General features: G+C 48.1%; 3 protein-coding genes, 1 long non-coding RNA gene and 1 pseudogene across 11 annotated transcripts in view; 2 read left to right on the top strand and 3 right to left on the bottom strand.

Moving 5' to 3' along the window:
- Positions 1–1,636, top strand: part of LOC132345316 (uncharacterized) — an 8,320-nt gene extending 6,684 nt beyond the window's left edge. The window contains exon 3 of the long non-coding RNA XR_009494597.1: positions 1,446–1,636. This is a non-coding gene — a long non-coding RNA (uncharacterized lncRNA). The remainder of the gene's footprint in view (positions 1–1,445) is intronic.
- Positions 1–8,565, bottom strand: part of LOC515697 (apolipoprotein L, 3-like) — a 15,612-nt gene extending 7,047 nt beyond the window's left edge. Inside the window, exons 1-3 of one of the 3 annotated variants that reach the window (XM_005206803.5) lie at positions 8,500–8,565; positions 1,213–1,297; positions 925–1,030 (exon numbers count right to left, since the gene is read on the bottom strand). In XM_005206803.5, coding sequence (XP_005206860.2) covers positions 925–1,003 — 79 coding nt within the window. In that variant the 5' untranslated portion in view covers positions 1,004–1,030; positions 1,213–1,297; positions 8,500–8,565. The remainder of the gene's footprint in view (positions 1–924; positions 1,031–1,212; positions 1,298–8,499) is intronic. The other 2 variants (NM_001102030.2, XM_005206804.5) reach the window with 2 other exon arrangements.
- A 14,180-nt stretch (positions 8,566–22,745) lies between these two features.
- Positions 22,746–38,482, bottom strand: LOC786352 (apolipoprotein L3). 6 transcript variants are annotated; one of them, XR_009494595.1, is made up of 6 exons: positions 36,494–38,482; positions 36,096–36,212; positions 28,919–28,956; positions 28,628–28,736; positions 27,264–27,375; positions 22,746–23,039 (listed from the first exon to the last, which is right to left on the bottom strand). XR_009494595.1 is itself a non-coding variant. In XM_059886991.1 (6 exons), the coding sequence occupies exons 4-6, from the start codon at positions 28,701–28,703 to the stop codon at positions 23,924–23,926; spliced, it is 1,260 nt and encodes a 419-aa protein (XP_059742974.1). In that variant the 5' UTR covers positions 28,704–28,736; positions 28,919–28,956; positions 33,861–34,843; positions 36,096–36,182; the 3' UTR covers positions 22,746–23,923. The 6 variants fall into 6 exon arrangements, 5 of the variants coding, with proteins under 5 accessions (XP_059742974.1, XP_059742975.1, XP_005206857.1 ...); XM_059886991.1 differs by lacking the exon at positions 36,494–38,482 and adding an exon at positions 33,861–34,843 and having other exon boundaries at positions 22,746–24,995; positions 36,096–36,182; XM_059886992.1 differs by lacking the exon at positions 36,494–38,482 and having other exon boundaries at positions 22,746–24,995; positions 35,989–36,182.
- Positions 38,483–42,622: 4,140 nt separating this feature from the next.
- On the bottom strand, positions 42,623–61,934 carry LOC521214 (apolipoprotein L3). Its single transcript, XM_024992531.2, has 4 exons — positions 61,096–61,934; positions 53,857–53,964; positions 48,394–48,514; positions 42,623–45,747 (listed from the first exon to the last, which is right to left on the bottom strand). Exons 2-4 carry the CDS (start codon positions 53,885–53,887, stop codon positions 44,859–44,861), a joined length of 1,041 nt encoding a protein of 346 aa, XP_024848299.1. The 5' UTR covers positions 53,888–53,964; positions 61,096–61,934; the 3' UTR covers positions 42,623–44,858.
- Positions 48,800–49,871, top strand: LOC101905799 (zeta-crystallin-like; annotated as a pseudogene).
- Positions 61,935–70,130: the final 8,196 nt, after the last annotated feature.

Below are 70,130 nucleotides of genomic sequence, written 5' to 3'. Positions count from 1 at the left end.
ACAGCCCAAGGCCACAGAGCTGAAAGCTCTGAGGTTGAATCCAAGGTCAGGTGTCAGACATTTCTTGGACAAGACTTTGAATCTTCCTTCCATTTAAAACTCCTGTGATTTGTTCATTCTACTCTATAGCACACAAGGGGAATTCTTTGCAACTCATTTTTGGTGGTGAGCATGCAGTAGCGTATATAGAAGTACAAATATAATGTTGTACACACGAAACTTAGAAAACATTACAAACTCATGTTACCTAATTTTACAAAAGACTTTAGGACCACATGCCATTGAGTAAAACTACCATGTGAGAGGATTCCTGCTTCTGACCACAGACTGTAGGATGGGCACGGGAGGGGATCCACCAGGTGGAGGAGGGGTGGAGCCAGATGTGATCCTCATCACCCCTCCCCTCCAGGTGGGAGATGGCAAAGGCCAGACAGGTTCAGAGCAGGGTCCACTGACCCTTGCAGAGAAGCTGGGCTGGTGGCTGGGAAGAGCCGGAGGAAACGGCTTCTGTGGTGATGCCCCAGGGTCTGGGAGCAGGAGGGGGCTTGGCCAAGGGAGAGAGCAGGAGACACTCCAATGATGCTGGAGGACCTCCTCTCCCAGGCCTGCCTGGCCTTGGGGACTGCCATCTGCGGTCCATGCTCCGCATGTGCTCTCCTGGCCACCGTCCTGAGTCACTTGCTGGGTGGTGGGAGAGGCAGGAAGTCAGCACCTTGGTCATGGCTCCCTGAGGAGATGGCTCGGAAGGAGGCTGTGGGCAGACCCCAGGGTGAGGGGAATCTCCTGGTCTCTCTTGGAAGCTCAAGGATGTTTATCCATCCTCTTCATGGTTCTTGATTCCTCTGTAGTTTAACTAGCCTGGAAACACCTCCCTCAATTCTGGGTCACAAGTAGGAACATTCCAGAGAAGAGAGAGCTGACTACCTGAGGAGTATCCGAAGTTTTCTGAGCTCATGGTGGCAGCAGGGGTTCCCAGAGATCTCCCTTCACTCCTTGTTTGCATCAGGCTGGAAGGAGGTGTGGCTTCACCCTTGGGGAAGAGAAAACAGACTGTGGGCTAGATCACCAGTGAGCAGCGGCTGCAGGGAGCAGTGAGGGGAAGCCCTCTGGTGGGTTCCCCTGGGACGGCCACCAGTGCCACCAGGGACTTAAGCCTCTGCGTTTCCCTGTCCCCTGGGCTCTGCTGGCTGTTAGTTAAGAAAAGTCACTCACCTCCTACAGCTCCTTCCAAGCTGAGTCAGAGTCCTGCTCTCCTGTTGGGGCACAGGGAGAAGGTAATCAGACAGGAGACAGCCATCTGTGAAGTTATAGGAGCAGTAAAACCAGAGATGAAGAGCACATAGAAAGGAGCATAGAAAGGAATACTCTGGGAATTATGTGAGGTCGGGACACCTGTGTCACTAATTGGTAATAACTACTATTGATTCCGTGTCTATGATGTGCAGGCTCCTGAAACTCACCTAAACATGGATCAGCCCAAGACTTCATGCTGGTGCCAGAATCTGGACTTGAACCCAAGTCTTTCTGATTCAAATAGCAGGTTAATGATAACTATGCTGTACTCTCAACAATATTCAAAAATACTTACCTGGGGGTATATGTTAATTGGTAAACGACTCTTTTTATTCCAAAATGATGTCTTGCTCCCTGTGCCTGAATCTCTGCCTTGACAAAGTTTCTGGTGCTGCAGCTCCCACAGCCCACATCCTCCTGCCTTCTGCAGGAGGCTTTCTCCCACAAGCCCCCTCCCTGCAGCCCTGCCCTGGGCAGCTGAGGACCTGGATAGTGCCCAGTCCTCTCTGTGGTCCTCCCCTGACTGTTGCACTTTGGGGTGTTTCTAATTGTTTGTGTAAATAATAGTGTAAAGAACACTCTTCTTGTATGAAACTTTGCCTGTACTTGAGACCGTGTCCTTAAGCTGTTTCTGGAAGTAGAATGATTTGGTCAGGGCTCTAAACATTTTAAATGTTTTCATACCTAGAGTCGCTCTGTTGTGCCAAAAAATTGCACCAATTGATTACAGTTATATTCATATATGAGGGTGTCAATTCTTTTAATCTTGCCAATTCTCAGAAGTCTCTACTTCAAAACCGATCTTTATTGAGAGAGAATTTTTTAATTCTGTTTGAGATTACATTGCCTTGGTAGATGATGAAAGGAAACAAACGTTGATTACATTCAGCAGTATTATAAGAAGACAAAAGTGCATTTATCAGCTCCTCCTCCTGAGACCTGACTGAAATGATAGCAAACATGTTTACAGTTGTAATAATGGCTACTAATAGGAAGCATCTCTGTGCTTGTGGTCTTCGTTCTGTACTGATAATTGATCTAAGACTTTACCGAATATAATTTGGATCATTCCAGTAACCCTTGAGATATGTACCCCAACTCCCCTCCTTTTTTCATAGATGTTATGTGACTTGCCCAAGGTCAGAAATCTTGTCCATGACAGACTAGGTTTCAACACACTTACTGGACTCAAGAGCCCATACCTCACCTCTCGGTGCTCTGCTGCTAATATAAAGCCAGGAATGTGGGCAACAGGAGCCCAGAGTCTTCAGCAATAGTTTGAAGACTGACTGGATGAAGAAGTGACTGCTGAATAAAGAGGAGTGGAGGAAAGAAACGGAGAGAAGGTGTACAGGCTAGAGGAATGCTTGCTTAGAGCAAAATGAGAGTGACACAGAGGAGAAAGCAGGGGATAGTCCCAGCATCCCACATCCCATCACATATTCACGCAAATCCACACCGGACAGAGGAAAATCTTAATTCAGAGACTCCAGAAAAAATATTTCTGTATTCTGGAATTTAGGGGTCCTCAGGCAAGCACTCTACAGGGCAGCTTACCAGTCAACTCTACTCCCTCTTAAATATGAATGGGTCATCCAGGATTAGATACATGGAAACGATGATAATGTTGAAAATGTGACTTAGACAAACAAATGAGAAATGACACCAGAAGAGATAGATGGACAATTCTGAAGGAAGAAAATAATTTTTAAAACTTGAACCCAGGTCATTAAGTCAATTAGAAAGGATTTTTGTCATAAAATGAGATGCACTGAAAAGTGGGAAAAATTGAAACAGACAAAAAAATCTTGGGAATTAATAAGTGTTTACCAAATAAGTCTAAAGAAAGATTGGAAAAGAAGGTCAAAAAAAGCTTCCAGAAGTTTTCTTTAAATGACAGAAGAAATGGAGCTAAATGGAGAATGGAAATGTTGCTATTCACAATCGTTCCCGAGCAAGTTACTTGAGAGTGAGGTGCAGAGGGAAAGAAAAGATGTGTGTGTGTGATGATGATGCAAAGGATAATCAAGAGAAAGAAAGATTCATGAATGTGATCCAGGAATCAGGAACATCAACCCAGAGAGAAGAGAATCCAAGGATCACAGCTGGGCACACAGCAGATGTAGAGAGAAACCAGTTCAGAATGGGGTAAAAAGTCCAGAGTCTGTGGGGACAGGGGACTCGGTATCATATGAGGCACAGGAGCAAAGAAATGGAGGAAATTTGAAGATAGACAGTGCAAGGGGTGAAAACAAAGGCAATTCCAAACATCAGGAAAAACTGAAGCTGTGCCAAAATGTATGTGCAAATAGATAGTGTTAATACAAGTTACTCAAGAGAAGATATTTAAACATCACAAAAATGTAAATTCTCTTCTTTGACTTTTAACTTTTAGAACAAGGCATTTAAAAATGAGAACTAAATTTACTTGCTGTCAATCAATATAAACATTAAATCACACTTCTAGAAGTTGGGAACTGAAGCACTGAAGAGAGAAAGAGAAAGTCTCATTTTACAAAGTGGGGAATCAAGAAACACCAGTTGAACCTGAGGGCCTAAGAAATAATGGCACAAATAAAGTACATATAACCACAAAGTTTTGTAACAGAAGATGTAAGATTAGTGGTATAATGATATTAGGAGAAGATAGGGACGGATATAAGAAAAAGTATAAAAATAACTGAAAACATTATCTTCCCTGGTAAGGAGTAAGTAAAGAGTATCAAACTTTTTAAATTAGGAAAACAAAAATATGATACTTAATGTTTATTAGCTATCCTGGTTGACGACTTCCCACTCTGCACCAGGCAGCATTTTAAGTGCTTCTCAAGCCTTCACTTATTTTCACTTCTCTCAATGACCCTGTAAGTAAGGAAATTATCTAAGGATATTGCTTAATTACCTAAATAAAAAGCAAACAACTGAAAGTGCTTTTTACTACAAAGGGGTGTACAGAACCCTGTGTATAAATTGATTTGTTTTAAATATATGCATTTAGTATTTTGGAGTTTTTTAATTTTATAAAAGCAGAAGTCACTTCATAGTAGTTAGTAACCCATGAGAATGGGTTGATTTCTGGCGCCACTACATAAAAGTGGTGGAAGCAATTGGATTAAGAGACAATAAGAAGTAAGCTGACACCCGATGTGACAACTGTCAGTGTAGCAGACATGTTTGTGATGATGAAGCCAAGCTCTCTAGGAAAAGGAGGGATGATAATACACGTAAACCAGGACAATCACAGTGACCTGTGGCCTTAAACTAGGAGAAGGCAGTGGCACCCCACTCCAGTACTCTTGCCTGGAAAATCCCATGGATGGAAGAGCCTGCAGTCCGTGGGGTCGCACAGAGTCGGACACGACTGAGTGACTTCACTTTCACTTTTCACTTTCATGCATTGGAGAAGGAAATGGCAACCCACTCCAGTGTTCTTGCCTGGAGAATCCCAGGGACGGGGGAGCCTGTTGGGCTGCCGTCTATGGGGTCGCACAGAGTCGGACACGACTGAAGTGACTTAGCAGTAGCAGTGGCCTTAAACAGATCCATCATCTAGCAGCACCTTGCCCACAAACATGTGCACCCATGGGCTTCTGTCCACTCAAAGGAAGCAAGACTCCTTGAAGGGGAGGTCAGTTCCACAGGTCAGCATCTATATCCACAGGTTGGCACCTATACACCCCCAAAAGGCAAAGATTTTCTTGGAAATGTTCAGAGCAGCATTTAGAAGGGGCACCCACATAAAATGAGCTTCCCTGGTGGTTCAGATGGTAAACAATCTGCTTGCAATATGAGAGACCTGGGTTCGAACCCTGGGAACATCCCCTGGGGAAGGAATGGCTACCCATTCCAATATTCCGGTCCAGAGAATTCCATGGACAGAGGAGCCAGGCTCCTCTGACAGGCCATGGGATCACAAAGAGTTGGACCCAACTGAGCAACTTTAATGTAACTCACATATACTAATGCTGCTGACAATGGAAAGTGAATACTATGATCATGTTTCATTGGGCCAAGTTGACTCTGACAAAGGCCATGAGTTCATAACAATTCAATGAGAAGAGTTTATATCAAATGTGGCTAAGGAGGGAGACATAAAACTTACAAAAGGTAGCTATGCTGCAAAGAGGAGTAAGTGTAGTGGGAAATATTTCACTGTTAATTGAATATAATAATAAAAGGAGTCTTAAAATCGATGGGTATATTCCCTTCTGTCTATTTATGTGACCATTATAAAGGACTGAGAAGGAAAGAATACCCCCAACATCCCAAGGCTGGCCTGGTATCACAACAGGGTGATGCTCTTCTCCTGTTGGATGTAAAGGTTCTCACAGAACTCCAGCCTCACACAGGGTCACCCTGAGAGCAGGAGCAAAGGAGACAGCAACACCCATCACTGTGCCCCCACCAACACCACACCCCCTCCCTTGGGTGAAAAGCAGGACTACTCCTTCTTTAACAGTCACACCTTTATGCTCACTCTGGTCTCCCCTCTCCATAGATGAGTTATCGAGACCCCCACTGATAGAAGTGCCCCTCATTTTCTGTGTCACCTAATCTAGAGTGGACCCATTTCCTTAGTGAGTGAGTGAAAGTCTCTCAGTCATGTCCAACTCTGTGCAACCCCATGGATTATAGAGTCCATGGCATTCTCTAGGCCAGAGTACTGCAGTGGGTAGCCTTTCCCTTCTCCAGGGGATCTTTCCGACCCAGGAATCAAACTGGGGTCTCCTGCATTGCAGGCAGATTCTTTACCAGCTGAGCTATCAGGGAAGCCCCCATTTCCTTAGACCCTCCCCCAAATCCCGTCACCTGAGCTCCCATCCTAGAATCTTTCTATCACCTTCTTTCTGTGATGCCTGGGGTTGTCCCTCAGGAGGAGTAACTTGTTCACTAGGGAGTGTGCCTGGTGGTGGAGGCTGGAGTCACTGATTATGTGGATGGGAGAGAATTCGCACAGGCAGGTCTACCTTGAAGCAGGTGGGAGAAGAGAGCTGGCTGGTCCCGTGCCACCCTCTCTGCCTGGAAGCTGCATGACCCAGGAGCCAGGGCAGCCAACTGACATCATGAAACCCGAGGACCAAGAGCCAAGACAGAGAGAAGACCAGGGCTTGGGCAGAAAGGGCTGGATCCTGGGTGATGCCAAAACTTTGTAAACACATCTGAACCATCAACCTCATCCTTCATTCTTCCCTCCCATTCTTGGCCTGGCCCTGATCCTTGTCTGGGGCCTCAGATGCATGTGGATGCTGATAGTGCTTCCTCTGCTGGATTCCTATCCAGGCTTCCTCCTTGTTAGCCTCTGATTGGTCCCTTTTTGGAAAGGGTGTTGGTGGGAGAGGGGAGGACCCTGGAGAAGCCTGGCCCTGCCCAGCTGCATGGCCAGTCATGCATCCCTCCCCTCCTCGTGGGCAGACAGATTCTCCCCAACCATCTCCCTCCTGTGCCTGCAGTCACCCTCCCTGGGAAGGGAAAGGGGCGTTAAGAAATTCCCTGGCTGAGCACCCGGACCCACCCGACTGCCCCAGCTCCTGTGTTCCTCACGCTCTCTGTCTCCACAGGGCCTGCTGCACGAGAATGTCACCTACCTTGGCACAGGCTGTCCCTCCCCAAGACATGTGCTTCCCCACTGGCCTCACCGTGTGACGGATTGCTTGTCCCTGGAGGCCCAGCTCCAAGCCTCCCTCTGCCACCTTCCCCCAGTTGCTCTCCAGCTCCTCTTGAAGGCCACACTTTCCTGGTCATGGTCCTTTTTGCTCAGTTTCTCCAGGTCTGAGAACCCTTCCCACATCATCAGGGGCCCTGTCTCTTCTCTACTGCTCCTCCTGTCCAGTGCCTCTGGGCACCCTCCACCGTCCTGGGCACAGCCTGGCCAAAATATGAGGGGTGGGACCCTTTATGGGGACATGAAACAAGCAGCTTCTCGATGACACAGCACAATCCTATTTCCCCTGTTAAAATTAGAAAGGGAGGGAGGGGAGAAGGGGAGAAAGAGGAAGACAATGGAGAAGAAACTAAAGATCTTAGTCAATCAATCATTCAAAGGGTCCAACATAACCAGAGAGAAAAAACTGAGGGGACTGAAGGAAGCATTAAAAATAACATTGATTTGAGAAAGCCTTTCTAAATACACACATTCCACAAGATATAATGGAAATTCTGATCTACTGAACTCTTAGAAATAAAAATTGCCAAGGATGCCATAAACCAGGTCAGAAAAAATATCTGCACCCACAGGAAAAAGTGGAAATCAGCTTTTAAAAACTTAGTAAGAGAATAGAACAAACAATTCCACAGGAGGTAGCTTGCCCAGGGTCACACACCTCGCTGTGGGGAGAGAGGAGGCCAAGGCCAGGCCTTTGGACATGGGTACAAGGGCAGGGTGGGAATGTGGTTTTAATAACCCAACATTTCTAGGATTGTCTCTGCCAGTAAAAAACATAGATCTAAGCTCATGCCCCTCCTGTTATACTGATGTCTGTAGAGTTTGGTTTTTTATCTTAACATTGCAACACCGGGATGTATGTGGACCTTGTGCAGTGAGCCCTTCTCACTTCTTCCAGCAGCGCCACCTTCCCCACACAGGACCTCCCATCACCCTCATCCTGAGCAGAGGGCCTGGCAAACACAGGAAGCCAATGCCCTTCGACTCCCCACTTGGTTTCCTGTCTATTTCCAGGCCACAATGTCCCCCAGGGCCTGGCACTGAGCCTGGCTCTCAGAGGCAAGGTTTTTCAACAAACCTTGATTCCTTGTAACTGAAAAAAATCCTCTTTCCCCCATCAGCCCCAGCCTAGCACCCTGGGGACAGCTTTAAGGTGGCCAGGCCATAGGAGGGGAGGCTCTGACTCCCCTGTCCTCCTCTACCCTCTCTGCTTCCTCCAATTTCCCAAAGTACAAAGTACACCCAACACCCACCTTCCTTCTGGGGTCGCCGCTCATGTCTCAGGAGTCCACATCCTGAGCTGAGCCCACCTGAGCAGCTGTGGCCCTCCCTCTGCTCTGTTTAGGGGCCCTTGGCTGGGAGGAAGCCCTCAGACACACCTGCCTCCACATCCAGGCTCTGCCCCTGCTTAACCTGCTGCCTCAGCCATGACCTCACCTCTCTATGCTTCCACTTCCAATCTTCTGTCAACTAGTGACATCATCCTTTCTCAGACATTCATCCTGAGGATGGGGAGATGGGCAGGGTCCCTCCCCTCTGCTTACCCAGGGGTTTTCCTCTGGCTGAGTGTGAACAAGATCCAGACGTTCTCAGCTGTGCATCTCTGCAATGACCACACACACCCTCTGTGCCTAGATATACTCTGGGAAGCAAAAGTGAAAGCAAAACTCTCACTTCTGAGCGGTTCAAGTCAAACAAACATCCTGCACACCAGGCCTCGCCCTGGGACTATTTCCACCTCAGGCTGACTTATTTAGAGAAAGAAGCCCAGTCCTGACATTCCACATCCTTCTTCACACAGTCCACTCCGTCTCAGGCTCCATGAAGGAAGACCGGCCACCAACACACCGTGAGTCCCTTGGCAAATCACTCCCCACCCCTCCCCATTCCATCTTCTCACCCCTCCAACCCCACACACACCAGCCTGCCTTCCTCGTTCACCTTCGTGCCACCAGCATGAGGTACAGTCCTAGAACAGACCAGCTGCTCAGTGCACACTGGTCACACTCTACTGCTGAGGGCCACGTCCAGGTGGCTTCTAGGATTCACTCACACTTCTAGGTTCTTCTGCCAGGGACACCTGCTGCATCCAACCGGGAGAAATGCTTTCTGCAAAGCCCAAATCTGGCATCACCTCCTCTAAGAAGGCCTCCATGACCTCGCCTGTTGAGCCCACTGTTTCCTGTTCTCCTCCCATGGTATCTAGAAGAGGGGCCTAAGGCCACCCCTCAGCCACTCTGTCCATGACCTTCCCCCCATCCCTTTTGATCAGATCCCTCTAGACTTAGCCCTGCTGGCAGGGACAGAACTAGTGCATTTAGTCCACAGGAGGAGGCCCAGCCTTGGTGGTCACTGCCATAAGGTGGATGCAGAAGTTCGTGGGAAGGGCTGAGAGCATGCTGCCTTTTACTACCTCGGCTTATCTCCACCTGACAGCACATGTTTTTCTCTCCAAATGGAAGACATTTATCAGAAAATCAGTGTCCTGGCGACTCAGAGAAGTCTGCAATGGAGCGCTGGCCCTTGTCTTTCTTTGGTTCCTGAGCAAAGAGCCTCTGTGGACGGGGCTGAGCGTGTGGCAGGGACTGTGCTCACACTGTCCATGCCTTTCCTGTTGAATCTCACACCAGCTCTAGGAGGGCCAGCTCCGTTTCATAGATGAAGAAATGCAGGTCAAGTGCCCACAGTCTGAGAGTCCTGCAGCTGGACTGTTGGTGAACTTCTCGGTTTGCCTCAAGCAGAAGTTCCTGCAGTGGACCTGGATGCCCCATGGAGGCCCGCCTGCCCTTCCCTCAGGGCTGCTTCACCCCTGGAAACGTCCCTGGGCCATTATGATCCCCTCCCCCCAGGTTTTGAGGGAGAGACAGGAGATTATTTCATGAGGATAGCCAACCATAGTTTGTTTTTAAAGCCAACTGTTATGTATCTGACGTGTTTTGCAGATAAGGGAGCTGAAAGGAGGGGAGAGGTGGGCACTTTGTTCCAGCAACTCAGGGACTTGTGTTTGGTGGGAGAATGTCAGCAGCTCACATCCTGCAAACATTCATTTGACACCCTGTCCCCAGAGCTCAGGGCTCAGGCCAGGACACAAGCCCCAGAGCCCAGACACAGAGGAGTCAAGGGGCAAACAGGCAGCTGCCCTGCCCACTGACCTGCACAAGTCTGCCTCTGACACCACAGGAGCTGCTGGAGCTCAAGGACGCCTCTTCCCCAGAGCTCGGGGTCCTCTGGGGACAGCCAGATCTGGGTGTCACACCTACAGAAGGGACACAGGGAGGAAGAGAGGGAGGCAGGGGTTTTTCTGCAGGGAAAATCGGAGCACAGTCACCACTCCCACCTGCTCACTTTAAACCTCAGGCAGAAATCCAGGAAGCAGGGGGGCGGGAAAGCCATGTGGGCCTCCCCGGGGGACACCTGCCTGGGTGAGGGCTGCCAGGCCCTGCTTCCTCAGTGCCTCCACACAGGACAGCTGGGGGCCCTGAGCTGCTGGTGGGTGTCCCGGGACTCACTTCCCGGCCAGGTAGCCCCTGCATCAGGCCTGGAAGCCGATGATGACATCGGTGATCTTCAGGTCCCACTCCTCCTCCAGGTGGGCCAGCACAGTAGCCCAAAGAAAACCTGTACCGCTCTGGCCCATGTGGTACAGGTTGCTCTCGATCTCCAGGACCCTGATGTAGAAGAGGAGAGCTGGCCGCTGACCACATGCCACCCCAGCCACCACGGAGTCCTAGAGAAAGACCAAGGCCCTGGATCGGTCTTAACGCTCTGCACACAGACTTCTGGTGCAGGGAAAGCGGGCTGGAGGGACACCAGGAAGGGGGCACGTGGGGGCCAGCACGGGACAGGTAAGGAGTCAGACTTGCAGAGAAACACAGAACCTGGGCCCTGAAGGGATTTCACCTGCTGGCATCTCTGCCCCGTGCATTTCTAACCAAGGTGGCAGTGGATATCGGGGCTCTGGTACATTACCCTAGGTAATTAGAGAAAGAGTGTTTCTTGAAACAGGTAGTTTAAAGTCAAGAGGGGCTTCGACATACTTAGGAACCTAAGGAGCGAAGCAGGGGAAGCCAAGAAAGTGGGGCCAGGTGCAGGGTGGCGCACAAGGGCCACAAGTGCCTTGGGAGCAGCGCTGTGACAGGGCAAGTCTCTCATCAACAACTGTCATTGACGAGGAGGCTGGGCCCAGACTGGGTGTAACCCAGCATCCGAGTGAAACCAATTGTTAGCTACTCTGTGCAAGCAACACAATTTGCTGAGAAGAACCAGGTTTCGTGAAAGCCAGGACCTCCACAGACTGAGGACACCCCCGTTCAATTAGGTCCACGCCCTGGGATCCAGCCACTGGAGGCTGTGCGCCAGGTGGTGTGAACATGCCCTCATAGGTGGCCTTGGCTACACCTAGATGGTGAAGTCAGCCTGCAGGGACACCCGGGGGCGGTGGGGGGTGGGGGGGAATGGGTCAGACACAGGGAGCCTTTAAGCGCTCATTCCCTTTACCCCAGCAATGTCATCTGCAGGGCCCACCCCCGGAAAAACAGCCTCAAAGATGAGGGGGAAACTTCATACACAAATATGTTCACTGCAGTGTCATTTAAACGGAAGGAAGTTGCAAGAGCCTAAATTCCAACAATATGGGCAGAGCGAACTTAGACGTTTGCCAAGTGTTAGTCATTCAGTTGTGTTCAAGTGTTTGTGAAGCCATGGACTGTAGCTCGGCAGACTCCTCTGTCCATGAAATTCTCCCGGCAAGATTCCTGTAGTGGGATGCCATTCCCTTCTCCAGGAAGTCTTCCCAACCCAGGGATATGAACTCGGGTCTCCCGCATTGCGGGCAAATTCTTTAGGGTCTGGCCACCAGGCAAGTGAAGTGAAGTCGCCCAGTGGAGTCCAACTCTTTGGGACCCCGTGGACTGTAGCCTACCAGGCTCCTCCATCCATGAGATTCTCCAGGCAAGAATACTGGAGTGGATTGCCATCTCCTTCTCCAGAGGATCTTCCTAACCCAGGGACCGAACCCAGGTCTCCTGCATTGGAGGCAGACGCTTTAACCTCTGAGCCACCAGGGAAGTTACCAGGCAAAGACCTTTTTAAAATATAGGGATGAACTGAAGTATGTACAGAAGAAATGACAAGATTTTTGAGGTTTGCTTCTAAAAACACAGCTGCACTGTAGGGAGATGGCCAATAATCTTACTGGGCGAATTATTTTACTTCTCTAGGTTTTACCCCATTTCCTGAATCTGAACCATTAGTTGTAGTGTTTACATAATGAAATATACAGCTTTTTAATTATCAGGTTAAAGAATGGTTGGGCATAACATGTCTGCTGTCTTTCAAAAACAATGTCCCTATCTTTGGAGGGAGGGCTCTGCCCAGACTCAGCGGTCATCACCAGTATGAGGTCCAGGACTGCACCCTTTGAAAAAGAACAACTTAATGTGAACTTCCAGGCATTCTTGAGAGATGGGAGCAGGATCTTAAAGATGCTCAGCACCAAGGCGTGAGAGAAACACGAAATTGTCCGCAGAGGCTCTGCCCGGAGGCACTCAGGTCCCGGGTGGCAGGCACATGTGTGCAGCACACATCCCTGCCCATAGCTCCCCACAGGGGACAGGACAGCGGGTGGGGACAGACAACTGCATGGTCTGGGCTCCCAGGGGGATAGGAACTTCACTTCCTCCTGGAACAGAACACCCAGTATTTTACCGACCAATCAGCTCAACATGGATCAGGGAGGAGGCTCAAGGCACCCAGAGGGCCCACCCAGGATGGCCTTCCCCAGGCAGGGGCCTCAGCCACTCTCCTGGTCCCTGAGCTCCTCCTCCTCCTGCTCTCAGTTGGGGTGAAAAGCACCTGCTCTCAGAGGTGCAGTGAGGTCCTGATTAGGACCCAGGTGACAGTGCTGACACAGCAATGGCCCAGCCCAGGCTCCACAGGGGTGAATTTCCCCACAGGAAAGAGGAACAGGGAGTGGGATTCCAGTGAAGACTGGTATCAGGACAGCAATGTTCCTGGGGGCCGGGGTCTCTACTGCACCTCCCTGTTGCCTGCACATATATAATATACATGCAGAAGACTGAGAAAGGAGCCCGATGGACCAGGAGATGCACTGGCATCGTGCTGGGGCCCTTCACCCTTGACATCACTGCAAGATGCAGCAGGGGAGGTGATTCGTGTTTGTCTCCAGCTGGGAAGTGGGTGGTGCACTTACTGTCGTGTGTGGGGTGCTTGGACCCAGAACAGCATGAGGAGAGTCATGTCTGTTGGTCTGGGCAGAGGGCACGTGTGCATCCAGGAAGCACTCAATCTGGAGCCTCTCTACCTGAGACTTTCCCACAGGGTTCAGGTCCCTTTTACTCATTCATCTTCCTCATCCTTCAGCCTGATATATGAGTCCAAGGATACCGTCCCCAGGCCCAAGTTATTCTGTCTCTTGGGAACTTGACACTGAGATTCCAGGTATCTGGACCTAAGCCGCCTGCTGACTGGACCTCAGGGGACAGACTGTGGGATCCTGGAGGGGGACATGTCCTGCTTCCTGTCCTCCCTGAACTGTGCGTGTTTGGGACTTCTTTCTATCCTCTGACCTGGACTTCTTCCCTCTCAGTGCACCCTCTTCTGTGCTCACTTAGCCAGATGCAGTTTCTGTTGCTCAGAACTACAAGGATCTCATGTGACACGGGTCACCGTGGAGTTGCATCAGCTGCACACTGAGCTCAATGGAGTCCAGCTCTAAGGGTTAGGGGGAGATGGGGGTGGACACAGAATGGTTCTGTACCCAGTGCCTAAAACCCTGCCCAGAGAAGTCTGTGCAGGATGGGAATTCTCCAGGGACTGATGAAGAACTGATGAAGGAATGAACTCACATTTCTGAAGGTCAGGCAGGCGATGGCCATGACTGCTGACATCTTCAAGAAGGAATGAGAGGACTGGTTGAAGCCTCAGGAAAACACAGGCTGAGAGGGTGTCCGAGGCAGTGAGGAAAGTCTTCCGAGGAAGGTTTGGAGAAAAGTGTGGAGAAGGCTCTGCAGCACGTGGGGAAGGACTTAGGTGACATCCTGAGATCATTTCCAGGTCCCAGGTCTCTGGCTTCCTGCCCTGGGCTCCAGGCGTGGGAAACTGTTAGGTGCTCACATGCCCCACATGTGGAAACACAGAGAGTTGGTGCCCATGTGGAGCAGGCCCGTGGGGGTGAGAGACACACCCAGATGCTCCCCTTTCCTCCCTGGAGAGGAGGAGCATGAGGCATCCCATGAAGGCTCCTCACAAAGTCCAGGCAGGTGCAATCCCAGTTGTGTGGCAAGGTCAGAACATGGCCTTGGATGGACTTTCCCTCCTTCCTGCCCACTTCCCCAAGCCCCTCAGTCCTGCTCCTGGTGATGGAGTGAGCCTGGCATCCAGCTCTGCCCTAGGGGTGACCACAGGCTCCAGCAGGCTAGGCTGCAGCGAGGCTTTGAGTGTCTATGCTCAGAGTCATAGGCAGATGTGGAGGAGGGGAAGCAGGTAGGGCTAAGATCAATATTCTTAAGAGTCATTCTAGCCCCATGTGGGGAATAGATAGGTGAGGCAGGGCAGTGTCCCAAGGTAAACACAGGAAGACCGTTTTGGAAGTTCCTACAGGAGTCCTGGTGAAACGTGAAGGCAGCCTGGGTGAGGCGTGTGCTCTCTCTCTCTGCCCCACTGTTTATGGCTGACCCCACTCCTCACACCTGCACACAAGCCCTCTGCTCTCAATTACCCTCGGGTGCCCCGTGTCCATCCTTGTCCCCGGGGCTGGAGGAGGGGCATTCCCGTGCTCAGCCCAAGTCAGAGGACATGGGCTCCCCCTGGTGTCCAATGGGGCCCGCGGGGCTCCAGGGTCTGAGGGAAACAACTTTATGGGAGCCCAGCGGGCAGGCAGAGGAGCCATGGAGGACGTGCTTCCTGAGACCCTGGGAGACAGGCTCATGGGGAAGGAGGTCAGGCATCTGGAGCCCAGCTGAGCTCATCAATCAGTGAAAGGAAGCCTCAGTGAATCAGTTCATATTTATTGAACTAAAGTCTGTAGAACACAATGTGGAGAGAGGCAGATGGTCCTAGAATATCTTGTTCTGCTTCATCCCCAACTGAGGAGGAAATTGAGGGTCAGAGAGGCCTTGTCTGTTGACCCCAGGCTGGTTGATCTCCTTGACACACCGCATAGTTCCTTGGCCTGTTGATGCCTTCTGCTTCATCTTTCTTTCTCTTTTTCCCAAATCAATCTCTGTTCCTACACAACACTGGGAATTTCATGGGAACTTCACTGGTCTCTCGGTGCACCCTGAACTCAAAGGGCACCTGGATACTTGTCAGATGCTCCATCCACTGAGTTGTCATCACTACTGCTGCCGCCACCATCATCACCACCACTGTCACCAAGGAGCCACTGCCTGAAGTTCTACATAGACCACTCTTCAAAGAAGGTATACAGATGGCTAGCCAGCATATGCAAAGAGGCTGAACACTGCTAATTATTCATTCAGTTCAGTTCAGTTCAGGCACTCAGTCGTGTCCGACTCTTCACAACCCCATGGACCACAGCACGCCAGGCCTCCCTGTCCATCACCATCTCCCGGAGTCCACTCAAACTCATCTCCATTGAGTCAGTGATGCCACCCAACCATCTCATCCTCTGTGTATGCTAATCAAAACTACAATAAGAGATCACCCCCTACCAATCAGAAGGGCCATCAAGTCAAAGTCTACAGACAATCAATATTGGAGATGATGTGGAGAAAAGGCATGCCTTCTACACTCTTGCTGGGAATATAAATTGGTGTGGCCGTTATGGAAAACAGGAAAGAAGTTCCATAAAAACTAAAAATAGAGCTATCATGTGATCCAGTTATCCCACTTCAGGGCATATATTTGGAAAAGAAAAAGTTCCAATTCGAAAAGATACATGCACCCCATGTTCATAGCAGCACTATTTACAATAGACAAGACATGGAAGCAACCTAAACGTCCGTCAACAGATGAAGGGATAAAGACAATGTGGCACATACAAACAATGGAATATGACTCAGCCATAAAAAGAATGAAACAATGCCTTTTGTAGTAACATGTATGGATCTAGAGGTGATCATACTAAGTGAAGTAAGTCTGGCAGAAAAGACAGGTACATAATATCAATTATACGGAGAACTAAGAAACAGTCTAGGTGATTCCCTGGTGCTCTAGTGGTTCAAATTTGGTGGTTTTGCTGCTATGGCCACATTTATCCCACATCAGGGATCTGAGATCCCACAAACTACTTGGCATGGCCAAAAAAAAGAGTCCAAATGAACTTATAAACAAACCAAAACAGACTCATAGTCATAGAAAATATAATTTGTTGTTACTAAAGAGAGAGAGAGGAAAACTAGGAGTATGGGATTAACAGATGCACACTACCGTACATAAAATAGATTTAAAAAACAAGGACTTTATGTATACCACAGGGAATAATAGTATCTTATAATAATCTGTAATGAAAAAATTAAAAAGAATATACGTATATACATAGATTATGTATAATTGAATCACTTTGATGTTCACCTGAACTAACAGAATATTGTGAATCAACTCTACTTCAATTAAAGAAACAAGCAGACAAAAGAAGTCACAGCCTAATTAAGATAAAATGCTGGGATCAAAGGCGAGTTGTTGGAGAAGTCGGGCTAGAGGCCACCACCAGGGGGAGACTCTTCTTGCTGGGACATCAGACCCCGGCAAGGGCAATAGAGCAGCCCCTGCTACTTCTCCTGGATCCCAACGATCCTGCGCCTCTGACTATCCCCCATTTTCAGCCCTTTTGTCTTTCTGTGTCTTGTTGCTAGTTCCTCTGCCTCTCCCTGTATTCTGCACCCAGTGTCGTCTTTAGTTCAAAGTAAGTGGTTTCTGAGCAAGGCTTTCTTATCCCTCCTTGCTGTTCTTTGGAACTCTGCATTCAGATGCTTATATCTTTCCTTTTCTTCTTTGCTTTTCACTTCTCTTCTTTTCACAGCTATTTGTAAGGCCTCCCCAGACAGCCAAGGAGAGATAAGAAAGCCTTCCTCAGGGATCAATGCAAAGAAATAGAGGAAAACAAAAGAATGGGAAAGACTAGAGATCTCTTCAAGAAAATTAGAGATACCAAGGAAACATTTCATGCAAAGATGGGCTCAATAAAGGACAGAAATGGTATGGACCTAACAGAAGCAGAAGATAGTAAGAAGAGGTGACAAGAATACACAGAAGAACTGTAGAAGAAAGATCTTCACGACCCACATAATCACGATGGTGTGATCGCTCACCTAGAGCCAGACATCCTCGAATGTGAAGTCAAGTGGGCCTTAGAAAGCATCACTATGAACAAAGCTAGTGGAGGGGATGGAATTCCAGTTGAGCTATTTCAAATCCTGGATGATGATGCTGTGAAAGTGCTGCGCTCAATATGCCAGCACATTTGGAAAACTCAGCAGTGGCCACAGGACTGCAAAAGGTTGATTTTCGTTCCAATCCCAAAGAAAGGCAATGCTAAAGAATGCTCAAACTACCCACACAATTGCACTCATCTCACATGCTAGTAAAGTAATGCTCAAAATTCTCCAAGCCAGGCTTCAGCAATACATGAACCATGAACTTCCAGATGTTAAAGCTGGTTTTAAAAAGGCAGAGGAACCAGAGATCAAATTGCCAATATCTGCTGGATCCTCAAAAAAGGAAGAGAGTTCCAGAAAAACATCTATTTCTGCTTTATTGACTATGCCAAAGCCTTTGACTGTGTGGATCACAAGAAACTGTGGAAAATTCTGAAAGAGATGGGTATACCAGACCACCTGACCTGCCTCTTGAGAAACCTATATGCTGGTCAGGAAGCAACAGTTAAAACTGGACAACAGACTGGTTCCAAATAGGAAAAGGAGTACGTCAAGTCTGTATATTGTCACCCTGCTTATTTAACTTATACGCAGAGTACACCATGAGAAATGCTGGGCTGGAAGAAGCACAAGCTGGAATCAAGACTGCCGGGAGAAATATTAATAACCTCAGATACCCAGATGACACTACCCTTATAGCAGAAAGTGAAGAAGAACTAAAAAGCCTCTTCAAGAAAGTGAAAGAGGAGAGTGAAAAAGTTGGCTTAAAGCTCAACATTCAGAAAATGAAGATCATGGCATCTGGTCCCATCACTTCATGGAAAGTAGATGGGAAAACAGTGGAAACAGTGTCAGACTTTATTTTGGGGGGCTCCAAAACCACTGCAAATGGTGATTGCAGCCATGAAATTAAAGACGCTTACTCCTTGGAAGGAAAGTTATGACCAACCTAGATAGCATATTCAAAATCAGAGACATTGCTTTGCCAACAAAGGTCCGTCTAGTCAAGGCTACGGTTTTTCTAGTGGTCATGTATGGATGCGTGAGTTGGACTGTGAAGACAGCTGAGCGCCAAAGAATTGATGTTTTTGAACTGTGGTGTTGGAGAACACTCTTGAGAGTCCCTTGGACTGCAAGGAGATCCAACCAGTCCATTGTAAAGGAGATCAGCCCTGGGATTTCTTTGGAAGGAATGATGCTAAAGCTGAAACTCCAGTACTTTGGCCACCTCATGCAATGAGTTGACTCATTGGAAAAGACTCCGATGCTGGGAGGGATTGGGGGCAGGAGGAGAAGGGAACGACAGAGGATGAGATGGCTGGATGGCATCACTGACTCGATGGACATGGGTTTGGGTGAACTCCGGGAGTTGGTGATAGACACGGAAGCCTGGCTTGCTGCAATGGGGTTATAAAGAGTCACACGTGACTGAGCGACTGAACTGACTGAAGTGGTTTCTGATGGGAAGGGAGTTAGGGGGAGAATGGATACATGTATGTGTATGGCTGAGTTCCTTCACTGTTCACCTGTAACTATCACAGCACTGTTAATCAACTAATCCTCAATACAAATAGAAAGTTCATAGTGTGAAAAAAGTGCCCTCCACTGCAGGATAGCTAGGGACCCTGAGTGAGGATCAGGCTGGGTGGGCTGGGTGTCCCGGGACTCACCTCCTGGCCAGGTAGCCCCAGCAGCAGGCCTGGAAGCCGATGATGACATCTGTGATCTTCAGGTCCTGCTCCTCCTCCAGGTGGGCCAGCACGCCAGCCCGGAAGAAGACCTTGCTCTGGCCCATGCGGTACAGGTTGCTCTCAAGCTTCAGGGCTTCGATCCAGAGGAGGAGAGCCAGCTGCTGACCATGGGGCACCCCATCCACCACAGAGCCGTGGAGCAAGGCCAAGGCCAGGGAAGGGGCCTGGAGCCTGGGTTGGCCCTGCTGCTCTGTGGGCAGCCTCCTCCTGGTGCAGGGAGAGTGGGGCTGTGGGGACATAGGAGAGGGCATGTGGGAGTGAGCACGGGACAGGTAATGAGTAAAAGCCGCAGAGAAATACAGAACCTCGGCCCTTTAGGGACCTACATGCTGGAGTCTGTGCCCACAAGCATTTCTAACAAAGGTGGCAGTAGATACTAGGACTTAGGAGGCACTACCTTAGGTAACTATGGAAACAGTGTCCTTGTTTGTTTATTTGACGTCCCTGGGTCTTCGTTGCTGTGGGGACAGGGGCTGCTTTCTCTAGTTTCAGCGAGTGCGCTACTCTTCGTTGAGTACATGGGCTTCTCATTGCAGTGGCTTCTCTTTTTGCAGAGCACAGGCTCTAGGGAGCGGGCTCAGTGGTTGTGGTGCACGGGCTTAGTTGCTCCCAGCATGTTGGATCTTCCTGGACCAGGGAACAATCCCGTGTCCCCTGCATTGGCCGGCAGCTTCTTTACCACTGTACCAGGGAAGTCCCAAAAGGTTTCTTTTGAAAAAGGTACTTTAAAGTCAAGCCTGGCTTCAATGTCCTTCCAAAGCACAGGAGCTAAGCAGGGGTGGCTGAGCAGTGTGGGGCCATGTGCAGGGTGACGGGCAACACCACAGGTGGCTTGAGAGCCTCACTGGGACAGTACAAGGTGCTCCTCACCAATTGTCCTTGTCACAGAGGCTGGGTCCAGACCAGCTCCACAGGCATCTGAGTGTAACCAGTTGTTAGATATTCTGCGTCAGCAGCACAACTTCCTGAGATAACCGGTGGATTCTAAGTATGGACCCTGCAGACTCAAGACACCCCTGTTCTCTTCGGTCTAAGCCCCAGGAACAAGGCAGCTGGAGGCCTTGTGCCGCTTGTTATGAAGGCAGCTCTGTGAACTTCAAGGCATTTGTGAGAACTAGGAGCAGCAGCTTAAAACCAGCAAACTCAGGGCCAAGCGAGGAGCTAGAAGCCTCCAAAACAGGCCCTGCCAGAAGGGACTCAGGTCCTGGGTGGCGGGACAGACCTGTGCCCATCTCTCCCCACATTGGGAAGCACAGCAAGTGATGACAGACAGCCCCGTGGTCTGGGCTCCAAGGAGGTGGGTCCACCACCCTGGGCCCAGGATGAGCTGTTACAGAAACACCACATGCTTGCTTCAATTCCTCCTGAAACAGGACACCCTGTATCCTCCTGACCAATCAGCTCAACATGGATCCAGGGAAGAGGCTTCAGGCACCCAGAGGCCCCACCCAGGATGGTCCTTCCCAGGTGGGGGCTGTGGCCACATTCCTGGACCCTGGGCCCAGCTTCCTCCTGTTCTCTGTTGGGGTGACAAGCACGTGCTCTCAGAGGGGCAGTGAGGTCTTGATAAGGACCCAGGTGACAGTGCTGACACAGCAATGGTCCAGCCCAGGCTCCACAGGGGTGATTTCCCCGCAGGAAAGAGGAACAGGAAGTGGGATCCCAGTGAAGATTGGTATCAGGGGAGCAGTGCTCCTGAGGTCCTGGGGTTACTGCACCTCCCTGTTGCTGCACATGTTTAACATACATGCAGAGTACTGGGAAAGGAGCCCACAGAGCAGAAGCACTGGCGTCGCGCTGGGGCCCTTCACCCCTGACATCCCTGCAACACGCAGCAGGGAGAGGAGGTTCATGTTTGTCTCCAGCTGGGGAAGTGGCCGGTGCACTTACTGTTGTGTGTGGGATGTTGGACCCAGAACAGCGTGAGGAGAGTCGTTTCCATTGGTCTGAGAAGAGGGCACGTGTGCATCCAGGAAGCACTCAATCTGGAGTCTCTCTTCCTGAGCCTCTCCCCCCAGGGTTCGGGTCCCTGTTAACCATTCATCTTCCTCATCCTTCAGCCTGACCTATTGGTCCAAGAATATAGTCCTCAGACCCAAGCGCCTCTGTCTCCTGGGAACCTGACACTGAGATTCCAGGGCCTTGGCCCTAAGCTCCCTGCTGGAAGGGGCCTCTGGGGACAGACTGTGAGCTCCTGCAGGGGGACCTGCCCTACTTTCCGTCCTTCCTGAACTGTGCAGGTTTGGGGGCTTCTTTCCATCCTCTGACCTGGCCTGCATCCCTCCAGTGCACGCTCTTCTGTGCTCACTTACCAAACTCAGTTTCTGTTGCTCAGAACCACAGGGATCTCAGCTGACACAGGGGTCACTGTGGAATTGCATCATCTGCACATTGAGCTGAATAGGGTCCAGCTCTAAGGGTTCAGGGGGACGTGCGGATGGACACTGAATGGTTTTGTATCCAGTGCTTGGAACCCTGCCCAGGAGCAGTCCGTGCAGGATTTGAATTCCCCAGGAACTTACAAAGAATTAAAGAAGGAATGAAACTCATGATTCGGGAATCAGACAGATGCTGACCATGACTGCTGACATCTTCAGGAAGGAATGGAAGGGCCGACTGAAGCCTCAGAAAAACACGGGCTGAGAGGGAGTCAGAGGCACTGAGGAAGGTCTTCCGAGGGAGGTTTGGACAAAAGTGTGGAGAAGGCTCTGCAGCACGTGGGGAGGGACTTAGGAGACATCCTGGAATCATTTCCAGGTTCCAGGTCTCTGGCTTCCTGCCCTGGGCTCCAGGTTTGGGAGACTGTTAGGTGCTCACATGCTCCACACATGGAAACACAGAGAGTCGGTGCCCCGTGCAGCAGGCCCGTGGGGGTAAGAGCAATACCCAGATGCTCCCCTTTTCTCCCCGGAGACGAGGAGCATGAGGCATCCCATGAAGGCTCCTCAGAAGGTCCAGGCAGGTGCAATCCCAGATGGGTGACCCGATCAGAACATGGCGTTGGATGGACTTTCCTTCCCTCCTGCCCACTTTCCACAGCTCTCAGTCCTGCCCCTGGGGATGGAGTGAGCCTGGCGACCATCTCTGCCCTTGGGGACAACAGGCTCCAGCAGGATAGGTTGCAGCGAGGCTTTGAGCATCTGTGCTCAGAGTCATGGGCAGCCGTGGAGGAAGGGAAGCTGGTAGGGCTAAGATCAATATTCTTAAGAGTCATTCTAGCCCCATGTGGGGAATAGACAGGTGATGCAGGGCACTGCCCCAGGGTAAACACAACGAGAAAGTTCTGAAAGCTCCTCCAGGAGTCCTGGTGAAACGTGAAGGCAGCCTGGGAGAGGCGTGTGCTGTCTGTCCTTGCCCCTCTGTTTACGGCTGACGCCCCCCCAACACCTGCACACAAGCCCTCGGCTCTCAGTCACCCTCAGGTGCCCCGTGTTCATCCTGGTCCCCGGGGCTGGAGGAGGAGCATCCCCATGCTCAGCCCATCACACAACACGGGCTCCCCTGGGCGTCCCATGGGGCCTGGGGGCTCCAGGGTCTGAGGGAAATGACTGGCTGCGAGCCCAGCGTGCAGGCAGGAGGAGCCATGGAGGACATGCTCCTTGAGACCCTGGGAGACAGGCTCACGGGGAAGGAGCTCAGGCATCTGGACCCAGGTGAGCCCATCAGTCAACACAAGGAAGCCTCAGTGAATCAGTGCTATATATTGAAATAAAGTCTAGAGAACACAAGGTGAGGAGATCCGGTGTTAGTCGTCAGTCGTGTCACGCTCTTCTTGACCTTATGGACTGTAGCCTGCCAGACTCCTTTCTCCATGGACTATTTCCAGGCAAAAATATTGGAGTGGATTGCCATTTCCTTCTCTAGGGATATTCCAAACCCAGGAATCGCACACACATCTCCTGTATTGGCAGGCGGATTCTTTACCACTGAGTCACCTGGGAAGCCCGTGGAAAAGCACGGAGTTTCCTTAAAAAACTAAATATAGAGTTATCTTATGAGTCAGGACTTCTGGGAACGACAAAAGCTCTAATTCAAAAAGTAACACGCACTCCAATGTTCATAGCAGCACTATGTATAATAGCATGGAAGCAACCTAAGTGTCCATCAATAGAGAAAAAAGATGCGAAATAACTGGAATACTACCCAGCCATAAAAGAATAAAACAATGTTGTTTTCAGCTGCTTGGATTGACATGTAGATTATTATAAATGAAGTAAATCAGTCAGAGAAAGACAAATATTGTGTGATCTCAATTATGTGTGGAATTTAAAACGTAGCACAAATGAACTTATTTACAAAACAGAAACAGACTCACAGACAAAGAAAACAAACTTTTGGTACAAAATAGGAAAGGGGAGGAAGGGTAAATAGGAATGTGTGATTAACAGATGCACATCACCCTACATAAAATAGATGAACAATAGGGATTTACTGTATAGCACACAAAACCGCATGTATAATCAATACATTTGGCTGTACAGCAGAAACCCACACGATACTGTAAGTCAACTACACTTCGATAAAAACAAACAAACAAAAGAAGTCCCTGCCTAATTAATAAAAACCTGCTGGAATCGAAGGTGAGTTGATGCTGGAGACATAGGGCTAGAGAACACCACCAGGGGAGACTGTACTCGCTGGGAATTCACACCCTGAGGAGGGCGATAGAGGAGCCCTGGCTACTTCTACTGGATCCCAACACTCCTCACTCTAACTTTCTCTCATTTTCAACCCTTTTGTATTCCTGGCCTTCCACAGCTAGTTCCACCTGCCTTTGCCTTTATTCTGCCCCCAGTGTGTTCTTTAGTCCAAAATAAGTGGTTTCTCCCCTCCCCTCACTCTTTAGCCCCCCTCCTCCCTTAGTCCAGGCTCCAGGCTCTTTCTTTGCCCTCATCTGCCACCTGCATCCATCCCTCCCTTGCTGTGCTCAGCTTCGGAAATGCCAAATTGCTAACACCCAGGACCATCAATGCTGTCTCCCTCCTTTTCTCCTCTAACAAGCTGCCTCTGAGACACCCAGCAAATGTCCCAGGTCCCTGTACTACTCTGGGGTTGAGGGAATCGAGCCCTCTTGCCAGATTCTCATGGATCTCAGTGACAAACTCCAATGTGCTTTCCAACTCCTGGGCCTGCTGCCTCAGCTTTTCAGCTGACTCTGCCTTTGCTCCATCATGTAAATGTATTGACTCTTTGACCAGGAAGCCCACATCAATCACAAGGCCAATACTTGACATGACTATGCCAGCGATCCGGGCCCCTTTGGCCATTGTTAAAGCCACGCCACCAAAAGTTTTCGGCACCTGAATGCTGCCACGAATGAAGGTTCTCCCATTGGTTATGAAGAACTTGACTTGGGCTGTTAAGGCAGGGCTTCCTTTGATCACCTTGATGAATTTGAGGCTCTCTCCAATGATTTTTAGGGAACTGATGAATAATTTCTTTGCAAGATTAATATGAACTTTGCTTTTATGAAGTACATCCTCGATTACTTTCCATCTCTTCAGGTCACGGGACAGCAGTTGATTGGTTTTGGTTTCTGCTGATGACGTGTTTACACGTTCCACGATGCTGGTGGACACGTTGGTCACAGTAGCCGCTATGCCCAGCCCTAACCCAGTGGCCAAGAGAGGCAGAGTGGCCCCCATTGTCAGAGGTGCCAGAGCCAGGCCAACGATGCTGAGGATGCCAGACACAGCACCAGTGGAGTGGGCCACCACCTTGGAAATCGTGCAGTCCTTGTGTACCTTGTCAACGTTGTCTGCAAAAGCATGGATCTTTTCTGTGTCTTTCTCCAGGGCCTGTTTCATCATAGCAATCTCCTCCAAAAGCCTCTTTCTGTCCAGCTGGTCTTGTTGGAGTGTGTCTGGGGCCTTTACACTCAAGTTTGTTTTCAGCCTGTTCAGATACTCATATAGTGCCTTTGCCTCCTCCCTGTAATAATGAAGGTCAAGGAATTAAGACAATTTGTTTGTCTGTAAAAATAGGCTGGGAAGGTTCTATTCTGTTTTATTTGAGCAGAAACCCCTTCATTCGTGGACCTTAATGTATAATGAGGAGTCAATCTGCTCTTAGCCCTTGATCCTGGGAAGTGGGCTCTAAGCCCCTAGAATATTCTGGCTGATAGGAGTGTCCTCATCTCCTCGGGCCTTTGGCCACTAGACAAACAGAAAATGTGACTTTCGTGGTGGGGCCTCTGGGTCACGTGGTATCAGTTCTGACCTCTGGAGGAGCTGGACTCCAGGGCATTAGTCTGACCGCCGGGAGGAGCTGGAGACCACAAGTTAGGATAGTTTGTTTTTAGTGGGTGAGATTCCATGGCAGACAGAGCCCTGTGTGTCCTGCCACACACTGAATCCAAGGCTGGAAAGCATCCTGGGGACACGGAACCTTTGTGTGTGAAACCCACCAGACTTTCCCCGTGGCTGAAACTGCATCCTTTCCCGTAATAAACCATAACTGGGATGACGACATCTTCAGTGAGCTCTGAGAATCCTTCTAGGAAATTCTCAAACCTGAGGGTGATTATGGGAACCCCCAAACATGCTACTGGTGTTAAATGTAAAGACAGTCCTGGGGACTGTGTGCTCAGATCTTGCAGGTTGGCTAACTCTGCATACTTAGAAAAAAAAAAAAAAAACACCAAAGTCAAAGGTAGAAGGCACCTTAAAGATCATTTTGCCTGGCATCTGCTCTCTTCCAAGGCTTGTGCCCTTGATCTTTCCATTGAATAGTCACTGGGTCCATCCACTTCCCCACCTAACAGGGAAGCAGGAGATGTGCTGTGAGCCCTGGTTCCCTTGGACTCTCCAACTCACCTCACTGACTCCTGACCCATCACCCAGCATCCTTGACCTCTTGGATGTTACATGTTAGCTGGTAAACGTGCCTGCACCCCAAGGCCATGTGCAACTTTATAGACCCTCTCCAAGACTCAAGAGACTTGAGGAATCACGCATCTGAATTGTTAATCCTGAAGAGACCGGCACTTGTACAGCTGGTGGTGGAACTGTTCTCCTCCTCAATGGGGATGCATGAGGCTCCTCAGAATCCATCAAACGGCACACAATCGCAGCCACTCACTGTGACCCTGGAGGGTTCACTGAGCCACTGCTTTCCCACCATCAGGGCCGCTTCACGTAGACTAGAAGAGGGTCCAAGATGGAGAGAGAACCCAGGTCCCAGGCAGGGTGTGGAGGACATGATCACCCAGGGCCCTCTAGCCCAACATGAGGGGATCCCATCAGGGAAGAAAGAAATGTCCCCCCTCCCACTCCCGAAACACCTGCTGGGGTCACAGACCCTTTACTTCTGTGTCCTCGGGGCCCATTCTCCTCACTCTAGTCCTGGTCCTGTTGCCCAAGCCTGCCTACACGTCCTCCAATCTGGACCCTCTGCTCTACCCTGACCCCTGGTCTCACCCTGGTCCAGGCCTTCCTAGGCCTTTGGACGAGATGATTGCATTTGCTTCCCCACCTCTGACCTGCAGTTCACTCTGAGGCCATCACCATAGTCTATCAGATTGAATTGCTATTCCCACTGGACACAGGACAGATCTGGGGCTCCAAGACATAAGCCCAGAGCCCCACAGCTGGGCAGGATTAGAACCAGGACCCCACCAGCTCCACCCAGTTCCTCTCTAGCCTCTCTGCCGTATTGGCCAGCTGGATATTGCAGGGTTGGTACAGTTCCTAAGATGGGGAAGGAAAGGACTCTTGTCAGAATCCCCAGCAACAAAAGGATGTTGGAAGGATTTACTGACTTTTTCAAAAGTGAGCCCTGCTTTGTCCTCCTCTCTAGGAAAAAGATCTTTGGCCCCTATCTCTTCCCAAGAAGTTTTTTTCAAAGTTAATATTAATTGAGCACCTACTTTGCGTCAGCCATCATGCAAAGCACTTTGCATGCATGATCTCAGTGTCTGCACAATAAAACTGAACAGATGAAGAAACTAAGGCAGAGAGTAGTTCAGTCACATGTCCAAGGTCACATAACCTGCCCTGTAGCAGGTTTCATATCTTCACAACTCGAGGCCCTTCACTGCCACCAAATGCTATAAAGGAAACACTGCTATTGGGATCTTGAGAAGGAACATCCTTGACTCCAACTACAGGATGCTGCCTGGGGGAGGTGTGCCTGCCAGGAAGAACCTGGCCCGGGGCAAAGGGATCTGAGTCACATTCTTGGTAAACCCATGCATGTTACCTGGGTATACTGGCCTTAACCACAAATATCTTCCAGTTTCGGAGTAAGACCATCAGTTTCTTTTCTGTGACCTGGGAATGTTCAACAACAACTTGAAAAACAGTTTCACTCTCTAGATGGAAAAAGAAAAGAATAAAATTAGAAGAAATTGTGGTGGAATATAAATGGCATTGAGTAGCTTGCTCCTTGGAAGAAAAAGTTATGACCAACCTAGACAGCATATTCAAAAGCAGAGATATTACTTTGCCACCAAAGGTCTGTCTAGTTAAAGCCATGGTTTTCCAGTAGTCATGTATGGATGTGAGAGTTGGACTATAAAGAAAGCTGAGCACCAGAGAATTGATGCTTTTGAACTGTAGTATTGGAGAAGACTTTTGAGAGTCCCTTGGACAGCAAGGAGATCCAACCAGTCCATCCTAAAGGAAATCAGTCCTGAATATTCACTGGAAGGTCTGATGCTGAGGCTGAAACTCCAATACTTTGGCCACCTGATGCGAAGAACTGACTCATTTGAAAAGACCCTAATGGTGGGAAAGATTGAAGGTGGGAAGTGAAGGGGAAAACAGAGGATGAGATGGTTGGATGGCATCACTAACTCAATGGACATGAGTTTGAGTAAACTCTGAGACTTGGTGATGGACAGTGAGGCCTGGCGTGCTGCAGTCCATGGGTTGCAAAGAGTTGGACACGACTGAACGCCTCAACAGAACTGAACTGAAAATGTGTTTAAGGTCCATCTTCCTGACCAAAGGTCCCTGGTGTCCTTTGATACCAGTGGAACATATGTGTTCCCTCTGCCCCAGTTCATATGTTAAAGCTCTGACCACCCCTCCCTGAGGACTGAGGTGGCACAGTCCTGACTTGAGTTCAATTCAGGGTTCCCTAACCCTTGCGGAATGGCTGAGGTGGAGGGGGTGGCAGGGTGAGAACTGGAGGAAACAGCCTCTGTGGTGACACCCCAGGGTCTGGGAGCACAAGGAGGCTTGGAGCAAGGGAGAGGGCAGGAGAAGCTCCAGGGATGTTGGGGGACCTCCTCTCCCTCTACCGCCTGACCTTGGGGATCCCCATCAGCTGTCCCCCTCACCGCAGGCTGTCTTGGCCTCACTTCTGAGTCCCTTGCTGGATGGCAGTGGAGGAGGAAGTAAACAGCTTGCTCTGGTGCCCTGAGGAGAGGGCTGGGATTGAGGCTGTAAGGATAGAACCTCGAACACAGGGGGCTCCCCTGGCCTCTCTGGAGGACTCCGGAATGCTTAGCTGCCCCCTTCTTGGTTTTTGATTCCTTTGTGGGTTGTCTCAGCCTGGAGGCACCACCCTCAATTCTGGATCACAAGTGGAAACCAGCCAGACAAGAGACAGCTGACTACCTGAGCAGTAAAAGAGGTCTATCGAGCTCATGATGGCGGCAGCAGGGTCTCGGAGATGTCCCTTCGGCTCACCCATCCAAGTCAGGCTGAAAGGAGGTGTGGCTTCACCCTTGGGGAAGAGAAAACAGACTGTGGGCTAGATCACCAGTGAGCAGTGGCTGCAGGGAGCAGCGAGGGGGAGCCCTCTGATGGGTTCCCGTGGGACGGCCACCAGTGCCACCAGGGACTTAACCCTCTGCGTTTCCCTGTCCCCTGGGCTCTGCTGGCTGTTAGTTAAGAAAAGTCACTCACCTACAGCTCCTTCCAAGCTGAGTCAGAGTCCTGCTCTCCTGTTGGGGCACAGGGAGAAGGTAGTCAGACAGGAGACAGCCATCTGTGAAGTTATAGGAGCAGTAAAACCAGAGACAGAAGAACACATAGAAAGGAGCATAGAAGGGAATACTCTGGGAACTATGTGATGTCGGGACACCTGTGTCACTAATTGGTAATAACTACTATTGATTCAGTGTCTATGATGTGCAGGCTCCTGAAACTCACCTAAACATGGGTCAGCCCAAGACTTCATGCTGGTGCCAGAATCTGGACTTGAACCCAAGTTTTTCTGATCCAAATAGCAGGTTAATGATAACTATGCTCTACTCTCAACAATATACAAAAATACTTACCTGGGGATATATGTTAATTGGTAAATGACTCTTTTTATTCCAAAATGATGTCTTGCTCCCTGTGCCTGAATCTCTGCCTTGATAAAGTTTCTGGTGCTGCAGCTCCCACAGCCCACATCCTCCTTCCTTCTGCAGGAGCCTTTCTCCCACAAGCCCCCTCCCTGCAGCCCTGCCCTGGGCAGCTGAGGACCTGGATGGTGCCCAATCCTCTCTGCGGTCCTCCCCTGACTGTGGCACTTTGGGGTGTTTCTAATTGTTTGTGTAAATAATAGTGTAAAGAACACTCTTCTTGTATGAAGCTTTGCCTGTACTTGAGACCGTGTCCTTAAGCTGTTTCTGGAAGTAGGATGATTTGGTCAGGGCTCTAAACATTTTAAATGTTTTCATACCTAGAGTCGCTCTGTTGTGCCAAAAAATTGCACCAATTGATTACAGTTATATTCATATATGAGGGTGTCAATTCTTTTAATCTTGCCAATTCTCAGAAGTCTCTACTTTAAAACAGATCTTTATTGAGAGAGAATTTTTTAATTCTGTTTGGGATTACATTGCCTTGGTAGATGATGAAAGGAAGCTAACGTTGATTACATTCAGCAGTATTGTAAGAAGACAAAAGTGCATTTATCAGCTCCTCCTCCTGAGAGCTGATTGAAATGATAGGAAACATGCTTACAGTTGTAATAATTGCTACTGATAGGAGGCGTCTCTGTGCTTCTGGTCTTCGTTCTGTACTGATAGTTGATCTAAGACTTTACCGAATATAATTTGGATAATTATAATAATTATCCAAATAATTCCAGTAACTCTTGAGATACGTGTGCCAACTCCCCTCCTTTTTTCATAGATGTTATGTGGCTTGCCCAAGGTCAGAAATCTTGTCCATGACAGACTGGGTTTCAACCCACTTACTGGGCTCAAGAGCCCATACCTTGCCTCTCGGAACTCTGCTGCTAATATAAAGCCAGGAATGTGGGCAACAGGAGCCCAGAGTCTTCAGCAATAGTTTGAAGACTGATTGGATGAAGAAGTGACTGCTGAATAAAGAGGAGTGGAGGGAAGAAACAGAGAGAAGGTATACAGGCTAGAGGAATGCTTGCTTAGAGCAAAATGAGAGTGACACCAAAGGAGAAAGCAGGGGATAGTCCCAGCAAACCACATCCCATCACATATTCACCCAAATCCACACCGGACAGAGGAAAATCTTAATTCAGAGACTCCAGAAAAAATATTTCTGTATTCTGGAATTTAGGGGTCCTCAGGCAAGCACTCTCGGAGAAGGCAATGGCAACCCACACCAGTACTCTTGCCTGGAGAATCCCAGGGACGGGGGAGCCTGGTGGGCTGCCGTCTATGGGGAGGCACAGAGTCGGACACGACTGAAGTGACTTAGCACCAGCAGCAGCAGCAAGCAAGCACTCTACAGGGCAGCTTACCAGTCAACTTTACTCCCTCTTAAATATGAATGGGTCGTCCAGGATTATATACATGGAAACGATGACAATGTGGAAAAGGGTGACTAAGACAAACAGATGAGAAATGACACCAGAAGAGATGGATGGACAATTCTGAAGGAAGAAAATAATTTTTAAAACTTGAACCCAGGTCATAAAGTCAATTAGAAAGGATTTTTATTCATAAAATGAGATACACTGAGAAGTGGGGAAAAATGAAACAGACAAAAAAAATCTTGGGAATTAATAAGTGTTTACCAAATAAGTCTAAAGAAAGATTGGAAAAGAAGGTCAAAAAAAGCTTCCAGAAGTTTTCTTTAAATGACAGAAGAAATGGAGCTAAGTGGAGAATAGAAACGTTGCTATTCACAGTCGTTCCTTAGCAAGTTACTTGAGAGTGAGGTGCAGAGGGAAAGAAAAGGTGTGTGTGTGTGATGATGCAAAGGATAACCAAGAGAAAGAAAGATTCCTGAATGTGATCCAGGAATCAGGAACATCAACCCAGAGAGAAGGGAATCCAAGGATCACAGCTGGGCACACAGCAGATGTAGAGAGAAACCAGTTCAGAATGGGGTAAAAAGTCCAGAGTCTGTGGGGACAGGGGACTCGGTATCATATGAGGCACAGGTGCGAAGAAATGGAGGAAATTTGAAGACAGACAGTGCAAGGGGTGAAAACAAAGGTGATTCCAAACATCAGGAAAAACTGAAGCTGTGCCAAAATGTATGTGCAAATAGATAGTGTTAATACAAGTTACTCAAGAGAAAACATTTAAAACATCACAAAAATGTAAATTCTCTTCTTTGACTTTTAACTTCTAGAACAAAGCATTTAAATATGAGAAGTAAATTTATTTGCTGTCAATCAATATGAATATTAAATCACACTTCTAGAAGTTGGGAGCTGAAGCACTGAAGGGAGAAAGAGAATTAGTCTCATTTTACAAAGTGGGGAATCAAGAAACACCAGTTGAACCTGAGGGCCTAAGAAACAATGGCACAAATAAAGTGCATATAACCACAAAGTTTTCTAATAGAAGATGTAACGTTAGTGATATAATGATATTAGGAGAAGATAGTGAGAGATATAAGAAAAAGTATAAGAATAACTGAAATCATTATCTTCCCTGGTAAGAAGTAAGTTAATAGTATCAAACTTTTTAAATTAGGAAAAGAAAAATATGATACTTAATGTTTATTAGCTATTGTGGTTGACGACTTCCCACTCTGCACCAGGCAGCATTCTGAGTGCTTCTCAAGCATTCATTTATTTTTACTTCTCTCAGTGACCCTGTAAGTAAGGATGTTATCTAAGGATATTGCTTAATTACCTAAAGAAAAAGCAAACAACTGAAAGTGTTTTTTACTACGAAGGGGTGTACAGAACCCTCTGTATAAACTGGTTTGTTTTAAACATATGCATTTAACATTTTGGATTTTTTTAATTTTATAAAAGCAGAAGTCACTTCATAGTAGTTAGTAACCCATAAGAATGGGTTGATTTCTGGCACCACCACATAAAAGCGGTGGAAGCAATTGGATTAAGAGACAATAAGAAGTAAGCTGACACCCGATGTGAGAACTGTCAGTGTAGCAGACATGTTTGTGATGATGAAGCCAAGCTCTCTAGGAAAAGGAGGGATGATAATACACGTAAACCAGGACAATCACAGTGACCTATGGCCTTAAACAGAGCCATCATCTGGCAGCACCTTGCCCACAAACATGTGCACCCATGGGCTTCTGTCCACTCAAAGGAAGCAAGACTCCTTGAAGGGGAGGTCAGTTCCACAGGTCGGCATCTATATCCACAGGTTGGCATCTATACACCCCCAAAGGCAAAGATTCTCTTGGAAATGTTCAGAGCAGCATTTAGAAGGGGCACCCACATAAAATGAGCTTCCCTGGTGGCTCAGATGGTAAAGAATCTGCTTACAATGTGAGAGACCTGGGTTCAAGCCCTGGAAAGATCCCCTGGAGAAGGAATGGCTACCCACTCCAGTATTCCGGTCTAGAGAATTCCATGGACAGAGGAGTCCAGGCTCCTCTGACAGGCCATGGATCACAAAGAGTCGGACCCGACTGAGCAACTTTAATGTAACTCACATATAATAATGTTGCTGATGATGGAAAGTGAATACTATGATCATGTTTCACTGGGCCAAGTTGAGTCTGAGAAAGGCCATGAGTTCATAACAATTCAATGACAAGAGTTTATATCAAGTGTGGCTAAGAAGGGAGACATAAAGCTTTCAAAAGGTAGCTATGCTGCAAAGAGGAGTAAGTGTAGTGGGAAATATTTCACTGTTAATTGAATTTAATAATAAGAGGAGTCTTAAAATCGATGGACATATTCCCTTCTGTCTATTTATGTGACCATTATAAAGGACTGAGAAGGAAAGAATACCCCTGACATCCCAAGGCTGGCCTGGTATCACAATAGGGTGATGCTCTTCTCCCGTTGGATGTAAAGGCTCTCACAGAATTCCAGCCTCACACAGGGTCACCCTGAGAGAAGGAGCAAAGGAGACAGCAAACACCCATCACTGTGCCCCCACCACACCACACCCCCTCCCTTGGGTGAAAAGCATGACTGCTCCTTCTTTACCAGTCACACTTTTATGCTCACTCTGGTCTCCCCTCTCCATAGATGAGTTACCGAGACCCCCACTGATAGAAGTGCCCCTCATTTTCTGTGTCACCTAATCTAGAGTGGACCCATTTCCTTAGTGAGTGAGTGAAAGTCTCTCAGTCATGTCCAACTCTGTGCAACTCCATGGACTATAGAATCCACGGCATTCTCTAGGCCAGAGTACTGCAGTGGGTAGCCTTTCCCTTCTCCAGGGGATCTTTCCGACCCAGGAATCAAACTGGGGTCTCCTGCATTGCAAGCAGATTCTTTACCAACTGAGCTATCAGGGAAGCCCCCATTTCCTTAGAGCCTCCCCCAAATCCCCTCACCTGAGCTCCCATCCTAGAATCTTTCTATCACCTTCTTTCTGTGATGCCTGGGGTTGTCCCTCAGGAAGAGTAACTTGTTCACTAGGGAGTGTGCCTGGTGGTGGAGGCTGGAGTCACTGATTGTGTGATGGGAGAGAATTCGCACAGGCAGGTCTACCTTGAAGCAGGTGGGAGAAGAGCGCTGGCTGGTCCCGCTCCACCCTCTCTGCCTGGAAGCTGCATGACCCAGGAGCCAGGACAGCTGAATGATATCATGAAACACGAGGACCAAGAGCCAAGGCAGAGAGAAGAGGAGGGCTTTGGAAGAAAGGGCTGGATCCTGGGTGATGCCAAAACTTCGTAAACGCATCTGAACCCTCGACCTCATCCTTCCATCATTCCGTCCCATTCTTGGCCTCTTCCTGATCCTTGTCTGGGGCCTCAGATGCATGTGGATCCTGATAGTGCTTCCTCTGCTGGATTCCTATCCAGGCTTCCTCCTCTGTTAGCCTCTGATTGGCCCCTTTCTGGAAAGGCTGTTGGTGGGAGAGGGGAGGACCCTGGAGAAGCCTGGTCCTGCCCAGCTGCATGGCCAGTCATGCATCCCTCCCCTCCTCGTGGGCAGACAGATTCTCCCCATCTCCCTCATGTGCCTGCAGGCACCCTCCCTGGGAAGGGAAAGGGGCGTTAAGAAAGTCCCTGGCCGAGCACCCGGACTCTCCCGACTGCCCCAGCTCCTGTCTTCCTCACACTCTCTGTCTCCACAGGGCCAGTTGCATGAGACTGATACCTCACTTGGCACAGGCAGCCCCCTGCCATGACATGCGCTTCCCCACTGGCCTCTCCGCGTGACGGGTTACTTGTGCCTGGAGGCCCAGCTCCAAGCCTCCCTCTGCCACCTTCCCCCAGTTGCTCTCCAGCTCCTCTTGAAGGCCGCACTTTACTCCTGGTCGTGGTCCCTTTTTGCTCAGTTTCTCCAGGTCTGAGAACCCTCCCGCATCATCAGGGGCCCTGTCTCTTCTCTGCTGCTCCTCCTGTCCAGGGCTTCTGGGCACCCTCTGCCCTTCTGGGCACAGCCGGTTCAAAATATGAGGGGTGGGACCCCTTATGGGGACAGGAAACAAGCAGCCTCTCAGTGACACAGCACAACCCCAGTTTCCCCTGTTAAAATTAGAAAGGGAGGGAGGGGAGAAGGAGAGACAGAGGAAGAGAATGGAGAAGAAACTACAGATCCTAATCAATCAATCATTCAAAGGATCCAACATAACCAGAGAGAAAAAACTGAAGGGACTGAAGGAAGCATTAAAAATAACATTGATTTGAGAAAGCCCTTCTGAATACACACATTCCACAAGATATAATGGTAATTCTGACCTACTGAACTCTTGGAAATTAAAATTGCCAAGGATCCCATAAACCAGGTCAGAAAAAAACATCTGCACCCACAGAGAAAATGGAAATCAGCTTTTAAAAACTTGGTAAGAGAATAGAACAAACAGTTCCCCAGGAGGTAGCTTGCCGAGGGTCACACAGTTCTCTGTGGGCAGAGAGGAGGCGAGACCAGGACTTTGGGCACGGTGCAAGGGCTGGGTGGAAATGTGCTTTTAATAACCCAACATTTCTAGGGTTGTCTCTGCCAGTAAAAAACATAGATCTAAGCTCATGCCCCTCCTGTTATACTGATGTCTGTAGAGTTCGGCTTTTTATCTTAACATTGCAACACCGGGATGTATGTGGACCTTGTGCAGTGAGCCCTTCTCGCTTCTTTCAGCAGCGCCACCTTCCCCACACAGGACCTCCCATCACCCACATCCTGAGCAGAGGGCCTGGCAAAGGAAGCCAACGCCCTTCGACTCCCCACTTGGTTTCCTGTCTATATCCAGGCCTCAGTGTCCCCAAGGGCCTGGCACTGAGCCTGGCTCTCAGAGGCAAGGTTTTTCAACAAACTTTGATTCCTTGTAACCGAAAAAAATCCCCTTTCCCCCATCAGCCCAAGCCTAGCAGCCTGGGGACAGCTTTAAGGTGGCCAGGCCATAGGAGGGGAGGCTCTGACTCCCCTGTCCTCCTCTACCCTGTCTGCTTCCTCCAATTTCCCAAAGTACTAAGCACACCCAACACCCACCTTCCTTCTGGGGTTGCCGCTCATGTCTCAGGAGTCCACATCCTGAGCTGAGCCCACCTGAGCAGCTGTGGCCCTCCCTCTGCTCTGTTTAGGGGCCCTCGGCTGGGAGGAAGCCCTCACACACACCTGCCTCCACATCCAGGCTCTGCCCCTGCTTAACCTGCTGCCTTGGCCATGACCTCACCTCTCTGCGCTTCCAGTTTCCTTCTTCTGTCAACTAGTGACATCATCCTTTCTCAGACATTCATCCTGAGGATGGGGAGATGGGCAGGGTCCCTCCCTTCTGCTTACCCAGGGGTTTTCCTCTGGCTGAGTGTGAACAAGATCCAGACGTTCTCAGCTGTGCAGAGGCAGCCGCCAGCTGTGCATCTCTGCAATGACCGCACACACCCTCTGTGCCTAGATATACTTTGGGAAGCAAAAGTGAAAGCAAAACCCTCACTTCTGAGTGGTTCAAGTCAAACAAACACCCTGCCCACCAGGCCCCACCCTGGGACTATTTCCACCTCCAGCTGACCCACTTAGAGAAAGAAGCCTAGTCCTGACATTCCACATCCTTCTTGACACAGTCCACTCCGTCTCAGGCTCCGTGAAGGAAGACCAGCCAGCAACACACCGTGAGTCCCTTGGCAAATCACTCCCCACCACCCCCCCATTCCATCTTCTCACCCCTCCAACCCCACACTCACCAGCCTGCCTGCCTCGTTCACCTTCGTGCCACCAGCATGAGGTACAGTCCTAGAACAGACCAGCTGCTCAGTGCACACTGGTCACACTCTACTGCTGAGGGCCACGTCCAGGTGGCTTCTAGGATTCACTCACACTTCTAGGTTCTTCTGCCAGGGACACCTGCTGCATCCAACCGGGAGAAATGCTTTCTGCAAAGCCCAAATCTGGCATCACTTCCTCTAAGAAGGCCTCCATGACCTCGCCTGTTGAGCCCACTGTTTCCTGTTCTCCTCCCATGGTATCTAGAAGAGGGGCCTAAGGCCACCCCTCAGCCACTCTGTCCATGCGCTTCCCCCCATCCCTTTTGATCAGATCCCTCTAGACTTAGCCCTGCTGGCAGGGACGGAACTAGTGCATTTAGTCCACATGAGCAAGGCTGGCCTTGGTGGTCACTGCCAGAAGGTGGATGCAGAAGTTCGTGGGAAGGGCTGAGAGCAAGTTGCCTTTTTCTATCTCGGCTTATCTCCACCTGACAACAGATTTTTTTCTCTCCAAAAGGAGAACTTTTATCAGAAAGCCAGTGTCCTGGCGACTCAGAGAAGTCGGCAACGGAGAGCTGGCCCTGTCTCCGTTTGGTTCCTGAGCAAAGAGCCTCTGTGGACGGGGGCTGAGCATGTGGCAGGCGCTGTGCTCACACCGTCCACGCCTTTCCTGTTGAATCTCACATCAGCTCTAGGAGTGCTGGCTCTGTTTCACAGATGAAGAAATGGAGGTCGAGTTCCCACAGTCTGAGAGTCCTACAGCTGGACTGTTGGTGAACTTCTCGGTTTGCCTCAAGCAGAAGTTCCTGCAGTGGACCTGGATGCCCCATGGAGGCCCGCCTGCCCTTCCCTCAGGGCTGCTTCACCCCTGGAAACGTCCTTGGGCCATTATGGTCCCCTCCCCCCAGGTTTTGAGGGAGAGACAGGAGATTATTCCATGAGGATAGCCAACCATAGTTTGTTTGTAACAGCCAACTGTTATGTATCTGACGTGTTTTGCAGATAAGGGAGCTGAGAGGAGGGGAGAGGTGGGCACTTTGTTCCAGCAACTCAGGCACTTGTGTTTGGTAGGAGAATGTCAGCAGCTCACATCCTGCAAACATTCATTTGACACCCTGTCCCCAGAGCTCAGGGCTCAGGCCAGGACACAAGCCCCAGAGCCCAGACACAGAGGAGTCAAGAGGCAAACAGGCAGCTGCCCTGCCCCCTGACCTGCACAAGTCTGCCTCTGACCTTACAGGAGCTGCTGGAGTTCAAGGATGCCTCTTCCCCAGAGATCGGGGTCCTCTGGGGACAGCCAGATCTGGGTGTCACACCTACAGAAGGGACACAGGGAGGAAGAAAGGGAGGCAGGGGTTTTTCTGCAGGAAAATCGGAGCACAGTCACCACTCCCACCTGCTCACTTTAAACCTCAGGCAGAAATCCAGGAAGCAGGGGGGCGGGAAAGCCATGTGGGCCTCCCCGGGGGACACCTGCCTGGGTGAGGGCTGCCAGGCCCTGCTTCCTCAGTGCCTCCACACAGGACAGCTGGGGGCCCTGAGCTGCTGGTGGGCGTCCCGGGACTCACTTCCCGGCCAGGTAGCCCCTGCATCAGGCCTGGAAGCCCATGATCACGTCGGTGATCTTCAGGTCCCACTCCTCCTCCAGGTGGGCCAGCACAGTAGCCCAAAGAAAACCTGTACCGCTCTGGCCCATGCGGTACAGGTTGCTCTCGATCTCCAGGACCCTGATGTAGAAGAGGAGAGTTGGCCGCTGACCACATGCCACCCCAGCCACCACGGAGTCCTAGAGAAAGACCAAGGCCCTGGATCGGTCTTAATGCTATGAGCACAGACTTCTCCTGGTGCAGGGAAAGTGGGGTGGAGGGACGCCAGGAAGGGGGCACGTGGGGGCCAGCACGGGACAGGTAAGGAGTCAGACTTGCAGAGAAACACAGAACCTGGGCCCTGAAGGGATTTTACCTGCTGGCATCTCTGTCCCCGTGCATTTCTAACCAAGGGGGCAGTGGATATCGGGGCTCTGGTACATTACCCTAGGTAATTAGAGAAAGAGTGTTTCTTTAAACAGGTAGTTTAAAGTCTAGAGGGGCTTCGACATACTTAGGAACCTAAGGAGCGAAGCAGGGGAAGCCAAGAAAGTGGGGCCAGGTGCAGGGTGGCGCTCAAGGGCCACAAGTGGCTTGGGAGCAGCGCTGTGACAGGGCAAGTCTCTCATCAACAACTGTCATTGACGAGGAGGCTGGGCCCAGACTGGGTGTAACCCAGCATCCGAGTGAAACCAATTGTTAGCTTCTCTGTGCAAGCAACACAGTTTACTGAGAAGAACCAGCTTTCGTGTAAGCCAGGACCTCCACAGACTGAGGACACCCCTGTTCAATTAGGTCCACGCCCTGGGATCCAGCCACTGGAGGCTGTGCACCAGGTGGTGTGAACATGCGCTCATAGGTGGCCTTGGCCACACCTCGATGGCGAAGTCAGCCTGCAGGGACACCCGGGGCGGGGGCGGCAGGGGGGGAATGGGTCAGACACAGGGAGACTTTAAGCGCTCATTCCCTTTACCCCAGCAATGTCATCTGCAGGGCCCACCCCCGGAAAAACAGCCTCAAAGATGAGGGGGAAACTTCATACACAAATATGTTCACTGCAGTGTCATTTAAACGGAAGGAAGTTGCAAGAGCCTAAATTCCAACAATATGGGCAGAGCGAACTTAGACGTTTGCCAAGTGTTAGTCATTCAGTTGTGTTCAAGTGTTTGTGAAGCCATGGACTGTAGCTCGGCAGACTCCTCTGTCCATGAAATTCTCCCGGCAAGATTCCTGTAGTGGGATGCCATTCCCTTCTCCAGGAAGTCTTCCCAACCCAGGGATATGAACTCGGGTCTCCCGCATTGCGGGCAAATTCTTTAGGGTCTGGCCACCAGGCAAGTGAAGTGAAGTCGCCCAGTGGAGTCCAACTCTTTGGGACCCCGTGGACTGTAGCCTACCAGGCTCCTCCATCCATGAGATTCTCCAGGCAAGAATACTGGAGTGGGTTGCCATCTCCTTCTCCAGGGGATCTTCCCAACCCAGGGACCGAACCTGGGTCTCTCTCATTGGAGGCAGACGCTTTAACCTCTGAGCCACCAGGGAAGTTACCAGGCAAAGACCTTTTTAAAATATAGGGATGAACTGAAGTATGTACAGAAGAAATGACAAGATTTTTGAGGTTTGCTTCTAAAAACATAGCTGCACTGTAGGGAGATGGCCAATAATCTTACTGGGGGAATTATTTTACTTCTCTAGGTTTTACCCCATTTCCTGAATCTGAACCGTTAGTTGTAGTGTTTTCATAAGGAAATATACAGCTTTTTAATTATCAGGTTAAAGAATGGTTGGGCCTAACACATCTGCTTTCTTTCAAAAACAATGTCCCTATCTTTGGAGGGAGGGCTCTGCCCAGACTCAGCAGTCATCACCGGTATGAGGTCCAGGACAGCACCCTTTGAAAAAGAACAACTTACTGTGAACTTCCAGGCATTTTTGAGAGATGGGAGCAGGATCTTAAAGATGCCCAGCACCAAGGCATGAGAGAAACATGAAATTGTCAGCAGAGGCTCTGCCCGGAGGCACTCAGGCCCTGGGTGGCGGACACATGTGTGCAGCACACATCCCTGCCCACCTCTCCCCACAGAGGACAGGACAGCAGGTGGGGACAGACAGCTGCATGGTCTGGGCTCCCAGCGGGGTGGGTACTCTGCACTGGACCCAGGATGAGCTGTGTTACAGAAACATCACATGCTTGCTTCACTTCCTCCTGGAACAGAACACCCTGCGTTCTCCCGACCAATCAGCTCAACATGGATCAGGGAGGAGGCTCAAGACACCCAGAGGGCCCACCCAGGATGGCCCTCCCCAGGCAGGGGCCTCAGCCACTCTCCTGGTCCCTGGGCCCAGCTTCCTCCTGTTCTCCGTTGCGGTGAGAAACACATGCTCTCAGAGGTGCAGTGAGGTCCTGATTAGGACCCAGGTGACAGTGCTGACACAGCGATGGCCCAGCCCAGGCTGCACAGGGGTGAATTTCCCCGCAGGAAGAAGAACAGGAAGTGGGATCCCAGTGAAGACTGGAATCAGGAAAGCAATGTTCCTGGGGGTCGGGGTCTCACTGCACCTCCCTGTTGCCTGCACATATATAATACACATGCAGAATACTGAGAAAGGAGCCCGATGGACTAGGAGAAGCACTGGCATCGCGCTGGGGCCCTTCACCCTTGACATCACTGCAAGATGCAGCAGGTGGAGGGGATTCGTGTTTGTCTCCAGCTGGGGAAGTGGGCGGTGCACTTACTGTCGTGTGTGGGGTGCTTGGACCCAGAACAGCATGAGGAGAGTCATGTCTGTTGGTCTGGGCAGAGGGCATGTGCGCATCCAGGAAGCACTCAATCTGGAGCCTCTCTACCTGAGACTTTCCCCCAGGGTTCAGGTCCCTGTTACTCATTCATCTTCCTCATCCTTCAGCCTGAACTATCAGTCTGAGGATAACTGTCCCCAGGCCCAGTCTGTCTCTTGGGAACTTGACACTGAGATTCCAGGTGTTTGGACCTAAGCCTCCTGCTGACAGGACCTCAGGGGACAGACTGTGGGATCCTGGAGGGGGACATGTCCTGCTTCCTGTCCTCCCTGAACTGTGCACATTTGGGACTTCTTTCTATCCTCTGACCTGGACTTCTTCCCTCTCAGTGCGCCCTCTTAGTGCTCACTTAGCCAGATGCAGTTTCTGTTGCTCAGAACTACAAGCATCTCACCTGACACGGGTCACCGTGGAGTTGCATCAGCCACACATTGAGCTCAATGGAGTCTAGCTCTAAGGGTTGGGGGGGAGATGGGGGTGGACACAGAATGGTTCTGTACCCAGTGCCTGAAACCCTGCCCAGAGAAGTCTGTGCAGGATGGGAATTCTCCAGGAACTGATGAAGAACCGATGAAGGAATGAACTCACATCTCTGAAGGTCAGGTAGGCGATGGCCAATGACTGCTGACATCTTCAAGAAGGACTGAGAGGACCGGTTGAAGCCTCAGGAAAACACGGGCTGAGAGGGAGTCCGAGGCAGTGAGGAAAGTCTTTCGAGGGAGGTTTGGACAAAAGTGTGGAGAAGGCTCTGCAGCACGTGGGGAGGGACTTAGGTGACATCCTGGGATCATTTCCAGGTCCCAGGTCTCTGGCTTCCTGCCCTGGGCTCCAGGCGTGGGAAACTGCTAGGTGCTCACATGCCCCACACGTGGAAACACAGAGAGTTGGTGCCCATGTGGAGCAGGCCCTTGGAGGTGAGAGCCACACCCAGATGCTCCCCTCTCCTCCCTGGAGAGGAGGATCCTGAGGCATCTCATGAAGGCTCCTCAGAAGGTCCAGGCAGGTGCAATCCCAGATGGGTGGCCAGGTCAGAACATGGCCTTGGATGGATTTTTCCTCCTTCCTGCCCACTTTCCCAAGCCACTCAGTCCTGCTCCTGGGGATGGAGTGAGCCTGGCATCCAGCTCTGCCCTAGCGGGGACCACAGGCTCCAGCAGGCTAGGCTGCAGCGAGGCTTTGAGCGTCTGTGCTCAGAGTCATAGGCAGCTGTGGAGGAGGGGAAGCAGGTAGAGCTAAGATCAATATTCTTAAGAGTCATTCTAGCCCTATGTGGGGAATAGACAGGTGAGGCAGGGCAGTGCCCCAAGGTAAACACAGGAAGACCGTTCTGGAAGTTCCTACAGGAGTCCTGGTGAAACGTGAAGGCAGCATGGGTGAGGCGTGTGCTCTCTCTCTGCCCCTCTGTTTACGGCTGACCCCCCTCCTCACACCTGCACACAAGCCCTCTGCTCTCAATTACCCTCGGGTGACCCGTGTCCTTCCTTGTCCCCGGGGCTGGAGGAGGGGCATCCCCGTGTTCAGCCCAAGTCAGATGACATGGGCTCCTCCTGGTGTCCCATGGGGCCTGCGGGGCTCCAGGGTCTGAGGGAAACAACTTTATGGGAGCCCAGCGGGCAGGCAGAGGAGCCATGGAGGACGTGCTTCCTGAGACCCTGGGAGACAGTCTCATGGGGAAGGAGGTCAGGCAGCTGAGCTCATCAATCAATGCAAGGAGCCTCAATCAATCAATTCATATTTATTGGACTAAAGTCTATAGAACACAATGTAGAGAGAGGCAGATGGTCCTAAATACCTTATTCTGCTTCATCCCCAACTGAGGAGGAAATTGAGGGTCAGAGAGGCCTTGTCTGTTGACCCCAGGCTGGTTGATCTCCTTGACACACCGCATAGTTCCTTGGCCTGATGATGTCTTCTGCTTCATCTTTCTTTCTCTTTTTCCCAAATCAATCTCTGTTCCTACACAACACTGGGAATTTCATGGGAACTTCACTGGTCTCTCGGTGCACCTGAACTCAAAGGGCACCTGGATACTTGTCAGATGCTCCATCCACTGAGTTGTCATCACCACTGCTGCCGCCACCATCATCACCACCACTGTCACCAAGAAGCCACTGCCTGAAGTTCTACATAGACCATCCTTCAAAGAAGATATACAGATGGCTAGCCAGCATATGCAAAGAGGCTGAACACTGCTAATTATTCATTCAGTTCAGTTCAGGCGCTCAGTCGTGTCCGACTCTTCAAGACCCCATGGACCACAGCACGCCAGGCCTCCCTGTCCATCACCAACTCCCGGAGTCCACTCAAACTCATCTCCATTGAGTCAGTGATGCCATCCAACCATCTCATCCTCTGTGGATGCTAATCAAAACTACAATAAGGGATCACCCCCTACCAATCAGAAGGGCCATCAAGTAAAAGTCTACAGACAATCAGTATTGGAGATGATGTGGAGAAAAGGCAAGCCCCCTACACTGTTGCTGGGAATATAATTTGGTGTAGCCATTATGGAAAACAGTAAAGAAGTTCCTTAAAAACTAAAAATCAAGCTATCAGGTGATCCAGCAACCCCACTTCAGGGCATATATTTGGAAAAGAAAAAGTTCCAATTCAAAAAGATACATGCACCCCATGTTCATAGCAGCACTATTTACAATAGACGAGACATGGAAGCAACCTAAATGTCCGTCAACAGATGAAGGGATAAAGACAATGTGGTACATACAAACAATGGAATATGACTCAGCCATAAAAAGAATGAAACAATGTCTTTTGTAGTAACATGTATGGATCTAGAGGTGATCATACTAAGTGAAGTAAGTCTGGCAGAAAAGACAGATACATAATATCACTTATATGGAGAATCTAAGAAATAGTCTAGGTCATTCCCTGGTGCTCTAGTGGTTCACATTTAGTGGTTTTGCTGCTATGGCCACGTTTATCCCACGTCGGGCATCTGAGATCCCACAGACTGCTTGGCATGGCCACAAAAAAAAGAGTCCAAATGAACTTATGAACAAACCACTCATAGTCATAGAAAACATAACTTGTTGTTACTAAAGAGAGAGAGGGGTAAACTAGGAGTGTGGGATTAACAGATGCACACTACCATACATAAAATGGATTAAAAAACAAGGACTTTATGTATACCACAGGGAATAATAGTATCTTATAATAATCTGTAATTAAAAAAATGAAAAGAATATAGATATATACATAAATTATGTATAACTGAATCACTTCGATGTTCACCTGAACTAACAGAATATTGTGAATCAACTCTACTTCAATTAAAGAAACAAGCAGACAAAAGAAGTCACAGCCTAATTAAGATAAAATGCTGGGATCAAAGGCGAGTTGTTGGAGAAGTCGGGCTAGAGGCCACCACCAGGGGGAGACTCTACTTGCTGGGGCATCAGACCCCGGCAAGGGCGATAGAGCTGCTCCTGCTACTTCCCCTGGATCCCAATGATGCTGCCTCTCTGACTATCCCCCATTTTCAGCCCTTTTGTCTTTCTGTGTCTCGTTGCTAGTTCCCCTGCCTCTCCCTGTATTCTGCACCCAGTGTCGTCTTTAGTCCAAAGTAAGTGGTTTCTGAAGGGAAGGGAGTTAGGGGAGAATGGATACATGTATGTGTATGGCTGAGTCCCTTCACTGTTCACCTGAAACTATCACAGCACTGTTAATCGACTATTCCTCAATACAAATAGAAAGTTCACAGTGTGAAAAAAACAAGAGGTTTCTCCCTCGGCCCCCGCCCATTCTCTAGTCCCCCTTCCTCCCTTAATCCAGGCTCCTTCTCTCTCCCCATGTATCACCTGCATTCACCCCTCCCCTCCTGTGCTCAGCTGCAGAAACACCAGTTTCCTAAATCTCAGCTCCAACAAGTTTGTCTCACTCTCCTTTTTTCCCTGACAATGTGCCTCTGCACCTTGGCCCTGAATGTGTCCCTGGACCCTCACTGCTCTGGGGTTGGTGGAGTTGGGTCCTCTTGCAGACACTTGTAGATCTGGGTGAGCTCCTCCAGCTTCCTCTCCAGCTCCCTGGCCCGCTGCCGCAGGTTTTCAGCTGATGCTGCCTTTGCACCGTCATGCAGGTGCATTGACTCCTTCACCAGGAAGCCCACATCCACCAGGAGGAAGAGCCCTGCAGTGGCTGCCCCCGCGATTCGGGCTCCTTTGGTAACTGCCACAGCCGTGCCTTTGAAACCTGCCTCTACCTGCTGGATGGCTGGGGCTGCGATTCTCCCAGGGCTCAGGTAGATGTTTGCATTGACTGCAGAGTCAGGGTTGGCTTCACCTGTCTCCATGGCATGTATATTTATTTCAAGGTGTTTCTCGGCTTTTGCCAATTTCTCTGTTGTGTCAACAATTTGGGGGTTGCTCTTGAGTACCTCTAGGAGCACCTTCCATTTCTTGATGCCAATTGACATCAATTGACTGGCTTTGTTTTCTGCTGATGACCTACTTACATGTTCCACAATGCTGGTGGACACAGCGGTCACAGCAGCCGCTGCTCCCAGCCCTATCCCAGTGGCTGAGAGTGCCACACTGGCCCCCGCTGTCACGGGTGCCAGAACCAGGCCAAGGATGGTCAGGGCACCAGATAAAGTGCCGGTGCTGTGGGTCACCACATTGGAGATGGTACAGTCCCTGTGGACTTTGTCAACATTGTCTGCAAGCTCCTGGAGCTTGTTTTTGAGCTCCACCAGCTGCTGTGTCACCCGAGGAAACTTCTTCAGAAACCTCTTCCTATCCAGCTGCTCTTTTGGGAGCGTTTCTTGCTCCTTCCCAGCCAAGTCTCTTTTCAGTTCATTCAGATATTCATGTAGTGCATTCATGTCTTCCCTGTAACAATGAAGGTCAAGTGGTTAGAAAGGCAGTTCGCTTGTCTGTAAAATAGGTTCAAAAATGTCTATTCTGCATAAATACAGAGATAGTACTATAAATCAATTAGAAAAGAAATTTACAAAAGTAAAATTTCCTCTTTCAACATTAAACGCAGGTTCTATACCTTGTAGATGCTCCATATACTTCTTCAATCCTCTAACAGATTAAAAAAAAAAAAGTCACCTTAGGATACTCATAACTTAAGAGAGATATTTGATGGAATTCCCTGGTGGTCCAGAAGTTATGACTCTGCACTCCCACTGCCTCGGGCATGACTCAGTCCCTGGTCAGGGACCAAGGATCCCACAGGCCATGTAGCTCAGCCAAAAAAAAAAAAAAAAACACATTTGGTAGAGATGTCTCAGAGATAGGGCAACACCAGCACTTTAAAAGAGTTGGTGAGTGGGAACTCCACAGAGAAACAAAGAGAAGTGGGATTAGAGCAGAAAGCCGGCATTCAAGGGCCTCAGTGTGTAGTGAGGGGTCAACCTGATCTTTGCCCTTGGCTACTGGGAAGTGGTCCCTAAGCCCCTAGAATATTCTGGCTGATATAAGTGTCCTTGTCTGCCTGGGCCTTTTGGCCACTGTTCAGTCTGACAAGGAGACGTGTGATGGGGCCTCTGGAGGAGCTGGACTCTAAGACATTAGTCTGATCTCAGGGAGGGGTTGGAGACCACAAGTCAGGATAATTTTTTTTTAAATGGGTGAGTGTCCCTGGCAGGCAGTGTTCCATGTGCCCTGCCACACACCAAGTTCCAGAACAGTAACGCATCATGGGGACAATCGAAGCTTCAGGTGTGAAATCCGCCCAGACTCTGCCCTGTGACTGATGGAAACCCACAGGCTTCCTGTAATACACTGGGATCAGGATGGGTCTCAGTGAGTCCTGTCTGCTCTATAGGGAATTCTCAAACCTGAGGGTGGTTTGGGGGATCCCCTAAATTTGCCATTTGTTCAAATGAAAGCATAGTCCTGAGCACTGTGCCCTCATCCTTTGCAGATTGGCTGTCTCTGTGACTTAGAATTTGTAGGAAAAAAAAAAAAAAAAAACCAAAGTCAGAACTAAAGGCACCTTAACAGTCCTTTAGTCTGCCGTCTGCTGTCTTCTAAGGCTTGTGTCCTTGGCTTTCCCAGAAGCAGGTCCCTGAGTCCATCCACTGCCCCAGCTGCCTGGAGATCAGGAGATGTGTTGCTGGTTCCTCTTGGACTCTCCAGCCCACCTCACTGACTCCTGACCCAGCACTCAGCACCACTGACCTCTTAGATGTTACATGTTAATTTGTGACAGCTTCATGATCCTGCTCCCCAAGGTCATGTGGAACTTTGTGGATCCTCTAAAGGGTCAAGAGACTTGAGGAAACACCCATCTGAATGGCTGAGCCGGAAGAGACCAGCACTTGCACAGCTGGTGGAGGAAGTGTTTTCCTCTTTGGTGGGGATGAGTGAGGCTCCTCAGAATTCCCCAAATGACACACAATTGCAGCCACTCACTGTGACCCTGGAGGGCTCACTGAGCCACAAGGCCTTCCACTGTCACGGTGGCTCCATGTAAATTAGAAGAGGGTCCCAGATGCAGTGAGAACCCAGGTCCCAGGCAGGGTGTACAGACAGGGTCACCCAGGGCCCTCTAGCCCAGCATGAGGGGAGCCCATCAGGGAGGGAAGAAATGTCCCCCCTCCCACTCACGGGACCTCTGCCAGGGTCACAGCCCCTTCAGTTCTGTGTCCTCAGGGCCCACTCTCCTCACTCTAGTCCTGGTTCTGCTGCCAAGCCTGCCTACTAGTCCTCCAACCTGGACCTTCTGCTCCACCCTGACCTGGGGTCTGACCCTGATCCAGGCCTCCCTGGGCTTTCGGATGAGATGATTGCACTTGGTTCCCCACCTCTGACCCTGCAGTTCACTCTGAGGCCATCACCATAGTCCATCAGATTGAATTACTATTCCCATTGGACACATGCAAATCTGAAACTCTAACACATAAGCCCAGAACCCAGGAGCTGGGCAGGGCTAGATCCAGGATCCCATCAGCTCCACCCAGTTCCTCTCCAGCTTCTCTGCTTTATGGGCCAGCAGGATCCTGCAGGGTTGGTACAGTTCCTAAGATGGGGACTAGAAAGGCTTTATCTAGGTAGAAGCCCGAGTAATACAAATGAAGGTGTCAGGATTTTCTGACTTGACCCAAAGGAAATTCTGCTTGGTTCTCCTCACCAGAATTCTTTCCAGCAAGCTTTTTAAATGTTAATATTGATTGAGTACCTACTCTGTATCAGTCATTACCGGAAGATCGTTGCATGCATGATCTCAGTATCCTCACAATAAAACTGAACAGATGATGACGCTAAGGCAGAGAATAGCTCAGTAATTTGTCCAAGGTCACATAACCTGACCCTTCCTTGCAGGTTTCATCTTTTCTCAACCTGAGGTTGTTCAATGGCAGCAAATGACATGGAGGAAACATTCCTCATGAGATATTGAGAAGGAACATCCTCAACCCCCACCATAAGGTCCTGCTTGGAGGAGGTGTGCCTGCTAGCAAAAATCTAGTCTGGTGCTGTGGGATGTAGGTGACCTTCCTGACACACCAATACACCTGTACAGGTTACCTGGACAAACCAGCATTAGCCTCAATTTTCTTCAGGAATTCAGTCAGCAGGAGAAGCAGTTCCTCTCTGCTCAGTATGTCCCAGAGACACTCAGCAACATCCTCAAAAAAGATCTCAATATCTAGATGAAAGGAAAGAGAATGAGGTTAGAAGAATTTGTGAAGAGAAAAAGGGAAAGTGTTAGTCGCTCAGTCCTATTTGACTCTTTGTGACCCTGTGGGCTGTAGCCCACCAGGCTCCTCTGTCCATGGGGTTCTTCAAGCAAGAATACCGGAGTGAGTAGCCATTACCTCCTCCAGGGGATCTTCCCAACCTAGGGATAAAATCCAGATCTCCCACATTGCTGGCAGATTCTTTACTGTCTGAGTCACTGGGAAAGCGCAGAAGATTTTGTGGTGGATCATAAATGGTATTGGGTAGCTTTTTTTTTTTTTTTAAACCCTGTGTAACCTGGGGGAGGGCTCACAGATTTTGACAATCCACTCTAGAACAGGTATCTAGATCACCATGGCGACAGAAGTTGAAGAGAGCTATTTGAGTTTTTTAATTTGGTGGACCCGAAGTGTGGAAACTCCAGTTGGATGTTGCTCTACCAATTCTGAAAGACCACCAGGTTCCAACAAAGTCCAAGCATGTGGTGTAAACCCAGTAGACATATACATCCGCTCTGGCACTCACAGTATAAAACCACTTCTACCTTATACTCCTAGCTGAGATGTGGCTGGGATAGTAGAAGCTGCTGGAGAGAATGTATCTTTCAAGAAAGGTGATATTCACTACCAGGACGGTCTCTGGGGGCTACACCGAGTTCACTCTGGAAGCCCATCACATTGTTTACACACTTCCCCAAAAAGCTGGACTTTAAACAAGAAGCTGCCATCAGCATCTCATGTTTTACTGCTATCGAGTCTGCTCCCCAGTGTCCATGTGAAAGCTGGAGAAAGTGTTCTGGGGCAGGTGGAGGAGCTGGAAGAGCAGCATGCCAAATGGTTAGAGCTTATGGCTTAAAGATTTTGGGCACAGCTACTACTGAGGAAAGACAAAAGATTGTTTTGCAAAATGGAGCCCACGAAGTGTTTAATCACAAAGAAGCTAATAATATTGATAAAACTAAGAAATCTGTTGGTGAAAAAAGAGTTGATATGATTATTGAAATGTTTGCTAATGTCAAACTTAGTGAAGATTTAAATTTTTTGTCACATGGAGGACGAGTAATAGTTGTTGGCCGCAGAGGTCCTATTGAAATAAACCCACAGGATCCATGACAAAGGAATATAGCATAAGAGGAGTAGCTCTCCCTTCATCCTCCAAGGAGGTATTCCAGCAGTTTGCAGCAGCTCCCCAAGCCGGAATGAATTGGTGAGTTCAGACCAGTAATAGGTCCCCAGAATTCACTACAGAAGGTGGCCCAGGCTCATGAAGATATCATTCACAGCAGTGGGGCCACAGGAAAAATGATCCTTTTCTTAAATCACTAATCCTTCCATTGATTTCCTGTGTAATTAAAAGGTTTCCTAACTTAGTTTTATGTACACTGCATTTGCTCTGCTTAGCAATCATTTGATTCAGTGAGTTTCTTCTATTTAAAAAAATATTTATCTTAGGATTCATAGGCGTTGGAGTGCAGTTTATTTTACAGCTGGGAATATTCTTTATGCCTTCTACCTCTCATCAAGGAATAGTGGGAAATAGGATGTTAGTGGTCACTTGGCATTGGAGGACATTACAGAAATTCCTAACCGATGCTTATCATTAATTCCATACCTTTGACTAAAACATGCTAATTCAAAATAGGACTGCTTGATTCCCAAGCCTAGTTCTCTTTACAAAGGTTCTTTAGTCTCTGATTAGCCCAGAACTATACTGGACTCTGACGATTCTCTGAATTCAATGAGACCCCTTTTCTAAACTAATCTCGTCTAGATCTACAGGTCTCTCAGAAGGGCAAGATAAACCATGTCCAGAGAAATCTGTTAGTTTCCCAATATTCCCCAGTGTTTTATGCTTTTTTCTGGGTTAATCATTGACTACCAATGATCCATGTGCTCTCTGAGGACATCAGCCTTATCTCTGGGATAATATGATACCAGGTGCATAGTTGGGCTTCCCAGGAGGCGCTGGTGGTACAGAATCTGCCTGCCAGTGCAGGAGATGTAGGAGATGTGGGTTTGATCCCTGCGTCAGGAAGATCCCCTGGAGAAGGGCATGGCAACCCACTGCAGTATTCATGCCTGGAGAATCCCATGGACAGAGGGGCCTGGTGGGCTACATACAGTACACAGGGCTGCAAAGAGTCACACATGATGAAGTGACTTAGCACATCAGGTGCTTGGTTTCCAAATATATATGCATTGATTGGTTCAACTTGTTTCTAGCCACATGAAGACTTTTGATTTACAAATGGCAAGTGCCACAGCCTTCTCCAACTATTATTTGGGGCCCCCTGGATCAAAGATCGTCCATATGAGGGTAAGCAGAACATGCTGCCTCAACAATTTAAGGTCTGTGTCCCTGGCCAGCTCGAAGCAGTCTGAACAGAATTGCCAGCCCTTTTCCCTAGTTGCTATATTCTCCAAAATGAAAAGGGGAGAAATACAGGATTACAGTCAGGGAGGAAAGACAGGGGTCCCCAAGTGGCAGGAGGAAATAAACTGCTAGTGGCAGACGTTTTTTTCCCCTTATCTACATGAGATTAAAAGGCTCCTTATAATCCTGTGTTGCCATGACGACACCTGGTGCCCCCTGAACTTAACTTTTTCTCAAACCTTGAGCTAACCAATGTGTATTTCTCATGGAAATGTTTTTCTTAAGCTGTGTTAATGAAACTATTCATTTGCTTGGAAATCTGCCTTTCTTCAAGGTTCATGTCAATTGTTTCATGGCCAGAGGTGAGTCCCCTTGTGCCATTCTATCTCAAAATGCATGTTGTGGGAGAGGAGCCTGGTACAACACTCTCTGTCTGAGGCATTTCTGTTATCCGATTAGCAGCTTGCTATCAGGTATATAATGCCTTGCTAAAAACTAGCAAGGGGGCACTCTTTCTGTCCCCTTCTGAAGTCTATGTTAGAAGCTTTCTCTACCCCATTTACATTTTAATAAAACTCTACTACAAAAAAGCTCTGAGTGATCCAGCCTTGTCTCTGGCTCCAGATTGAAGTCTTCTCCTTTGAGGCCAAGGATACCAGATTTGCTCACAGCTCATGGAAGCAACCTTTCAGAAAATTGTATCTATGTGTGACAGGGATCATATATTTTTATTTAAATTAACAAACAAAGTTTATGCCTTAAGAGTGATCTGCTTTTGCTATCATACTATGATAACTGCAACAAATTCTAGAGCAAAATTTTTTAAAAATGTTATTTAGTATAAATTGTTAAAATTCATCTTCCTGAGTAGTGATCACCTGGGCACTGTTGGTAGAGTCACCGGGGGTTATGGACGGAACTGCTTTTCCCACCCTCACCCTCCAATTCATATGTTGAAGGTTGAACCCCAGTGACTATATTTGAAGATTGGGCCTTTAAAGAGGCAATTGAGGTAAAATGAAGTCATGTGAGGCCCTAATCCAATAAGATTGTGTCTTTATTAGAAAAGAAGACACCAGATTCTCTTTCTTCCTGCCCCCTCCTCCTGAGGAATGGCCATATGAAGACACAGTTAGAGGGCAGTTAGGATGCAAGCAGGCGGAGAGGCCTCACCAGAAACCACCTCTACCTTGATGATCTTGGACTTCCAACCCTCCAGAGTCATTATCTAATCCTGGGATTTAGATGTCTTCAGGAATCTGCAATTTTAATTTTTAGAAAGAGAACGAGGGCTTCTGAGGTGGTACAGTGGTAAAGAATTCGCCTGCCAATGCCGGCGACACAGGAGTCGTGGGTTCGATCCCTGGGTTGGGAAGATCACCTGGAATAGGAGATGGCAACCCACTCCCAGTATCCTTGCCTGGAAAATCTCAAGAACAGAGGAGGCTGGTGGGCTACAGTCCACGAGGCCGCAAAGAATTGAACACGACTGAACAAATGAGCACATCACTCACACAGAGAGAAAGAGTACAGGGCACGTGTGTTTTGTGAGTTACTACTTCCAGCAGAGACTGGAGCACCCGGTAAATGAACGCTTCCATGTTTTAGCAGTGAAACAAAAGAATATTCACACTAAATGGGACAGAGAATGTAATGAAAATAATTAACCTCGGATCAGTACAGGGCAAGATCACTGCTCAAATGAGTGACCAAGATCCCTGTATGATTTCAGGGATCTAGAGGTTACGGAACTGCAGGTAAGACATAGGCAACTAGGATATATACATATGGGAGGGGCTGGACACGATGTAAGATGTGTTTCCTGGTACATGAACACACGGAGGCATTATTATTTCACAGAAGAAGAAAGTGAGACTCAGACAGGAGAAGGGACAACCCAAGGCCAGTGAGCAGAAAGCTCAGAGGTGGAACCCAAGGTCAAGTGTCAGACACTTCTTGGACATGACTTTGAATCCTCCTTAATTTAAATTCCTGTGATTCTTCATTATGCGACATAGGGATTTTTCCAACTAAATTTTGGTGGTGAGTGCGCTGTAGCTGGAGGAGAGCATGGCAACCCACTCAAGTATTCTTCCCAGGAGAATCCCATGGACAGAGGGGCCTGGTGGGCCACAGTCCATGGGGGTCGCAAAGAGTCGACAACGATTGAGCAACTAAGCACAGACTACAGCAGCGCACTGCAGCATGTACAGAAGTAGAAGTACAGTGTTGTTCACATGGAACTTACATGTTACCTAATTTTCAAAAAGGGTTTAGGACCATCTACCATTGAGTAACTACTATGTGAGAGGATCCTAATCAGAGACCCTCAGAATGGGCAGGGGAGGGGATCAACCAGCTCGAGGAGGGGTGGAGCCAGGTGTGACCCTGTGAACAACCCCGTCACCCCTCCCCTCCAGGTGGGAGGTGGCAAAGGGAGACTGGGGTTCAGTTCACTGTCCGCTGACTCTTGCAGAGCGGCTGGGTAAGTGGCAGGGTGAGAGCTGAAGGAATGGTGTTTGTGGTGATGCCCCAGGGTCTGGGAGCAGGAGGAGGCTCAGGCCAAGGGAGAGGGCAGGAGGAGCTCCAGGGATGCTGGGGGACCTCCTCTTGCTGCCCCATTTGGCTCTGGGGACTCTCTCTGCTATCTCCCTCCCCATGGACTGTCCTGGCCTCACTTCTGAGTCACTTGCTAGAGGGCAGTGGGGGAGGAAGTGAGCACCTAGCAAGTGGCTCCACAAGGAGAGGGCTGGGAAAGAGGCTCTGTGGACACACTCCCGTTGGGGGTACTCCACGTGGCCCCCCTGAGGGGCTCCAGGATGCTTATCCATCCTCTTCTTGGTTCTTGATTCCTCTGTAGGTTAACTCTGCCTGGAGGAACCACCCTCAATTCTGGGTCACATGTAGGAACTGGCCAGAAAAGAGGCAGCTGCCTACCTGAGCAGTTTCCGAGGTTTTCTGAGCTCATGGTGGCGGCAGCAGGGTCTCAGATATCTCCCTTCAGCTCCTTGTTCCTGTCAGGCTGGAAGGAGGTGTGACCTCACCCTTGGGGAGAGAAAACAGAACGTGGGTTTGATCACGAGTAAGCAGTGGCTGAGGGAGCAGCGAGGGTTGAGGTCTCGGGTAGGTTCCCCTGGGACAGCCACCAGTGCCACCGGGGACTTAACCCAGCGTGGTTCTCCGTCTCCTGGGCTCTGCAGGTCACTAGTTAAGGAAAGTTCCGCACCACCCTCCAACTTCCTCCAAGTCATAGTCCTGTTGGGGTACAAGGAGAAGATAATAACAGAGGAAACAGCCATCTGTGAAGTTATAGGAGTAATAAATCCAGAGACGGACAAATAGATAGGAAGGAATACTCTGGAAATTACATGAGGTTGGAGCAACTCTGTTACTAACTGGTAATAAGTGATGTTGATCCAGTGTCTATGACGTGCAGGCTCCTGAAACTAATCTAACTTTAGGTCAGCCCAGTTTTTCACACTGGTGCCAGAGCCTGGACTTTCTGATCCAGATCCCAGGTTTGTGATGACTATGCTCTACTCCATTTAATATATGAAAAGAATTACTTGTGGATATATGTTTATTGGTAAATGACTCTTCTCATTCTAAAATGATGTCTTGCCCCCCAGGCTCAAGTCAGCCTTGACAAAGTTCTTGGTGGTGCAACTCTGACAGCCCATGTCTTCCTTGCTTCTGCAAAAGCCTTTATCTCACAAGGGCCTAGAGTCCCACCAGCCCCACCGTACTTCCTGTGTCCCTGCCCTGCATGGCTGAGGACCCCGAACTGTGCCTGGTCCTCTCTGCTGTCCTCCCCTGACTACTGGACTTTAGGTTGGTTCTAATACCGTATGTAAATAATAAAGAACATTCTCCTTGTATTAAACTTCACTCACATTTGAGACTGTTTCCTTAAGCTATTTCTAGAAGTAGAATTACTAAATCACAAGGCATCAATACCTAAAAAATTTTCATACCTAGATCCACACTGTTATCCAAACAGACTGTCATAATTTATGTTCACCCTCATAATATATGAGGGTGTCCATCCTTTCAGACTTTCCCATTCTCAGTGGTCTTTAAAAAAAAAAAAAAAAAAAGCTTCAGGTCTTTATATATAAAAAATTTACTTTGATTCTGCATGTGATTATCTTGCCATGGGAGAAGAGGAAGGAAAGCAGATGTTGATGACATTTAGCTACTGTTTTAAGAAAGCAAAAGAGCCTTTGTCAACTCCTCCTCCTGAGGCCTTTGTCAACTCCTCCTCCTGAGACCTGACTGAAATGACAGTAAAGGTACTTACAGGTATAATAACAGCTACTGATAAGAGTGACTTGTGTTTGTGGTCATCGCTCTGCATTGGTATTGGCTCTGAAACTTTACATATGATAACTTGTATGCTATTCCATTAACATTTGATATGTGTACATTGTATCCCCATCTGCAGATACGGAAGCTGAAGTACAGAAGTTTTATGATTTGGCCAAGGTCAGAAGTCTTGCCCCTGGTAGACTGGATTCCACCCCACTCACTGGGCTCACCTCACTCACCATAGCCTTCCTCTCCTCCCTCTGCTGCTAATAAAAACAAGCATGGGGGCAACAGGAGACCAGAGTGTTCATAAATGTCTGAAGACTCACTGGACGGTGAAGTGATAGATGAATAAGAGGAGTGCAGTAGAGGGAGAGAAACAGGGAGCGTGTTCACAGGAGAGAAGAACGGTCTGCTGGGCAGAGCCCCAGGGGGAGCAAGATGATAGGGAGGCCGAGGGGAGAGCAGGGGACAAGCCCGCCACCCCCACATCCCATCCCATATTTACAGCAGCCTTCACCCTTCACCAGACCTTTAGAAAGTTACTTGAGAGTGAGATGCAGGAAAAAAATTAGATTATGTGTTTGTTTAATTATGGAAGAGATAAAGGATACCCATGAGAGAGATAGATGTGGGATCCAGGAATCAGGAACATCAACCCCATGGGAAGGGAATCCAAGGATCCCAGCTGGGCGCGCAGCAGACCTAGAGAGAAACCAGTCCAGAATGGGATAAGAACTCCAGAGTCTGTGGGGACAGGGGACTCGGTATCACATGAGGCACAGTTGGAAAGAAATGGAGGAAATGCTGAAGATAAACAGTGCATGGGGTGAAAAGGAAGCCAATTAGAAACATCAGGAAAAACTAAAGTTCTGCCCAGAAGCAAGTGCAGCTATTTGGTACAAGTTAGCTCTAAAAAAAAGTATTAAAATATCACAAATATGTAAACTATCTTGTTTTATTTTTTAAAAAATCTAAGGTAAATTAATGTATGTCCAAGTCCTGGTTTTCCCATTTTGATTATTTTAGATGCTGTTTAAAACTGAAGTATTGTTGATATATGTGATATTTAACAATTCAGTTAATCAATATAAAAATTAAAATACATTTCTAGAACTTAGGAGCTGAAGCTCTGAAGGGAAGAGTTGTTTACAAAGCTAGGAGTAAAGAAATAGTAGTTCCAGTTGAGAGTATAACAAATAAATACATAAATAAAATGTTTACAAATGCAAAGCTTCCTAATAGAGGATATAAAACTAGAGCAATAATTGTATAAGCAGAAGATGGGGAAGGGTATAAGAAAAGTATAAAAATAAATGAAATCCTTATTTTTCCTAGTAAGAAATAAATAAATAATGTACAAATTTTTAAATCAAGAAAATGAAAAAATGCAATACCTAATACTGATTAGCTATTGTGGTTGATGACACCCCACTTTGCACCTTCCCAACTGCTTGGTATGAATTCACTTCCTTTTAGTTCTCACAATGATCCTATAAGAAAGGAAACTGAAGCTCAGAGAGGTGAAGCAACGTACTCAGAGCACACAGCTAGTGCTAGAGCCAGACTCCAAGTCCAGGTTCCTGTCTCCTGGGCACACATTCTCACACTATTGCAGCTCTCAATGTAGTAATATCATTTCTGTTTGTGTCAGTCACTCTCTGTGTCTGACTCTTTGTGACCCCTTGGACTGTAGCCCGCCTGGTTCCTCTGTCTATGGAATTCTCCAGGCAAGAATACTGGAGTGTGTTGCCATTTCCTTCTCCAAATATAATTTAAAGTCATTGATTAACTATCTAAAAAATAGCTGGATTTAGAAAAGGCAGAGGAACCAGAGATCAAATTGCCAACATCCATTGGATCATTGAAAAAGCAAGAGAGTTCCAGAAAAGCATCTACTTCTGCTTTATTCACTATGCCAAAGCCTTTGACTGTGTGGGTCACAACAAACTGGGAAATTCTTAAAAGATGGGAATACCGGACCACCTGACCTACCTCCTGAGAAATTTATATGCAAGTCAGGAAGCAACAGTTAGAACTGGACATGGAACAACAGACTGGTTCCAAATCAGAAAAAGAGTGTGTCAAGGATATATATTGTCACCCTACTTATTTAACATATATGCCGAGTACATCAGGAGAAAGGCTAGGCTGGATGAAGCACAAGCAGGAATCAAGATTGCCGGGAGAAATATCAATAACCTCAGGTATGCAGATGACACCACCCTTAGGGCAGAAAGCAAAGAAGAACTCAAGAGTCTCTTGAGGAAAGTGAAAGAGGAGAGTGAAAAAGCTGGCTTAAAATTCAACATTCAGAAAACTAAGATCATGGCATCTGGTCTCATCACTTCATGGCAAATAGATGGGCAAGCAATGGAAACAGTGACAGACTTTATTTTGGGGGGCTCCAAAATCACTGTAGATGGTGACTGCAGCCATGAAATTAAAAGAAACTTGCTCCTTGGAAGAAAGGTTAGGACCAACCTAGACAGCATATTTAAAAGCAGAGACATTGCTAACAAAGGTCCGTCTAGGCAAAGCTATTATTTTTCCAGTAGTCGTGTATGGATGTGAGAGTTGGACTATAAAGAAAGCTGAGCACTGAAGAATTGATGCTTTTGAACTGTGGTGTTGGAGAAGACTCTTGAGAGTCCCTTGGACTGCAAGGAGATCCAATCAGTCCATCCTAAAGGAAGTCAACCCTGAATATTCATTGGAAGGACTGATGTTGAAGCTGAAACTCCAGTACTTTGAACACCTGATGTGAAGAGCTGACTCATTTGAAAAGACCCTGATGCTGGGAAAGATTGAAGGCAGGAGGAGAAGGGGACGACAGAGGAGGAGATGGCTGGATGGCATCACCAACTGAATGGACGTGAGTTTGAGTAAACTCTGGGAGTTGGTGATGGACAGCGAGGCCTGGAGTGCTGCAGTCCATGGGGTCGCAAAGAGTTGGACATGACTGAGCAACCAAACTGAACTGAAAGAAATAGCTTTTCCTTGGGAAGGAATGAGTAGAACCCTCTGTAGAAATTGATTTTTTTTAACCATATGCACTTAGGATTTTTGACTGTTTTAACTCTAAGACAGCTACTGGTGAAGTTGCCCAGTTGTGTCCGACTCTCTGGGATCCCATGGACTGTAACCTACCAGGTTCCTCCATCCATGGAATTTTTCAGGCAAGAGTACTGGAGTGCGTTGCCATTTCCTTCTCCAGGGGATCTTCCCGACCCAGGGATCAAACCCAGGTCTCCCACATTACAGGCAGACGCTTTCCTGTCTGAGCTACCAGGGAAGCCCTAAGACAACAAAAGTCACTTTATAGTATTCAGTAACCCACAAGAATGGGGTGGTTTCTAGCACCACCACCTTAAAGATGACAGAAGCAGTTGAATTAAGTGCCAACCAGAAATAAGTGTGACTTGCTGTGACAGCTGTCAGTGTAGGAGGCATGTTCGTGTTGATGAAACCAAGTTCTCTAGAAAAGTAGGCATGAAAACAGGGTTAAACCAGAATAATGAGAGTGAACTGTGACCTTAAACAGATATTGTCCAGTAGCATCTGGATACCCAATGTACCCAGTAGCCCACCCACATGTATAGCCATGGGCTTCTGTCCACTCAAAGGATGCAAGATAACTTGCAGGGGAGGCATCCCCAGGCCAGCATCTCTGCTCCTGCAAAGGCAAGGATGCTCTTGAAGATGATCAGAGAAGTGGTCATGAGGGGGCACCCACATATAACAGTAAAAAAATAATAATAAGAAAAGGTAATGTTACTATAAATATACTTCACTGGGCCTTGTTGAGTCTGTGAAAGGCCATGAGTTCATAATAATAATCAAATGAGAGGACTTGAGATAAAGTGTGGCCTAAAAGGGAGACATAAAGTTTAAAAACTGCACTAGTGGTAACGCAGGAGATGAAAAATGCAAGAGATGTGGGTTCAGTCCCTGAGTCAGGAGGATCCCCTGGAGAAGGAAATGGCAACCCACTCAAGTATTGTTGCCTAGGAAATCCCATGGAGAAGAGCCTGGTGGGCTACAGTTCATGGGGTACAAAGAGTTGGACAGGACTGAGCTGGTTTCTTTCTTTTCTTTTCATGGTGTAAAGAAGGGTAAGTATAATAGGAAATATTTTGTTATGAAATAAATTTAATAAGAAGAGCAGTCTTGAAGTCTGTGGGGATATTCCCTTCTGTTTATTTACACGAATGTTTATAAAGGGTTGAGAAAGAAAGAAGCCCTGACATCCCAAAGCTGGCCTGGTATCACAACAGGGTGATGTTCTTTTCCTCTTAAAGGCTCTCACAGAACTCCAGCTTCACACAGGGTCACCCTGAGAGCAGGAGCGAAGGAGACAGCAAACACATATCACTGTGTCCCCGCCAAGAAAACACCCCCTCCTTTGGTTGAAAAGCAAGACTGCTCCTTCTTACCAATTGCACCTTTATCCTCACTCTGGTCCCCAACTCCACAGATGGAGTTACTGAGACTCACACTGGTAGAACTGACCCCAGTTCTCGGCAGCACCCAACCTAGAGTTGCCCCATATCGTTAGAGCCCCCCCCAAATCCCCTCGCCTAAGCTCCATCCTAAAATCTTTCTATCACTTCCTCTCTGTGATGCCTGGGGTTGTCCCTCAGGAAGAGTAACCATCAGCTTGTCCACTAACGAGTGTGCCTGGTGCCAGAGGCTAGAGGCACTGACCTTGTGGATGGGAGAGTATTCATACAGGCAGACCTGCCTCCAAGCAGGTGGGACAGGAGAGCGGGCTGCTCCCCAGCCTCCTTCTCTGCCTCGAAGCTGCAGAACCCAAGGAGCCAGGGCAGCCAATTGAAATCATGAAACATGAGAAGGAAAATTCAAGCCAGAAAGAAGAGGGCTCCAGCAGAAGGGCCAGCTCTTGGATGATGCCAAAGAATTGTAAATGCATCATGACCCTTGACTTATCCTTCTGTCCTTCCCTCCCATTCTTGTCCTGGTCCTGACCCTTGTCTTGGGCCTCAGCTGGGTGTGAATGTTGGATGGTGCTCCCTTCTGCTGGATTTCTATTGCAAGTGTCTTCCTCTGTTAGCCTCCAGGTCACTTCCTGGAAAGGCTGTTTCTGAGAAAAGGGAGGACTGTGGGGAAGCCTGTCCCCGCCCAACTGCATGGCCAGACACAGACCCCACCTGCCTCACCAGGTGAAATGTTACCTGTAATTAGAGTTCCCACTCCAAAGCCTCCTCCCCGTGCTGTCTCCCCCAGTTCCTCTCCAGGCCCCCCTGGAATCTTGCACTTTCCTGGCTGTAGGTCTATTTGTGTAGAGTTTCTGCAGCTCCCAGCACTAGGCAGGTGCCCTGTCTCTTCTCTGCTGCTCCCACTGTTCCAGGGCCTCCAGGGCTCCCTCCACCCTCCCAGGCACAGCCTGAATAGAATACGATGTGTGGGACCCGTTACTGGGACATGAAGCAACCAGCTTCGTGAAAACACAGCACCACACTTCTTTTACCTGCATGGAGTGCTTCCATTTGTTTTCCTTGTCTGTCTTGCTAAAAGTTCTTTCTGATAGACAGTGTCATCACATTTCTGAGCATTTCCATTTATGGGCATCCTGCACTTTCCAGAAGATTACCCTCTGCCAGTAAACTGTGATGTGAGACCTACATCGTCTATTCTCTACACCATCTTGTTTTAGGAAAGCTTTTGCTGAACACAGACACATCTGCCTCCACATCCAGGCCCCTGCCTAACCTGTGCCTTGAGCCATGACCTCACCTCCCTGAGCTTCCATTTCCCTTCTTCTGTAAAGTAGTGTCAGTCATCCTTTTCTCAGACAGTCATCCTTAGAATGGGGAGATGGGCAGGGCTCCTACCCCAACTGCTTACCCAGGAATCTTCCTCTGGCCGAGTGTGAACAAGATCCAGTTATTCTCAGCTCTGCAAATGCAGCCGCCTTCTGTGCATCTATGCAGTGACCACACACTTTCAGGGCCCAGATATACCCAGAGAATCAAAAGGGAAAGTGAAAACTTCTTTTCTGGATTGCTCAAGTTAACAACACCCTGCCCACCCTGGCCCCACCCTGGACTATTCTCACCCTTCTGCTGACCCCTTAGAAAAACAACCCCAGCCCTGACATTTCATGACCATCTTGACATAGTCCTCCCTGAGTCGGCTCCTTGAAGGAGAACTGACAACACCACATTGTGAGTCCCTTGGTGACCCACTCCCCAACCCCATGGCCATCTTCCCACCCGCTCATTCCTCTCCATCCCCACACAGTTATTAGCCTGCCTGCCTTATTCACCTTTGTTCCACCAGCACATGGTCATACTGTTGCTGCGGAGGGCTATGCCCATGTGGCTACTAGAATTTGCTCATGCAGATCCAACTGCCAGGGACACCTGCTGCAACCAATCTGGAGAAATCATACTCACCCTGTAGAGCCAAAATCTCCCATCACCTCCTCTGAGAAGCCCTCCAGGGCCTCCCCTAAGAGTCCACTGTCCCCTGCTATGCTCCCATGGTACCTGGGAAAGGGGCCTAAGGCTACCCCTCAGCCACTCTGTCCATACCCACCCTCACCCTTTGATCAAGTCCCTCTGGACTTGGCCCTGCTGACCGGAACAGAACTAGTGCCTTCAGATCCCAGCAACTCACCTGAGGAGGCCCAGCCTTGGTGGTTAAGGCCATTTGGATGGATGTCAAGTTTGTGGGAAGGGCTGAGAGCATGCTACTCTTTACTCCCTTGGATTATTTCTACTTGACACAGTTCTCTTTTCTTCAAATGGAGCACTTTTATAGGAAGGCTAGTGACCTGGCAACTCAGAAAACCAGTCTGAATTTCTGTTTGTTTCCTGAGCAAAGAGCCTCGGTGTGTTAAGGACTGGGCATGCGCAGACTCTGTGCAGGCACCATCTGCACCGTTCCTGTCCAGACTCTCACACCAGCTCTAGGAAGCATCAGCTCCATTTTTCAGATTAAGAAACAGAAGAACAGGAGCCGCATCCTGAGAGTCGTGCAGCTGGGCTGCAGGTAGACTTCTCTTTTTTGCCCCGAGCAGTAGGGGCAGCTATGCGCTTGGACCCCTCATAGAGACCCACCTGCCCAACATCAGGGCTGCTTCATCCCAGAAAATGGTCCTGCTCATTATGGTCACTTCCTCTCAGCTTTTGAGGGAGGGCCAGAGGAGTGATGGGTGGTATCCCATGAGGACCACACACTAGAGTTTGGTCTTACAATCACCCTGGAAATTAGGTCAGGAATCTGATCTGATTTTGCTGATAAGGCAACCAAAGGGAGGGGCGAGGTAGGGGCTTTCTTTCCACAACTCACAGTAGGTGCCACAACTCAAAACAAGGTTGTCATTTGCCTACTGTAAACTCTACTCCTTGTTTACAGTTACTTTTTGTTTTCAATTATTCTTTTCCCAGAAAACTCCCTCCTACTGATTCTTCTCTCTTCAATTAGCATGAGCTTATCCGCACATTCAAGCAAAACCACCATGAGATGCAGAACTCAGCTAATCCATATGTGTGGAAACCATGGTTTATTGCTTTTGCTTGCTCTTTCCCCCTCCCTTAAATTAGATATTCTGACTGACACGGCAGCATTAGTTAGATGCTCTTCTGCACACGGAACAAACCCCCTTATCTTCAAAGTCCTTTCTTTATGACTCTAATGTGATTACCTCTGGACCTCCAGGAGGAGGCTTCCTTAATCCTAGAATTCTGGTCTCTTCCTTGCCTTACTATTCTTAGTTAAAAATTACAAGGTATGTTATCAATAAATATGCCCTTAGCATTATCTCAGAGAGTGTCTTGTAAACTCTCATAATCCCATGTGTTAGTGAGAATTATTCAGTGTGCCATCGCCACAATTGGCACCCGAACACAGACCACCTGATGATTTGCTTCGAACCTGTTCCTCAAGCCCAAGCAAGGGAAAAGGACATCTGCTGATCCAGGCAGCGGCTACGGCCTCTAAGGCTAGCAACGGAACGAAGTCTTCCTGACGTGCAGTACTTTTGCTTTCTGCTATGAGTAATTCTCTTTCTTTTCAAAAGCTTGCACATAAATGTCAGCTTTCCTTTCTGCTTGCTGCCGCTGGTTGTAAGATTTCTGTTTTAGACTTAATGAAACTTCTTACGTTGTTCCTAAGTTTTCTAACGAAACTTCTTCTCGGTGTCCTTCGTATCCACAAGAAGGTTCTTTGAAAGTGTCTGATTGGGAACTAGCAGGTCATTGGTTGAGAAATGGTGTAGGTGTTGCAAATATACAGCATCGAAATATTTGGAATTTTGTCATATTGGGTTTCTGCTATAGAACAGTGAGAAATTCCTTGGGCTGATATTATTCCTCTGCCAGAAGCACCTCCACCATCTCCGTTTATTATGTATAAAACCAGCTGTATAGAATCAACAAAGACTACTTTATCAGCTCACGAATCCACTCAAGGACTTGCTCTATCACTTCCTAATGTTTCTCAGGGTCCTATGGTAGAAAATATGGTCAGAGAAGGTTTAGAGAAGGAAGGAACTGTAGATGCCTTCCCTGTCTTTTCACAGCAGGACAATGGCATCTCTAGTTCATTTACTAAAGGGACTGTAGAAAGTATAGGTGGTGGATAACAAATGACACCCTGGGATTGGAAGACACTTGTAAAAATGGTTTACCTACTGCTCAATACTCCTTATGGTTTCAAGAATATAGAGATTATTGTACTATGCTTGCTTTAAACAACCTTCAAAATGGCATCTCTGTTAATATAAATATGCTTATGGGAGAAGGACAATACATAACTGTGGCTGCTCAAACCACAATGGACGCTCAGGCTTTTACACAAGCCTCCAAAGCTGCTCATAAAGCTGGTCTTTGTTTACCCTATCTTACAGTCCCACAGGAATCCTTTTCTACTATAAGACAAGGAGCAAATGAACCTTACATGAGCTTTGTAGACAAATTACAAAATGCTCAGTCAGTTCAGTGCAGTCGCTTTCATGTGCGACTCTGTGACCCCATAAACTACAGCACACCAGTCTTCCCTGTTCATCACCAACTCCCGGAGCTTGCCCAAACTCATGTCCATCGAGCTGGTGATGCCATTCAACCGTCTCATCCTCTGTCGTCCCTGTCTCCTCCTGCCTTCAATCTTTCCCTGCATGAGGATCTTTTCTGAGGAGTCAGGTGTTTGCATCAAAATGCTATTGATCGACAAATTAAAAATTGGAGGCTTGGGAGATATTAACACTGCAATTAACCCATTTGAATGCAGAGTTCCAAAGAATAACAAGGAGAAATAAGAAAACCTTCCTCAGTGATCAATGAAAAGAAATAGAGGAAAACAATAGAATGAAAAGACTAGAGATCTATTGAAGAAAATTAGAGATACCAAGAGAATAGTACATGCAAAGATGGGCTCAATAAGGGACAGAAATGGTATGGACCTAACAGAAGCAGAAGATATTAAGAAGAGGTGGCAAGAATAACAGAAGAACTAAACAAAAAATATCTTCATGACCCAGATAATCACGATGGTGTGATCATTCACCTAGAGCCAGACATCCTGGAATGTGAAGTCAAGAGGGCCTTAGGAAACATCACTATGAACAAAGCTAGTAGAGGTGACGGAATTCCAGTTAAGCTATTTCAAACTCTAAAAGATGATGCTGTGAAAGTGCTGCACTCAATATGTCAGCAAATTTGGAAAACTCAGCAGTGTCCACAGGACTGAGAAAGGTCAGTTTTCATTCCAATCCCAAAGAAAGGCAATGCCAAAGAATGCTCAAACTACCGCACAATTGCACTCATCTCACACGCTAGTAAAGTAATGCTCAAAATTCTCCAAGCCAGGCTTCAACAGTACGTGAAACATGAACTTTCAGATGTTCAAGCTGGTGTTAGAAGAGGCAGAGGAACCAGAGATCAAATTGCCAACATCTGTTGGATTATTGAAAAAACAAGAGAGTTCCAGAAAAATATCTATTTATGCATTATTGATTATGCCAAAGCCTTTTTTTTTTTTTTTTGGTTTAACTGCCTAAGGAGGCACTGCCTTTTTTAATTTATTTTATTTATTTATTTATTTATTTTTTATTTTTTCTAATTTTATTTTATTTTTAAACTTTACATAATTGTATTAGTTTTGCCAAATATCAAAATGAATCCGCCACAGGTATACATGCCAAAGCCTTTGACTGTGGATCACCACAAACTGTGGAAAATTCTGAAAGAGATGGGAATACTAGGTCACCTGACCTGCCTCTTGAGAAATTTGTATGTAGGTTAGGAAGCAACAGTTGGAACTGGACATGGAACAACAGACTGGTTCCAAATAGGGAAAGGAGTGTGTCAAGGCTGTATATTGTCACCCTGCTTATTTAATTTATATGCAGAGTACATCAGGAGAAACTCTGGGCTGGATGAAGCACAAGCTGGAATCAAGATTGCCAGAAGAAATATCAATAACCTCAGGTTTGCAGATGACACCACCCTTATGGCAGAAAGTGAAGAGGAACTAAAGAGCCTCTTGATGAAAGTGAAAGAGGAGAGTGGAAAAGCTGGGTTAAAACTCAACATTCAGAAAACTAAGATCATGGCATCCAGTCCCATTACTTCATGGGAAATAAATGGGGAAACGTGGAAACGGTGACAGACTTTATTTTTCTGGGCTCCAAAATCACTGTAGATGGTGACTGCAGCCATGAAATTAAAAGAAACTTGCTCCTTGGAAGAAAAGTTATCACCAATCTAGACAGCATATTAAAAAGCAGAGACATTACTTTGCCAACAAAGTTCCATCTAGTCAAGGCTATGGTTTTTCCAGTGGTCCTGTAGGGATGTGAGAGTTGGAGTATAAAGAAAGCTGAGTGCTGAATTGATTCTTTTGAACTGTGGTGTTGGAGAAGACTCTTGAGAGTCCCTTGGACTGCAAGAAGATCCTACCAGTCCATCCTAAAGGAGATCAGTCTGAATATTCATTGGAAGGACTGATGTTGAAGCTGAAACTCCAATACTTTGGCCACCTGATTCAAAAAACTGACTCATTGGAAAAGACCCTCATACTGGGAAAGATTGAAGGTGGGAGGAGAAGGGGATGACAGAGGATGAGATGGTTGGATGGCATCACTGACTCAACAGACGAGTTTCAGTAAACTCCGGGAGTTGGTGATGGACAGGGAGGCCTGGTGTGCTGCAGTCCATGGAGTCACAAAGAGTCTGACACATCTGAGAGACTGAACTGATCTGAACTGAACTGAATGGGATATTAAACATCACAAGTATTCCTCACAACCCTACTGGACAAGCCATTATAGAACGTGCAAATGGGCTACTGAAATAATTTTTAAATAAACAGAAAAGGAAATAATTAACCCCTCCCAGGGAATGATTGCATATTGCCCTATTCACTCTTAATCACTAGTCAACTTCCCAAAAATTCTTCACAATCAGCTGCTGCTAGACATTTTTCTCCTCCACATTCTCAAGAATACCCTCTGGTACTTTTTAAATAACTGCCCTCTCCTATTTGGCAAGGACCTAAACATGGGGAAGGGGATATGCTGCCATTCTGTCTTCCTCAGGTCCACTTTGAATCCTTGCCTGTTATGTGAAACCTTATCATGAGGCACCAAGGATTTCAAGATCCATTACCAGAATTTCATCTGTTGACCACCCAAAAGACTCCTCCTAGCACGTCTCCTCTGAAAAGATAGAGAAATAACCATCCACGAGCCACTGACATTACATGAAGAGCTGAAATAGCTCGTTAATACTGGCACACCTGTTATTCCTGAAAATCCATAACTGTTACCACAGCAGCTGTTACTGCAGCAACTGCTGCCACTGCCCTTTCTATATCGTTAAAAACTGCCAACCAAGTACAGACTTTTATGGCTAATATAACTTCTGACTTTACTGAACAAGTAAAAACTGATCAAATGATTTTACCTCAACTTGCAGCTTTGGACACCACAGTTTTATGGCTCGGTAAACATCAGCGTGCTCTTTGGACTCAATCACAATTAGACTGTGACAGTATGTTTTCTCATGTGTGTGTAACACCTTATTTTCTCATAATTATTCTGAAATCTGGAATGATTTGCATCAACAACTAGACCCAAAATCAGATGATATACTCAATGACTCTGTCCTACACTTACAACACATCCTTTGTCAGCAGATTCAATCCCTTCAACAATACTGTTCGGATGTTACTATTTAAACCCTCCTAGATAAAGCCACATGGCTCAATGCAAAGAACTGGTTCTCATCCCTAAATCTAAAATCTTGGGGTTTTTTTCTTTCATCTTATTCATAATATTGCTTTGTGTTTTATTTCTAGTCAGAACATCAATTGTTTCGTTTTCTTGACTCACCTGCACTGAGGTGATGCTAACATTATTCCTCCCACAAGATCAAAGAAACATTCATTAAAGAAAATAAGAAGAGGGGAATTGTGGGAACCATGTTTTACTGCTTTCTCAGAAATGTCTCCTGAAATTTAATCTTACTCATTCTCTCTTCTTTGCTTGCTCTTTTCCCCTCCCTTAAGTTAGACATTCTGACTGACATGTCAGCATTAGTTAGATGCTGTTCTGCACACAGAACAAACCCCCTTATCTTCAAAGTGATTAGAGTCATAAAGACGACTCTAATGTGATTAGAGTCATAAAGAAACCAGAGATCAAATTGCCAACATCCGTTGGGTCATCGAAAAAGCAAGAGAGTTCCAGAAAAACTTCTGCTTTATTGACTATGCCAAAGCCTTGACTGTGTGGATCACAACAAACTGTGTAAAATTCTTCAAGAGATGGGAATACCAGACCACTTGACTTGCCTCCTGAGAAATCTATATGCAGGTCAAGAAGCAACAGTTCGAAGCAGATATGAAACAATTTACTGGTTCCAAATTGGGAAAGGAGTGTCAGTGTATATTGTCACCCTGCTAACTTAACATATATGCACAGTACATCACGCAAAATGCCGGGCTGGATGAAGCACAAGCTGGAATTAAGATTGCTGGGAGAAATATCAATAACCTCACTTATGCAGATAACACCACCCTTATGGCAGAAAGTGAAGAGGAACTAAAAAGCCTCTTGATGAAAGTGAAAGAGGACAGTGCAAAAGTTGGCTTAAAACTCAACATTCAGAAAACTAAGATCATGGCATCCGGTCCCATCACTTCATTGCAAATAGATGGGTAAACAATGGAAACAGTGACAGACTATTGGAGAAGGCTCTTGAGAGTCCCTTGGACTGCAAGGAGATCCAGTTAGTGAATCCTAAAGGAAATCAGTCCTGAATTTGGCCACCTGATGTGAAGATCTGACTCATTTGAAAAGACCCTGATGCTGGGAAAGATTGAAGGTGGGAGAATAAGGGGACAACAGAGGATGAGATGGTTAGATGGCATCACTGACTTGATGGAGATGAGTTTCAGCAAGCTCCGGGAGTTGGTGATGGACAGGGAAGCCTGGCATGCTCCAGTCCATGGGGTCACAAAGAATCAGACACGACTGAGCGACTGAACTGAACTGAATGTGATTACCTCTGGACCTCCAGGAGAAGGCTTCTTTAGTCCTAGAATTCTGGTCTCTGCCTTGCCTTACTGCTCTTAGTTAAAGACTACAAGATAAGTTATCAATAAATATGCACTCAACATTTTCTCAGAGAGTGTCTCTTCTGCGAGCTCTCCCTTTGCTATCTCTGATAATTCTATGTGTTTGTGAGAATTATTCAGTGTGAAATCACTACATGTATCAGCAATCATGCCAAGTACTTTGCAAGCATGATCTCAGTTTCCTCAGAATAAAAGTGAACAGATGAGGAAACTAAGGCAGAGAGTAGCTCAATAACTTGTCCAAGGTCACATGACCTGCCCCTTCCTTGTAGGTTTCATCTTTTCTCAATTAGAGGACATTCTCTGCCAGCAAATGACATGGAAGAAACACTCCTCGTGGAATCTTCAGGAGGAACATTTGAGATCAATTGAGCTAGTGCCTGCCTGAGGCAGTCACATTTGGTAAGTAAGTGCTTTTATATGAGAGTGCTGGGCAGGTGCCCTAACATAGCACAGGGGAGCGGGGATTCCAGTGGAGGGGAGAGGTTTCTGCCTAAACTAACACATTCCAGGTAGAGGGGACAGCACCACAATAGGTAGGACCTACTGTGTGGCAGGCACTGGCCCAGGCCATGGACACACATGATATTTGATCTTCATAAAAATATAGGAAAATATTCTTCTCATTTTATAGGTGAGGGCAGGTAAGGTGCTCCAGGTCACACAGGTGAGAGATGGCAAAGGCCAGATTGGGGTTCAGTTCAAGGTCCGCTGACCCTCACAGAGTGGCTGGGCTGGAGGCAAGGCAAGAGCTGAAGGAAACAGCTTCTGTGGTGACACTCCAGGGTCTGGGAGCAGGAGGAGATTTGGACCAAAGGGAGAGGGCAGGAGAAGCCCTATCTGGCCTTGAGGACTCCCTCTGCTGTCCTCTCTCCCTGTGAGCTGTCCTGGCCTCACTTATGAGTCACCTGTTGGGTGGTGGGAGGAAGTGAGCACCTTGGACTTGTCTCCCTGAGTAGATAGCCCAGAAGGAGGCCTTGGAGACAGACCCCTGGTTGCGGGACTTCCCCGACCCCTGCGGGCAGCTGGAGGTTGCTTATTCATCCCCTTCTTGGTTCTTGATTCTTCTCTGGGTTAATTCAGCCAGTTGGCACCACTTCAACTCCAAGTCACAAGTAGGAACCAGCCAGAGAAGAGACAGCTGATTACCTGAGCAGCCCCCCAGGTCTTCTGAGCCCATGGTGGCAGCAGTCTCGGAGATCTCCTTTCAGCTCCTTGTTTGCATAGGGCTATCCTATCTTTGTGCCTTTTCATACTGTTCATGGGGTTCTCAAGGCAAGAATACTGAAGTGTTTTGC

This window comes from Bos taurus, chromosome 5 (assembly GCF_002263795.3).
Source record: "Bos taurus isolate L1 Dominette 01449 registration number 42190680 breed Hereford chromosome 5, ARS-UCD2.0, whole genome shotgun sequence".
In the NCBI taxonomy this organism is placed as follows: Eukaryota; Metazoa; Chordata; class Mammalia; order Artiodactyla; family Bovidae; genus Bos; species Bos taurus.
The sequence above is the reverse complement of the archived record's forward strand: the minus strand, read 5'-3'. Positions and strand labels throughout refer to the sequence as shown.

Bases quoted from the DNA above. Each gene is read 5' to 3' on its own strand.
- LOC786352 (XM_059886992.1), bottom strand. From the start codon at position 28,703: ATGGGTGAGCCGAAGGGACATCTCCGAGACCCTGCTGCCGCCATCATG. The intron at 27,376-28,627 runs GTAGTCAGCTGT...TTTTCCATCTAG, and splicing joins AGACCTCTTTTACTGCTCAG to AGAGTGAAACTGTTTTTCAA. The intron at 24,996-27,263 runs GTAACATGCATG...TCATTATTACAG, and splicing joins GTTAAGGCCAGTATACCCAG to GGAGGAGGCAAAGGCACTAT.
- LOC521214 (XM_024992531.2), bottom strand. From the start codon at position 53,887: ATGAGCTCAGAAAACCTCGGAAACTGCTCAG. The intron at 48,515-53,856 runs GTAGGCAGCTGC...CCTTTCATCTAG, and splicing joins AAACCTCGGAAACTGCTCAG to ATATTGAGATCTTTTTTGAG. The intron at 45,748-48,393 runs GTAACCTGTACA...TCATTGTTACAG, and splicing joins GCTAATGCTGGTTTGTCCAG to GGAAGACATGAATGCACTAC.